Source organism: Colias eurytheme, chromosome 4 (assembly GCF_061535395.1).
Source record: "Colias eurytheme isolate Ceu_HAF_F1 chromosome 4, ilColEury1 Martin Lab GWU primary, whole genome shotgun sequence".
Classification (NCBI taxonomy): Eukaryota; Metazoa; Arthropoda; class Insecta; order Lepidoptera; family Pieridae; genus Colias; species Colias eurytheme.
In genome coordinates, this window is record NC_142983.1 from 9,166,392 (window position 1) to 9,238,480 (window position 72,089).

General features: G+C 32.9%; 5 protein-coding genes and 1 long non-coding RNA gene across 7 annotated transcripts in view; 2 read left to right on the plus strand and 4 right to left on the minus strand.

Moving 5' to 3' along the window:
• The first annotated feature begins 14,030 nt into the window (after positions 1–14,030).
• LOC149909137 (putative cytochrome P450 6d5) lies at positions 14,031–16,576 on the plus strand. The gene is made up of 2 exons (XM_090101373.1): positions 14,031–15,279; positions 15,978–16,576. Exons 1-2 carry the CDS (start codon positions 14,067–14,069, stop codon positions 16,142–16,144), a joined length of 1,380 nt encoding a protein of 459 aa, XP_089957499.1. The 5' UTR covers positions 14,031–14,066; the 3' UTR covers positions 16,145–16,576.
• A 6,474-nt stretch (positions 16,577–23,050) lies between these two features.
• Positions 23,051–23,782, minus strand: LOC149909138 (uncharacterized). Its single transcript, XM_090120239.1, has one exon. It carries the CDS (start codon positions 23,780–23,782, stop codon positions 23,051–23,053), a length of 732 nt encoding a protein of 243 aa, XP_089976365.1.
• Positions 23,783–26,667: 2,885 nt separating this feature from the next.
• LOC149909139 (uncharacterized) lies at positions 26,668–28,178 on the minus strand. Its single transcript, XR_016458640.1, has 2 exons — positions 27,407–28,178; positions 26,668–27,332 (listed from the first exon to the last, which is right to left on the minus strand). It is a non-coding gene; the product is annotated as an uncharacterized LOC149909139 (long non-coding RNA).
• Positions 28,179–29,070: 892 nt separating this feature from the next.
• On the minus strand, positions 29,071–29,964 carry LOC149909140 (uncharacterized). Its single transcript, XM_090120240.1, has one exon. The coding sequence runs from the start codon at positions 29,962–29,964 to the stop codon at positions 29,236–29,238; it is 729 nt and encodes a 242-aa protein (XP_089976366.1). The 3' UTR covers positions 29,071–29,235.
• Positions 29,965–36,345: 6,381 nt separating this feature from the next.
• On the plus strand, positions 36,346–37,184 carry LOC149909141 (15-hydroxyprostaglandin dehydrogenase [NAD(+)]-like). The gene has a single exon (XM_090120241.1). It carries the CDS (start codon positions 36,376–36,378, stop codon positions 37,129–37,131), a length of 756 nt encoding a protein of 251 aa, XP_089976367.1. The 5' UTR covers positions 36,346–36,375; the 3' UTR covers positions 37,132–37,184.
• A 20,480-nt stretch (positions 37,185–57,664) lies between these two features.
• The window catches only part of LOC149909142 (sodium-dependent nutrient amino acid transporter 1-like), an 18,836-nt gene continuing 4,411 nt past the window's right edge, over positions 57,665–72,089 (minus strand). Inside the window, exons 2-10 of one of the 2 annotated variants that reach the window (XM_090101374.1) lie at positions 65,937–66,180; positions 65,187–65,329; positions 64,630–64,670; positions 64,247–64,339; positions 62,066–62,323; positions 61,556–61,763; positions 59,736–59,952; positions 59,174–59,430; positions 57,665–58,825 (exon numbers count right to left, since the gene is read on the minus strand). In XM_090101374.1, the coding sequence (XP_089957500.1) occupies positions 58,370–58,825; positions 59,174–59,430; positions 59,736–59,952; positions 61,556–61,763; positions 62,066–62,323; positions 64,247–64,339; positions 64,630–64,670; positions 65,187–65,329; positions 65,937–66,180 (1,917 nt within the window). In that variant the 3' untranslated portion in view covers positions 57,665–58,369. The remainder of the gene's footprint in view (positions 58,826–59,173; positions 59,431–59,735; positions 59,953–61,555; positions 61,764–62,065; positions 62,324–64,246; positions 64,340–64,629; positions 64,671–65,186; positions 65,330–65,936; positions 66,181–72,089) is intronic. The other variant, XM_090101376.1, reaches the window with a different exon arrangement.

The window sequence follows — 72,089 nt, forward strand, 5'->3', positions numbered from 1 at the left end:
AGATAAGTAGCTAAGTTAAAAAAAATAATTCCATTTCATCAATATTTTTTTCTACCGTCAGAAATTGTTCACTGTAATGCTCTCATTTTGAAACATCACAGACATACATTATTGGGTAACATAAACCATTTCTTAATCTATACTAATATTATAAAGCTGAAGAGTTTGTTTGTTTGTTTGTTTGAACGCACTAATCTCGGGAACTACTGGTGCGATTTGAAAAATTCTTTCGGTGTTAGATAGCCCATTTATCGAGGAAGGTTATAGGCTATATTTCATCACGCTACGGGCAACAGGAGTGGAGCCACGGGGGTGAAACCGCGAGGAGCAGCTAGTCTTTTATATAACTAAAGGTACATTCCGTAGGTAATATCACACAATATCTCTACCTATAGATATTATAATTAATGAACAAAAATCCTATGTATAACATAAATATTCAGATATAACAACCTTTAAACAAAACTATTAAAACCAAAACAACATAATACGTGTGGTAGCCCTCGTTAAAGCAAATAGTACTAAAATCTAATGTCCTGACCAAAGACGGGATAAATTCGAAGATGCTGAATAAAGATTCGAAATTCTTTTGTGTTTTGCCGACAGAGCGCACAGTAGCGGCATACATTGAATACAATACAACACTTATTTAGAGCAAGCGCCCACGAGCAACTTTGTCTCCGCAACAATTTTGTCTCCGCAACTATTTTGTCTCTCCGCCCATGGGCTAGTATGAAAGTGCGCGCACGTAGCGACGCAACACCCGGGAGACTTTTTTGTCCGCGGGTTCGGAGACAAGCCCGCGACGCAACTGTCGCCCTATCTATTGGTTTCAATGCAAGTGCGCGCACGGCGACAAAAATGTTGCCAGGCGACGGCCGCCGGCCAGTTGCCGCGTAACCGGCGTAGCGATAATACCTATTTATGTCAACGTATTTATTCTCGTACACTGTAGTTTTAACCGACTTAAAAAAAAGGAGGAGGTTATCAATTCGGCCGGTATATTTTTTTATGTATGGACACCGATTACTCCGAGGTTTCTGAACCGGTTTACGTGATTCTTTTTTTTTTTGATGCGGAATGGTGTGGAATTGGTCCCATAAATTTTATTCGGATAAGCCCAGTAGTTTTTATTTTATGAGCATTTTCGTCTGGTCTCGATGACTTAATTGAAATGTAGCAAGTAACTTTGATTCATTTCCAGGTAACCGATTGAGCTGAAATTTTGTATACGTATGTAAATTGGATAGCGATGAAACATTATTATGACATAGCGCTGATTTGATGATGGAATCGGAAGGTGGCCATAGGAACTTAGTAATATATTGACTCAACTTTATCGAGTTTGGGCTCGTTTGATTTGTGTTGAAAAATACACTAAAAAGTATTAAATAAAAACTACTTTATTTTTTACAATTACGATTACATATTATCTATACTAATATTATAAAGAGGAAAGGTTTGTAGGTATGTATGGTTTTCAGTTTTCACGCATAAACTACTGAACCGATTACAATGAAATTTAGCACATATATAGAGAGAAACTTGGATTAACACATAGGATAGGTTTTATCCCGGAAATCTCACGGGAATGGGAACTATGCGGGACAAGAGCACAGACCACAACCGTCTCTTCGAAAACCATGTTGATAAATGAAGAAAATTTTAAAGAAAAAGTTGCGTTGCTGTCGCTTTCGTGTGCGCATCGTTCAAAACTTTGCGAGGAGACAGCGACAGAGACAAAATAGTTGCCGGGCAACTAAGTTGCTCGTGGGCGCTCGCTCTTATAGTCAAAACTGTCGTCTCCATAACGTCCTGCCTCGATTTTATGGGGAATGCACACTGCCTGGGAATTATAAACAAACATATATAATAATTTTTATTTATAAGATTTTTTATGTAAGAAGTTGTAATATTCTTGCCTCTCGATATAACTGAATTTCAGAGTTTTAGTTACAAAAAACACTTAGGTCATTCACTAGCTCCATTTTATTGTATAAATAAAAAGTGGAGCTAGATGTGCTCGTACAGGTATATCTAACGCGATTCAGGAGACTCAGGTATATATTTTTTTCTGCCAACAGTGACAATATATTTGGAGGTAAATCGTTTCTTAAACGGCCAAATTATGTAGGTACAAACAGAATTCTAATAAAAGTTCTGGATTCCGGTTCTATATTTTTAACTTTAGTTCTTTATTTTCCTAAAAAAAATAAACCAATAATTCACCACAGCACAACCTCAATATTTTACTATTCAATAATTATTTAACACCGAAAAGAGAAAGTCTCACGTATAGTGTGTATTCCCCTTTACAGAACTTCACTGAGATCCTTTTGCGGTTCACAAGATCAGAGAAATAGCAGCGCCCTGAGGTTTAGGAAGAAAAAAAGGGCGGGGTATAACGGTACCCGTCGCAAGGTCAATACGAGGACTGTTTTATTTTGCTTTGTGACTCATTTTGTTTGACCTGTGTGTCCTTGGCTTTATTCGCTTACGGTAGATGTATCAATTAAGTCAAATGATTTATTAAAATGGTATGTGGTTTTTTTAGTAGGTATTATGCTTACAGGCTTACAAAAATTGAACATTTTGTAGTCGTTTATAAAATTATTGTAAATGTTTAGTATTTCCTTTCGCGGCTTTAATTAATATCAATCATGTGAAACAAAAATAAACCTCTTACTGTTTAAGCAAATAATATTAAAGTAATTAAGTCATTTAGATATAGAATAATTAATGCAATACGATGCGACCAAATGTACCATTAATTTTTACAATTACCAACATCTTACATTATAATAAAACGCTTTCCAATCTCCAACATTAAACAACTAACATAAAAACTTTAATAACTCCTACCTAATGAGACATAAGAACCCAATATACCACAGCTCGTCAAACCAAAGATATGTCAATCTTATAAGTTGATTGACGCAAGTTGTAATCAAGTAAATTGTTTAGCCGTGCGTTTGACTGCTTGATCTCTAATCGTGAAAGGTATGATAAGGATTATCGCATAGGAATGAACTTTTGATTTAAATGTTTTTTAAACTTTGGGATTGTCGTTTGTAAAAGTTAAAAATCGTGTGATTTATTTCTCACTAGCTGCTCCGCGCGGTTTCACCCCCGTGGCTCAACTTCTGTTGCCCGTAGCGTGATGAAATATAGCCTATAACCTTCGTCGATAAATGGGCTATCTAACACCGAAAGAATCACAGTAGTTCCCGAGATTAGTGCGTTCAAACAAACAAACAAACTCTTCAGCTTTATAATATTAGTATGTATAGATTGTATTTGTTAATGGTTAAAAGGTTATTTAACTTCTTTGGGCTCATATAATAAAATTTTTTCTTACTCGTACATAATCTTGCTGTTATTTTTCTATTAAACGCTATTTTATTGTAGTTTAATGTATTTTTTATTTTATTGTACCCAATTTTACAATACGAACGGAACGATGTTTATGAGAGTGATTCAAAATATATGTAATTATGAAAATAATCAGTCACTGTTCAAGCATATAAATAAAATCGTATAAACTAAAATGGTTCGTAAAGATGATCCTTTATTACCACGACATCAAAAACCATAGAGTGCCGCCAAAGCTAATCATAGGCACATTATATAATTTTGACAAATACCTGTGGCTATCCTAAACTGAAAAAAGTTAACTTTATTGTCTCTAATAAACAAGGTGGTCAGATAATGCCGTGGTCATTAAGGTAATGTCGGGTAGAGGTGCGACTATGCGTCGCCAATGTTTTTTTGAAACTATGATGATTTAGTTTTAACTAGGATTTAATTTAAGCTACGAATGAATTTGTCAGTTTTAGGGCTGATTTTTCAATCCTTGGTTAAAACTTATACGTCGAATAATTTATAAAATTACCATTTTAAAAACGTATTCTAATTGCCCGTATTTGACAGTTTACGTGACATTTTAATATTATCGTGTAATACTTTATTGGACAGATAAGTAATTTTATCCAAGCATTGAAAAATCGGCCCTTAATAAAATATGTTTGTAAGACGATGGCGCAAAGAAGTAGATATTGAAAGAAAGGCTCAAAGGCGGTTTTTAACTTTTGCAGGCTACTGGAAATTTGAGTTATACCGACGTGTTGTAATGTTGATTTTGATTGTTGAAAACACGCAAAAACATATAATGACTTAACGAGCTTAAAAAGTTACAGTCTGAAAAAAGCTCTATGATAGCCGGTTCTTAGACGTGTTTTTAAACACAATTTAAACTGTAATATTACATAAGAATGTATTATTTCGGTTCTAAGAAGTTTCTGTAAAACTAGATCATATTAAAAAACCTCAGTTTACGTAGCTTAGCATATTAAACGACTTGTGTTTACCATTTGTGTATTTTTCACTACAACTATTTTTAAAATATGTCCGCATAATATTATATGTACTATAACTTATTGAAAGAAAGCATAATACATACATAATAATATTATGATGTTGCGGGAAAGATGTTATTTATTTTCTTAGATTCTTTCTTTCCATGGTATAAACGAGGACTTCCATTATTGTAAATAGATAGATGTAGAGTAAAATACTCGCAAAATAATATTAAGAGTAGAATTATTATGAATAACATTATGAGATGCATTTTATATAAAATAGAATTGCGTCAATTTATTTCAACGTAACATGGTCTGCTTTTTATCATATAATATACCATAATAATATTATTTACTGATAAAAAAACCCATCAACTTTCAAGTCACGTGCGGTTTAACAATCCAAACCCTTTGTGATGGGACTCCACGCTCGATTTAAAATCAATAATGCGCTCAAAGAGTCCACTTTCTTGATCGCAGTGAGAGATCGATCAGTGATCTATAGATCTTTTGTTGGGCGAAATCGATCTAGATGTTGATTAAGTCCGCGAATGGAATGATCATAGAGCATTTTTGTTGTCGTGAACTGAACGTATGTGATTAGTTTTTTTAATAATATGTGTATCGTTTCGTGCTGTGATTTGAATTGCATTTTTGGTTTTTTTAAGTAGCATTCAGGTCTTTTCTTTTATGATTTTAATACAAATGTATTTGATACTTGGGTCTTTGTATTACTTTTAAAATTCCTCTATGGTATACCATTAGATCGACAGAATGCATTGAAAATCGTTTAGAAAGAGTTCTAGTCATCACGTAAATATTTAATTCGTATTTGGTGATCATCAAAATAAATTAAAGTGATAATAAATTTGGCTTTTGGCAAAAATAGGTTCCAAAATACATATCTAAGTAAATTCAAGGCGTTTTTATTAGAAATTTCAGAATTTCAATAGACATAGTCTTAAATTTATATTTACTTTATTAAAATGCAGGCATTTCATGTCACTTTACCATATTATATTTTAAAAGATGCTAAATTATATTAAAATTAGATTAACCATTCGCCAATATGGAAACGGGACTCAAAACCTACATAAGTTCTATTTACCAGAGCGGCCACTATCAGATAAGGCACACGACAATATTTTATCTATTTAAAATGTATTGCCCGACGGACTGATAGGCAAGAGTAATTAATATTAGATAATTAACGATGCCGCTGGACATAACCAGTGACTGATTGTCCATCTGTGAGATGCTCTTGATTAGAGTGCATTGGTTGGCGTGTGGTTTTGTGTTACATTGCTTCAAAAAAGTCCAGCGCAAGATGTTTACAAGTAATGACATAAAGTTAAAAACGACTGATATAATCTATCAACTAGGTATGCTATCAACAATCAATACACAATAATCTCAAACGGGCTGAAAAAATATATACGTTTTCTACAAGTTTTCTACACTATACACACTACATACACATTGGCGAATTCTCTCTATTGGGTAGTACCATAATCAAAGAAGAAGAAGAAGAAGAACATTACTTTTCAATGTTATTGTTATCCTTTATTAATTACCAAAAATGAAAAACGGAATCTACGGAGTTTAATAATTATTAAACTATTCGTAATTAATAAAAAATACACTTTTGCTTCACTACCTATGATAATAAATCGAACGACACAAATTGGAACTAAAATCGCTTTGATTAGACTTGAGAGATACCTAATAAAAGTAAAATCTATGAACTCTTTGTTTTATAATTAACTAGGTTTCCGCCCGCGGCTTCGCCCGCGCAGTCAAAGAAAAATCCGCATGGTTCCCGTTCCCGTGGGATTTCCGGGATTACATCATATTTCCAGGATAAAAAGTAGCCTATGTCCTTTCTCGGGTATCAAAATATCAAAATACCAAATTTCATGAAAATTGGTTCTGTAGTTTAGGCGTGATTGAGTAACAGACAGACAGACAGAATTACTTTCGCATTTATAATATTAGCACAGACTAATAATAATATACTACGTATATTAATTAGTATGGATTATTCATGTCTATTATTACTTAATCTTGTAGGTACATTAAAGCCTTAAAACTTTATTCACTATTTATGAGCTACCTACTTACAACATTTTTGCAGAAATCAAAAATTCAAAACATAGTTCATAATATTACATAAATTAAAAAAATACCTACCTGTTGTTTTTAAAAGAATTAGTATTTTAATTAAACTGCCATCTCTGAGGCATATTTCAAAGTATGAACTATTTATAAAATGTCTATATTACCGAAGTTACATGATTGGACAACAGATGGCGCTTAAATCAAAAATACATTTTCGTATCAGCGCCATCTATTGGCATTAATAATAACAAGTGTAAGAAAGTAAGTTGAAGAACAACAGTAGTTTTGATAAACATCAAAAGAGGGCGCTGTGCTAAAATTAAAAGTAATTTATTAGGACCGTAGTATATTATTATTAGTCTGTGTTTATTAATTTTATACAAATATAGACTGGGGTAGAAGCCTTTGAAAATAATGAAAAGATAAAAAAAATCGCAGTCGGATGAAACCCATTAGAAAAGGAGGGGAATATGATAAAAATGTAACGACGCCCCCCGCGAATAATCCGGTAATCGTAAAAGTGAAAATGTTCAGGAAAAATAAAAAACCATTTTTCCTTAATAACTCCATTAAACAACAAGTATCAAAGACTTTTAATATCGCATATGGAAGCTAATTTTTTCAGCTATCTGGTTATTTCAACAAAATTTAAGTAGTCCCAAGGGCTTCGTTATAATTTAGCTGGATGCATTTTACTATACTAGTGTAGGTCAAGCTCTGGTCAGTAATGTCACTTACGATATTGTTCGTGTGAATTTATATTTTCGACGGCAACAGTAAAATCTTGTTGCGCTAATATTCGTGTTATTTGTTTTGTATACTGAACATTTGTAAAAATCTATTATTTGGTTATTCGATTGTTTAACCCTAGAAAGATAATCATATTGAGTAGTACGGGAAAGATAGTCATGCGTCAAATTTACGCATGTTTCTTAGTTAGCTCTAAGTCGAGGTATATTGTTTTTTTTTCTATAAATTGTAAGTTATTATATATTTACAGTTATATTAGAATTAGGGATGAAACGATACATGATTTTGCCGATACGATACCGATACCGATATTTGTAGTAATGTATCGGCGATACCGATACCGATACCGATATCGATGGCTTGGTAGAAAAATAAATAGTGAATTATGCATAAAAAGTTACCAACATTTAACAGAGACAACTGTTAATCGTATTCTTTTAAATAAAAATGCCAAATCAAAAAACAACAAAACCATTTATTTTAGTATTATTATTTTACGAAGTCAGTTAAACTTTAAGTAATACACATACAATCAGTACCTAATAAAAGTTGCACGAAAACAAAGTGCGCACGCGCGGGCGGCCTCCCGCATCGTTTATTGGGCGCGGGTTTTTGAATTATTTGATATCAAAAAAATTGGTTGTTTGTAAAGTAGGTTTACGATCGAGATGTTTACGTGATAACATAATGCAGTGGCAGCGCTCGAGATGAAACGGGAGATCGGTCCGTCTCTCTCTCGTTATACCTGCGATCGCGCTCGTGAGGTTTTGGTGTGACACAAGTTTATGAACATGTCACCCGACTAAAACGATTTTAAAAACGTTATCACGTTAAAAATTAAAAAAATTCAAATATATTAATTTCTTTCCTTTACATAAACAAATTTGTGATTGGAACACTCCTAGTAAGCAAATAAAATGCTTGTGCAGGAGGTTCCGTTCCTTAACACTATTACAGAAACAGAAATAAAACAATATGAATGAATACAATGCAAAAACATAAAAGAAAAGAAAGAATTTAATAAAAAAATATCGGTATCGGTTGATTTATTATCGGCGATACCGATATATCGGTATCGGTATCGTTACATCCCTAATTAGAATAATTAATATTACAAATAATTTATTTTTGATTATTTTTATACATATAAAAAACGAAAACATTACACGTCTGCTTTAAATCTACAATTCTTGTAACTCGTATTATTTCTAATAAAAACTTATTTTTGACCACAATTATCAGACTTTTTTATATGTTATATATATTTTGTACATATAGTTATATAAAAAAAATTGTGAGAAACAAGTTTAGCACATATCAACGTATGCTCACGACATATAACTATGTTACATTTTTTGCAGGAGGAATTTGCCTTTCGTCATATTTCAGAAGTTCAAAAAGTATAGTAAATACGTTTTTTTTTCTAAAAGCCTCCTCAGTACTTTCTTACGATGTACCAGATACTTCATTTGGTAACAAATTGGAGATATTATCACGCAAATATCTTATCAAAGCTGGTGATTCTAAACACCCACGCATAAACAAAGAAGACAGTTCCAAGCTTCTATATTTCATGTTTTATTGACTCAGATATTTTTGTGCTTTGTTGTTAACATTGTGGCTATAAATTAAATATGCAATATGCAGGCAATTTTATTGATTCCATAAAATAAAGCCATTGGCCATCTCATTGTCTTGCTACTATTGAACATCAGGGAACACATTCGGTCTAATGCATCTACTCCGCCTTTTGCTTGAATGTAATATATCATTTTTGCTTTGTACCTCATCGGGAAAAGCTTCTTCTGTGTCACTTTACTCGTCATCTTCAATTTCGTGGTCCTCCTACTTCACTATCGGTTTCTTTACAGGGACCCTCATCGCTTTGCATAAGAGCGGCTAGTATACAATATTCTTCCAATTTTCTATCCCCAAATGTTTTCTATATTTGCTTCAATATGTATAAAAATAATTTTTTAACATAAGTCACAATATACAGTAATCTTAAAAGTCACGGTAAAGATAATCATGCGTAATTTTGACTCACGTAGTCGTTATATTTCAAAATCGGTTACACTAACTTTATTGACACCTATACCATAGGTTAGCTCTCAGTGACTTATGAAATGTCCTATAAGCACAGTTATGGATTCGCGATATTTAAAAAGATACAGCTATATTTCGAAAACGCAGGAGTCATTTTGACGCAGACTATCTTTCTAGGGTTAACAGTAACGTTCATTTTATTGTTATAACTATTACTGCTTATTCGAATAGTTTACTTAAGTATTATTTGATGATTATTATAGTATATTTTATGAAATACAGGACATTTTAGTAAATGAAACAACTTTGGATTGTTTCACAAAACACGATAGTTATTATTATTATAAAAAATAGACACTGCACTGAAGACACGACTATTACACATGATTATACAATCATGAAAATTATACTATGGTCCTATTACAGTTAAAAATTTAATCAGAATCCTCATCAGAACCTCACAGAATACGAATCCACCGTGACCAGTCAGTACTTGTGTGGTGTGGTGTGTGATGTCTTTTTCCCGACTACCTTGTATGCAGCAGCAGCGCTTGGGAAAAAGAGCTTCGTGACTCCGGCCGTTCCTCCTACATCGTATCTCCTATCCCATTCGCTGATCGTAGCCTGTCTCAAAATACGCTTGACGAATGAAACAGGACACAGATCGTAATCTGGTTTCCTCCTCAACCCCAGAGCGGCCTCCTTGGCTAACTCGTCTGCCCGTCATTCCCCACCCTGCGTGCGCCTTAATCCAAAACAGGGAGTCCTCCCGCCTCTGCAATGCAGCTTTTCGGAGGGCCGCCCGTGTTTGTACAGTCAGGGGATGAGGGGAACTCAGGGTAACCGCCTGGAGCGCCGATCCGGAGTCAATAAGGACACCAACCTTTGTCACTCCACTCTTGCAGGCTATGTCTACTGCTCTTTTGAGCGCTAGGAGCTCAGCCTGATAGACGGTACAATACGGTGGCAACGCAAGCTTAATGGCCTTTGTCTCGGCATCACCTTTCCTAACGGAAAGGGCGGCTCCGACTCGACCCTCAATCTTGCTGCCGTCCGTATAGACCCTGTGGACGTGGCTGTTAACCACGTCAGCATAGGTGTCCTCATTTATCAAGCCGAGCCCCAGCTCTACCTGCTCTGCCGGATGTGGGTCCTCAATCGCAAGAGCTATTCGTTCCAGGTGGAACGAATAGCTCTTGGAGGGAGGTCTCTGTCCCTCAACACCGCCGGGTGCGACACACCCCTCTTGATCTCATAAAGCCTTGAAGCTTCGAGTATCCTGAGGTCAAGAGGGAGAATCCCAGCCAACAGCATCGCAGAGTTCAGGGAGACAGTCCGATATGCTCTGCAGATCTTCTGGGCAAAACCCCGTTGAACGGTGTTAAGCCTCTTTTGGACCCCCATCTTTTCCGTAGTGGGTGCCCACGCTGCTGATGCATACAAGATAGTCGGTTCTATATAACTGCGATATATATAGTCTTAACTACTTGGGGGTTAAGCCCCCAACTTACTCTGCTGCTCTTGCTAATAGCTTATAACGGGCGATTGCCTTTTTGCAAACGCTCCCGACGTTTCGGTCAATGTCAGGCCGCCATCAATAGTAAGGCCCAGTATCTTAATACTTTCGAAATATTGGATGTCCACACTCCCCATTACAAGTCGTGGCATGTCAAATTTTAATTTTCGTGTCGAGAGCAGGGCACATGTCTTGTGTGGTGCGAATTTTTGTTTATTTCTGACACCCCATTCGTCAATTTTCCTCAATGTGCAGTTTGTCTTCGTGTCTACTTCTAAAGCAGTATCTCCATCAAACACTAGAATAATGTCGTCGGCAAAAGCCTGACAAAACACATCCATCTCCTTTAACATCCACAGCAGAGGATCCAGCAAGAGGTCCCACAGGAGCGGCCCACCTATGGAACCCTGCACGCACCCCTTGTTGGTCTCTCTACTCACTTCACACCCGCAGGTATGCGGGGGACAAGAGGTGTGAAAGTTAGTTAACTTTCACACCTCTTCCACTCAGGTATCTGCTGATCACCCGCCTTACGTTCCCCGGACACCCAACTTCGGCCAACCGCACCTTTATGACTGGCCACCAGGCGCTGTCGAAGGCTCCCTTTATGTCCAGAAATACCACAACAGAAATCTTCTTCTCCTCCCTCTTCCTATTTCTGATGTGGCCCACCAGTCTATAGAGGGCGTCCTCGGTGCTCCTCTGTGGCATGAAGCCATACTGATGGGGGCTTATTGCGGGCATCAGGTAGAACCTGAGTCGGACGACCAGCATCTAATGAAGATGAAGATGAAGGTTTCGATGTGGTCTATTCTGATGCCTGCCTCGTTTATCTATCAAACTTTCATCTCTTTTAATTTTTCTAAGGCCGTGTAAATCATTTGCTCAGTAGTTAATAGAAAGTGTTTTTAAAAAATACCTTTCATACTTGCACTCCATAATGAACGTATCTGGAAATCGATTTCTTAATAAAACCCCGAATAAGCCTGTACTAGCACTTACTTAAATAATGTAGAAAACTATTTACCTGAATAATATCGTAACAATGTTTACTGTCGAAGCATATTGATATTATTTTTCGTAAAGATCTAAAACCATATTATTCGTTTAAAATACATTTTAATGTTATTTTATGGAATATACGCGTAATTTTTCATATCTTCGTAAATAAAGATAGAAAAATTCTGAAAAAAATTTACATGGTGTATTTTAACTTCTAGATGCCGAAAAACGCATAACATGAAAAACCCCGTAATACGTCATTACCGGATTATTCGCGGGGGACGTCGGTAAGGAAAAATAAATTACGGTCAATCCGAGTTCGGGAAGCGGGAGGGGGGAGCTTTAAAGAGAAAAAAATGGTTTCTCTCGATTTCCGACAAAACTACAAGTCCTATAGAAAAAAGTTCAATGGCAAAGTTGTAGGTAATTAAAAGTTCTACAACTTTTGTATTCACAATTTTTTCACATAACCTAAAAATTTAGGAGAAAAATTCAAAAAACCAAGTTTTTGGTCTTTTATTTCTATCTACTTCAAAATTTATTTTTTTTCTACGAAATTGGGTGGAAACTTACTTTATTATGTCCCAAATACACTGTAATTTATTTGATTGAAAATATTTATTTTTTCGCCTTATTTTGAATTAATACCAAAAAAACAACCTAATTTTCAATCGAAAAGTCACCCGTCAAAATATCAGCTATTTTCAAAAACTTGGGGTGCCTTTTATTCATTGAAATCTCTACTTTCATATGGTGTAAAAAAAATAAACACCACCATAGTAAATGTTCTCAGGAAATGCATACAAACAGTCTGAAAATAAGCTTTTACTAAATCAGGCACACTTCTTGAACTCTATATCTTCTCTTGTATCGGCTTTTCAGTAATATTTCAAAAGAAAAATAATTATCTGTTCTAAGTTCAATATTTTACAGCATATTCAAAAGCAAAATGATGTCGATAAAAACATTTCAGGTAGTTCGAGAAGTGTGCCTGATTTAGTAAAAGCTTATTTTCAGACTGTTTGTATGCATTTCCTGAGAACATTTACTATGGTGGTGTTTATTTTTTTTACATCATATGAAAGTAGAGATTTCAATGAATAAAAGGCACCCCAAGTTTTTGAAAAAAGCTGATATTTTGACGGGTGACTTTTCGATTGAAAATTAGGTTGTTTTTTTGGTATTAATTCAAAATAAGGCGAAAAAATAAATATTTTCAATCAAATAAATTACAGTGTATTTGGGACATAATAAAGTAAGTTTCCACCAAATTTCGTAGAAAAAAAATAAATTTTGAAGTAGATAGAAATAAAAGACCAAAAACTTGGTTTTTTGAATTTTTCTCCTAAATTTTTAGGTTATGTGAAAAAATTGTGAATACAAAAGTTGTAGAACTTTTAATTACCTACAACTTTGCCATTGAACTTTTTTCTATAGGACTTGTAGTTTTGTCGGAAATCGAGAGAAACCATTTTTTTCTCTTTAAAGCTCCCCCCTCCCGCTTCCCGAACTCGGATTGACCGTAATTTATTTTTCCTTACATTTTTATCATATTCCCCTCCTTTTCTAATGGGTTTCATCCGACTGCGATTTTTTTTTGTTTCAAAAATTATCTACTCTAGTCTAATAGGTCTATCTTAGAGTATTAATTATACTACTGTAATGTTATCAATTAAATTAAATACAAATTGCAAATAAAAAAAATAAAGCTTTGATAAAATAAAAAAATGCGTGCGTGTACTATGTAGTGTACACACGTAAGAAGTGAAACTTCTTGATCACCTTATTTAAAAAAAAATAATTTACTATATGCAACTTTACAGAAATACGTCGAATCACGCGTGGTAGGGATAAGAAAAAGATGGCGCGTAACGGAAAAATGTTAAACTAATTTTTTTTCCAACCCCGATAAAAAAGTTTCACTTCAATAATATAATATTCTATATAATTTTGGGCGAAAATTTTAAGAAATAAGTTGCGCGCTGCATTTAAACAGGTTTCAAGAACCACACACTTATAGATAAACAAAGTTAAACAGTAAGTTCACTGCCATTACTATTTAACCGAACACGCGTAAATATCACATCAATTATTATCGAGTTAAATGCATTTCACTCTTATTGTAACCACGCAAGAGTCAAATTGGTGTATACCATATTTGTTTTAGTTTAAAATACCTGTACAAGAGGTGTACAGCCTCTTTGAACCGTTACTATGACCTACTGACGTTGAATCTTCACTCAGTTCCCATCGAAGATCAGACAAGCTCGAACGCAATGTTTTTCGAAAGTTTCCTCTTAAACTTATTCATACTTCTCGTATTAATATTTGCGTTGATATTCGATTATGTGACTAAATTCTTCAGCTATTGGTACATACGCCATGTGCCCTACAAAATGTCACTTCCCTTTTTCGGGAGCGATTACCACCGGGTTCTCGGGCTAAGGAGCACGACTGACGAAGTGAATCATCTATACAGCCTTTATCCCAAAGACAAGTTTGTGGGTTGTATCAAAAGCAGAATCCCAGATTTGATTGTAAAGGATCCAGATGCAGTAAGGAAAATTCTATCAACGGATTTCTCGAATTTCCATTGCCGAGGCCTCGGGCTGGACAAATCCAGGGATGTTTGTTTACGAAACAATTTGTTTTATGCTGAAGGTGAAAAGTGGACTCTACTTCGTAGCAGATTAGAATCAATGTTGAATAAGAGCGTAGATATCCAAGACGGCTTACATGACTGTTTGTCCGGAATCAATGGAGATACGAACGTTCAACAGTTATTGTCTGAGTTATTGGATATTGTTTTTAAAGATTTACTCATCGGTAATAATGTTGAAGGATCTATTATAACATGTTTGAGGAAGGAGTTTGAACAGCGTACATTGCAGGATAAACTGAAAAGTTATTTGAAAGATATATTCCCTTCTGTATACGTACTATTTAATTTAAGTACACCGTTTGCAAAACTCTACAACAAATACCGGAATGTAATAAAAGATACAAAAATATATAACGACGTCAAAAAAGCTGAAATGATTTTCCCATATGAAGTTAAGAACTCCAAAACAAAACTGAATAAAGATTCAGCCGAAGACGAAGCTTTCTCAATATTGTCTTTATTTATAAGCGAGGGATATGCGCCTTGCTTGAAAGTCTTGGTTTCTCTCTTATATGAATTGGCTAAACATCCGCAAATTCAAGAAAACGCTAGAAGGAATACTGCTGACTTAAATTTGGCTATTAAAGAGACATTAAGACTTCATCCGCCATACTCAATAATTAATCGCAAATGTATGAAGATGTATACGTTTACTAAAAACGATTTTCTAGTTGATAAAGGACTGACAGTAACAGTACCAATAGAAGCTATTCATAAAGATGAAAATAATTTCAAAGACGGTCTCTCTTTTACACCGGAGAGATTTGAAAATATTGGAGAATCTTCATCCTTTTTACCTTTCGGTTTAGGACCGAGAAAATGTATCGGTAAGTTGCTCATCTTTTGATAATTATTTCTACTGCCTATACATTATATAATTTTATGCAAAGTAGCCTCAGTTCTTTTTCTCTTACATTTATGTTTACTTACTTAATATATTCTATGTTAAAATGTTAAGAAACAAATAAATTATACCTTCAACCTTCTTCAAAGCTTTTCCTCAGGATTTTCTAAAGGATTGTATAGGAAATGTAAAGGAAAGAAAGGATACATTAATATTATTATTTTATTTGTTTCACACGAAGTTTGGTTAGAATTTGGTACCTTAGGGCTCAGCTCACTTACGTAGGTAATCGGTGTGCCGATTAAAAGACCCTAACGTGCATGAAGTGTATAATAAATAATAATTACACCAATTTTATCATGCTTTTGGGTTTTCTCTACAAGAATTTGTGCTTTCTTTAAAAGTATTTAACATATATATATATATATATATATATATATATATATATATATATATAATAATTATTATACGATTATTTGCTCATGTTGTAGGTAACGAATTAATACTACTCTTAAAAATATATACATGCATTACAAATTTAGTAACCATCATTTAAAACGGCTGTGAAACAAACGTATCTATCAAAGAAGAATAGAAAATTAAAAACCAAAATACCAATAACCAAACTTCCTTTTCTGTTTGTATAACTCCAGTCGAATTTTTATAAAATTTAACTTCCAGGCGAGGAATTGGCGATGGATATTATTCAAAAAGTGGCCAACATTATTCTGAAGAACTTTAATATTGAACCCTGCGAAGCTACTCCTGAGAAACTGCATGTGGTGGATTATAACTTCGCTCGTGTTATAGACAACGTTGTATGGTTGCGGTTGAAGCCGATATTATAGGGATTTGGTAATAAAAAGCTTTGAAATTGTTGATGCTGTTGTCGAATTCTTGCTCAATAAGCCCGGTGCATAGTAAAAAGAGAAAAGTAAGTTATATTCGAACAAGCTGTGATCTGCTGTGAGCGGTCGGTGTTTGGTTATACAAAAATTTAAAATATCAATATGACAAGTGAGATTAGGTACCGCGAGATTAGGTACCGCGCGCTTCGAAACACCAGGAGTCAGCCTACTTCTCTCTTTATACTAGGCCCAGTGCATTGGTTACATTTTGGAGGGTTACTTCTATATTTATGTATGTTTTGTGATGTTCACTTGTAGTTGGATTAAGGGAAGTTATAGTTAACTAATTTATTATACTGATTTACCATCGCTCCTTTAGACATAAGCTGTTTTATAATATTTTTAAATAATACAGCACTTTTTTAAATTGTTTATCTGCATTCTTTATCTCAAAAAATTTGCTTTTAACTAGCACATCATATCTAATATTCTATTAGAGGCAGTCAATAATTATGGAATATGGACCAATAACAGGTATTTATCAATTAGCAGCTGATTATGATGTGAAAATGGTTCCGGTATTGTAATTACAAATTAATTTAACTGTATTGAATGTACTGTGTAGGTACATACTGAATTATAGTTTTCAATAAAGTCATATTGTTTATGAAATTATTTGGCTTTTGATATTTATTAGGACATTATTATTTAGGTATTTTAATATTTTTACACCATCTTCCTCCTTTTTTTTGCGAAGAAGGTAGGTTACCTAGGTCACAGAATACATAATAGTAGCTAAACGCTACCTAGGTACTACATAAGAACGTAAATAAAAGATAGATTCATCTTTAGTTTTAAAATTTTAACCAATCCTTAAATTGGCTAATTGTTTGAAACGTAACAAACACACGTTTGTTACGTAACAACCAAACGTACACGTTTTAAAGATATGCCTTTAATAATGTATCAAATTACTTTCATACATTATTTAAAGGCGTATCTTCTGCCATTTACAATCGAAATCGTACTCTTATCCAAAGAAAATTATCAGAGTTTATTGACACCTGCATATTCAACCTCATTTTATGAGTGCTGTATGGATGCGCAGCCGCATAGATTAACACACTTGAATTTTATATATTCACCTCTTATAATATTATATTATCGTGAGTTCCGTTAAATTGGAAAGGCAGTTTATTTATAAAGATGTGTATTTGTAATGCTACAAACCATTGTCAACGAAAATTACATATTTCTTTATGATATGTGAAAAGAAAGGGGTCGTTTATGATAGTGTGACTTCTATTATTAATAATTGGAATCTTGCTCGAGAACGAGAACGTTCGATGAACATAATATTATTCATTGTTCGTAGTTGAGTAGTACTCGATGTATATAGGTATAGAAGCTAATAAAACAAGTTAAGTAGGTAAGTGAATCGTTTGTAGGGAAGAAAGGGATGGTAAACATTCAAAATAAGCTTCGGCATTAAGATATTTTAGATGGGTATTATCTTTTACTGAAAAAATATATAAAGTTCTCACATTGTATGTGAGTAGAGGCTAATCTTGGAAAGTTCTGAACCCATCATGAAAATTCTACATCCCTAACAGAAAGGTACACAATTCAGGGGTGACATAGGCTATTTTATTATCGAATCAACCTAAGCAAAGCCGGGGCTGTTCTGTAATATTTATACCTGTCATCTCAATGAAGATTCAAATGAGAGGTACGTAGAATTGATCATAAGTACTCACTAAGTGGTTTCTAAGTGTCAATGAACTTAGCATCAATTGTTTTCTTCCGTGACATTTTGTTTTCCATTCTTTAAACTAGCAAGAGAAAATGGCGACGAAAGATAAAGCACGGTTTATGTAGAGCGATAAAATTGTACCAAATTATTTTCTCTTTTTCATAATTAGACAAAAAATATAACAAAACTGTTATATCAGAGAAAAATGAAATAGTTCCGTCACATTGTCTTTTTTTAAATTCAATAATTTACACCTTAAAAATGTACAAAATAATAATTATTTTTATCTACTCTATACAAAATTATCAACACAATATCACTAATAAAAAATTCTAGAATACAAATTGACATTTTCTTCGTCACAAGTGTCGTGTATAATCAAATATTTTACGATCGAATCTATTTTATGAGCGCAATGTTGTGGTAAGTAGCTTTCGAAAGAGCGTCAAACTTTGGTGAAAATAAGCATCTTATATTGTAAAAGTTATATGCTAATAAGTGACTGCAAGCTATGACTCATATTCATTTAACCCGTGACACGTTCTACGCACAATATTTGTGTCGTAACGCAAATTGTACTGTAGTGTACTGCGCACAAACTCTGTGCCTAACGCGGCCCGAGACATTGAAGGCCATCTGTAGTGAATTACAAGTGAATGTTTCCAGTATAAAAAATATTTCTCTATGCCTTAAACATTTATAATTCGAATCGACACGACTCCGAGACAGGCAATAGAGACCAAAACCACAAAATTAAAAAAAAAAGTGAATCATTGATTGAGTTGCGTCATCGGCCATAGTTTGTGACATTTGTCTTGTTCAACGAATATTTGGATTGTGAATTATGCCGAGAGGAATAATTAGATGAGTGATAATTGAGACGTATATTACTGGAAATTTTACGTAGAATACGTTTATGATATTGGTTTTAGGGATATTTGAAGAATACTCAGTGAAAAAGTGTCTCAACTTTTCAGTGCGGAAGACGCAAAATGGCGCTTTTTTTCTTGTTTGTGAATAATGGAGATTTGTTATTATTCATAGTGAAATACGTTGTGTTAAATGTGTGAAAATATAAGTGAATGTATTTGGCAATCGTGTAGTGATATGAAAACGTGAATATGATCATTTGATGACTCAGCATTATCATGTAAGTGTTAGTATGTAAGCAATTAAAATTAAAACAAAAGAAAATCATTTTTTTATAATTTTATAGAAAAAATATATCGTCATGATTACATTTTTATGCTATAACTAGTTTCTTCCTCTTTCCAAAAATATATAATACATGGCATATAATTATAGAACAATAGGGTAAATAAAATTTTCAAACTCGGTAGTCATAAAAAAGCTAGATTTCGTGAACTCCCTTGACACTATCGGGATCGGTGCCGGCTGTGCGCCAGACGCGTGATAGGTTAAACGTCCATAGGTACTTTAAAATTAACAATAAGAACAGTTTCCTTAACGTCGCAACATTGATACAACATTTTTAACAGTTTTAGATACAATATATTATAGACAACTAGCGGTCCGCCCCGGCTTCGCCCGTGGTACATATGAAAAATAGATGTTGGCCGATTCTCATACTTACCCGATATGCACAGAAAATTTCATGAGAATCGGTCCACCCGTTTCGGAGGAGTATGCAGACTAACATTGTGACACGAGAATTTTATATATAAGAAGATATTACCTACATGTATTTCTTTATTTTACTTGTTCGTCTTAATTTTTCAATTTAAAAGATACGTAATAGTAGATACAATAATACATTGTTTCTTTACAAATTGATTATTCACGCACACTTTACACGAATTATGTGTAGATTTGGTAATCAAAAATGTATGAAATAAAGTATAAACTGTTGTTTCAAGAATTAACATTAAAACTCGCCAAAGCTAGTAGGTTCGAATCCACAATAATCTTAATACTATTATAAAGGCGAAAGTTTGTAAGGATGTATGGATGTATGGATGTATGGATGTTTGTTACTCTTTCACGTAAAAACTACTGAACCGATTACAATGAAATTTAGCACACATATAGAGGGTAACTTGGATTAACACATAGGATAGTTTTTATCCCGGAAATCCCACGGGAACGGGAACTATGCGGGTTTTCCTTTGCAAACGCGGGCGAAGCCGCGGGCGGAAATCTAGTTTTATATAAAATAAACTGCCTTTACTATTTGATAAGTAATTCTACAACAAGGAAGAATACTGTACCTAGTACCTACTATATTAAACTAAGTACATAATATAAAACCACATCATCTCGCAAAGAACCACAAAAAGTATACAGCTAGAAGGGAAATAGCTTTTCGCCACAATCTTAGATCCACGATAATTTAAAAATAATTGTACTGCAGACAAAAACTTATGGACTTTCCGAGGAAGGCTTTTGTATAATATAATTTGTCAAGTTTTCCAAAAACCAGGCGAAGTCACGGGTGAAAAGGAAAGTAAATAATATTTCAATTACATAATTAGAGTCAAGATTATATTTATGTGCAGTTTGTATGAAGGAGATAATATAGTTTTATCTTCTGTTTGAGTTACGCGAGAATTACAATTAGAACTTTTAACGGATTTTAAACGTGATTGTTTGATTATAATATATCGACTAGATTTCTACCCGCGGCTTCGCCCGCGTTTCCTAAGAAAAACCAGCATATTTCCCGTTTCTGTGGGATTTCCGGGATAAGAAGTATCTTATTTTGGGTCTTTAGCTACCAACATACCAAATTTAGTACGTACGTAGTTTTTACGTGAAATACCTAATAACAAACATCTATCCTCACACACTTTGGCATTTATAATATTAGAGACACAGTTGAACAATTAATCACTTTTGCTTTCAATCATTATTCAGGTTCAAGAAACCTGAATTAGACTGCTATTATCGACTACATTCAACTTTGTGAAATACCGTTATTTATCACACACAATTGTGGTCAATAAATTAATATTGACAAAACAATTTTACGGTACATTGACCACGAGAGTTACGGTCAAGGCTGAGCATGCCGCAAGCAATGCTGCAAAACTGAGCATTCATAATTAGATCTTTGCAAACTATTTGTAACTATAAGAATGCATTTCATTACGAATTTAATATCTCTTTTCAATAACTGATACTTTAGAAATAAATATTACTTTAAAACAAACTATAAAGTTAAGTATGTCTATCTACACATCATATGGCGGTTCAACAAAAGTGAAGGTTAGAAATTAGTTTTTATATTTTGCGCTAGTCGAAACTAAATTCCGTCTCTTGTATTGTACGAAAAAAAACTTCATATTTGTATCTATAATTAAGTCTAGCTAGTGTGTCCGGAATGAGACGAAACGTGTGGAATTATTTCAAAAGCTAGATGCTTCGCGGGCCAATATGGGAATTTTTTGTAGCTCGTTATCCAACCCTTGCTCGGAGGAGGCAGGGTTGGTGTATGGCATGGTGGGAGATTTTCTTTCAACGTATAGCGCTGGCTCCTAGGCGTTCTCATTGTTATTTAGATATATATTATGTTTATTAATTTGTGTTTAGTTTGTAAGTTGATTGTTACAATGGGGCTGCCATGAACATTCGTTCAAAAGCCTTGAATAAATGATTGAAAAAAAAAAAAAAAAAATTAAGTCTAGCTGTGCTCCGCGGTTTCACCAGCATTGCTCAGTTCCTGTTGGTCTTAGCGTGATGATATAATATTATATAGCCTATGCTTTCCTCGATAAATGGGCTATTTTACCCGAATGAATTTTTCAAATCGGACCATTAGTTCCTGAGATTAGTGCGTTCAAACAAACAAAGATACAAACTCGTAGTACCTTTATAATATTAGTAAGTATATAATTAGTGCTTATGACCCTAAATTAGACAAGATAATTTATTAATGGATAAATGGGTATGCAAGAAATGTATGTATTTAGTTTAAATCGCTACAATTGAGACGCATCATTGACTAGATGAAGTTCGCTTAAGTTACAAGCGAAAGCGATTTGCTTATTAGCACTATGAATATTTTTTAGATTTCACTTTTAGGAAATGTAATAGAAGAAGAGTAATTTCAAGAAGTAACTACCTATTTGCTACTGTTAAAAATTTAATTTCTTTCTTATCTACAAGAAAACGAATATAATTGATTGAGATACTATTATGTGCACTTATTAGATTTTGTGCAGCTCTATTTTTGATATAAAATAATTTAAGCTTAATAAAATAGCATTCTGAAATATTCATGATATAATAATATGACCTTATACCTTTTCTATTGCCCAGAAACTCAGGTGTCCCTTAACTTGATCACTATGATAAAATATTTTCCAAAAAAAAAAAGGTTCCTAAAATTTTATTCCTGCTGCATCTTCTCACTTGTTGATTCTATTAATCACAATACACATTGGTAGGAATGTTCCCAGTGACGTCACGTTTGCTGGAGCGAATCCGTCTGACTCCATTTAGTTTGCCTCATTTGTGTGTCACTAATGCATTGGCATTGCATTGGCTTTGCTCAATCTAACCCTATAGAGATTTCTCTTTGAACCTGTATGTACCCTATAATAATGTAGAAATTTTTATGTGTGCAAGTATGTCATCTTGTCCAGTTTATTTGCATAATTTGGCCTATTCAAACGTAGATATTCAGTTGTGTTACTTTGATTGGTGGCCTTCATTTATTAGAAATTTTTGTATTTTTGTTTTACTTGATGAAGAACGGTCGATTGTTTTGCACAGTTACAATCCAAACAAAACTGTTTTGTTAGTAGGAAATCAATATTTTAGAGGTGTTTTTGGGAAGACAGTAAAAATTATTTTAATATATTTTTAATTTTATATAAAACCAACAACAATAGTAAAACGATATAACAAATTATAATAATTGCCTATCTAAGTAGAAAATTAACAGTAAATTGTGATATTCAATGGTCCGCCATTTAATGTGAAATTGACGATGTTCGCCCGTAGTTAGGTATAAAGAAAATTCTAATTATTATTTCTTAACTACCGATTCACATCGTCACTGGCACTCAAAAAATAAATTTACCCTAGTCATACAGCTCAATAGTTTTTTGGACTATGAAGCAGATTACCTAAGTGACAATCAATTATATTAACTAACAAAGATAGTCGAACAATTACAGCCTTTTAGTTTATCAGTGCTTGCCATGGTGGAAGCCCCAATGTTTGTGGCCATCATGACCGCCCTTCTTACCATGGTCGTCATGATGGTGATGATGCTCATGATGACCGTGATGACCCTTATGACCGTGGTGGTCTTCATCGTGATGATGCTTATCGTGATGGCCGTGCTTGTCATGATGATGACCGTGATGACCACTGTGATGATGATGACCCTTCTTGTGACCGCCATCATGATGTTCATGGTGTCCGTGATGATGACCATGTTTGTGGTGCTTGCCTTCATCATGATTGCCATCATAGAAGTGGTGGTCCTTATGGAATGTGTCCTTGTGGTATTTCTTGTGGTAGCCGTCGGTCTTCTCTCCCTTATCGTGATGTTCATGGTGGCCATGTTTCTCGCCCTTGTGGTGGTGGCCGTGCTCGTGGTGATGACCGTGATCATCGTGCTCGTCCCAGTGTTTATGGTGATCACCGCCGTGTTCGTGATGGTGTCCGCCATGATGATGTTTACCATGATCACTGTGATCGCCTTTGTGGTGATGGTGATGTCCTTTATGTCCCTTGTGTCCTTTGTGGTCGTGTTCGTGGTGATGGTGTCCATGATGTGCCTTTCCACCTCCTTCTTCATGGTGGTGACCTTTACCGCTGGCAGCGGCTACAAGGTCCTTTCCATCATCAGCTAATTCGATGGAGTATACTGCTGCCACAAGGCAGAGCAAGCCAAAGGCTACAAGTAACTTCATGTTGTTGATTGATGTTTGTATGCTTGGACTGTGTAGATCTAGTCTTTTATAGTCGATTGATTTTGATGAAGAAAGCATTTGTTAACGCTATTCACAATACTCAGTTTTACTTTGATGTGTTTTTTCATCAATGCCGCTATGTCCGGTGAATTAAAGTAATTAAATTGCAGATGATTTTCTATTTGCAAAATTTTATTTATTTTTTTATATGTAGGCAAGAAGTCGCCGTTATAGATATTGCATTTTGATAAGAAGTCCTCCAATACAACTAGACTTTTGTCGGCGGTTTCACTCACATGCACATATACAGGGTGTCCCACTATTGGTATACTAAGCGCGAAGGAACTTGTAGTTTTGCATACACTGATCACGTAAAAAATACTTTTAAAAAAAATTACGTCCAAAATTTTTTGCTAAATTTTTCCTGAAAATCCATGTTTTCCTCTCTAGCTTCGCGCAGCCGGCATATACCGCTTCTCTAATATGAGCATTTTATCTATGAAAACATAATCTTAAACGATAGCTCACGTGCTGGTGGCAAAGTTGGGCGGGTTGCTTGTTATGGGTGTACACATAGAGTTTTAAGAATTCATCTATTTAAAAAAAATGCGTCTGGAATTTTTTAATTATTTTTAAACGTACTCGGCGTATGCAAAACTATAACCTCCTTTGAGCTTAGTATACCAACAGTGGGACACCCTGTATAAGCGTACTTTAATCTCAATCCATTGTTTTCGCGTCATGAAAGAACTCAAGTTTCATTTAGATTATTTTAAACTAATAAACATGCCCCAAATATTTTAGGGTTTAACAGTTAAATCGACATTAAACAGGTAAAGGCGTAGGTTTTTCCGCTTTATAAAATTGGTGTATTTTTAGCAGAAACATGTAAAATAACATTTTAATGACCATTCCAATAGGCCCACTTAATATCTGCACTATTAGATTCTTATGTTATTTACTATTATCAGCGGCAATTTATTATTTCAAACAACTCCTGGTAGTCTATTATAGTTTATCTTCATGTATCTGCGTAGTGGAACAACCCCTCTTAATGAGAATGCTAATAAAAATCTCCAATAACGAAGCGCAGAGCAAACAAAATCCATCAAGAATAACTCAACCGAAATTTATAACCAGAGTTCCGTTTTCCATTCACCACAGTCTAACAATTTAGTTATTAATGTAGATAGTTCAAGTTATACTAGTACATCACCGAAGTTGGGTCAAACAGTAGCAGTTTGGAACGGGATAGTTGAAGTAACTTTGTAATGTTGGTACAGGATGTTAGTATAGCGGGCTATGTAACGTGTTGTTTTTCTTGTGGAGTTTTTAGTACGTTTTGAACGTTGTGCAAGTGATGGCTCTAGTTATATGGTACCGATTGTTTGCATGTTTAATTTACGTGAATTTTATATCTACATTTAGATATTAAATAGGTTTCAGAAGCGGTAGATTGAGTCTCTCGTGCTGGCTGTAGAATGTTTGAAACGTTGGGATAAATAATGTAATTAATATATTGCGTTTCCGTTTTGTTGAGAAGTTTTAAATTTCTAAAAGACACCAGCGGGAATTCACTAACGAACACCACACTTATGAAGAAATAATGTTAGCTACAATAGGATTACTTATTGGCGAATAACCAATTATAATGGTGTCTTGAAATGAAATAATTTCAAAAGCAGTTTTGTTCAAATAATATTGGTACAGCAAAAACATTTGATACATATTATTATAAAAAACACTTGATATTATAATATTTTATTTATTGTCTATTAATAAATTATGATTATAACGGTGGTAGTTATAGGTATTAGGTAACCAAAATAAAGTGAATCTAGTCAAGATTCGAATTGATTGATAAAGACATTGTACCGTGTAGTGAGCCGATGATGACGATACAGTCTAGGTATTTTAGGACTCAGGAACAAATAATACAAAACAGGTAATTAAAAATGGTATGTTTTTTGTTTGTAAAGCTAGTGTGATGTCTGATTATATCCAATTAATAAACAAGGAAAATTCACACATATCACTTGCATGTTTGTGTTCATTACACAATCTACCTATTTGGCACTTGCTTAATATTGTATGTTAAATCTTAATCTTAAGACGATACACAAAAAAAAAATCCACTGCTTGGCGGGCGGAGTCTAATAGCTCGCTATCGCGAACGCGGGTGTGCGCGAAGTCATTCTTGCAAACTCGCCGCGCTGCCGCTGGCCGACTCGGGACAAACATGTATGGAGTCGTCATACAGTTATAATATTGTTATACATTTATTCAATTGTTGATTTATTGGTTTTATTTTCTTGCTTATAAACAAATAATCTTCTTTCCAACAACTACTTAGACATTATTAATAATTATTATTATTTCGTAATGTTTACTTTATTACAAAATAATACAGGTTATAAATAATCTTTAAAATAACAAAAAATATTGTTACTCTGAAAAAATGAAATGGTAATCAATAACGCGGACTACTGAATTGATTTAGATAGAATTTGATGCTGACGTAGATATTACATCATGCCCAGAAATGAAAGGTACTATTTCTGAAAGAAGTTATAAACCCTAATTCTTCTCAGTCAAAGTCAAGAGTAGAAGATATCACTAATACAGTAAAAATGATGCGAAACTTTGGATGTTAATTTGTATATTTTTTTGTTAGTTGTTACTTAATCACGTCAAGACTACATTACCAATTTTGATAAAATATAGCTAATTGCCTGGATTTACACATAGGATACTTTTTATCCGAACTGAACACTTCTGTGGGATAAAACAGGATTCACGATATAACCTAATTCCAAGCGGGCAAAGCCGCGGTCGGAATGATATTTTTTTAAATAGAAAAATTGTTTAAAAAAAAATACAAAATATATTGACGCATGTATTTATTTTTTGCACTCTATTATAATTGTAATTATTCATTACAAATAATCAAAATAAAATAGCCAGAACAAAGTTAGGCCCTGGTAGGGTAGGTAGGCAGGTACAGCAATGTGAGACGAACACTGGCTTATTTATACCAATAATAATGTTTTATAAATATTAAATTAAGTTTACAACAAAAATACATAATATTAGCTAATGTGAAAACGAATCAACCAATCATCCCACAACAATGAAATGTGCACACAAATATTCATCCAAATCGGTTCATGTGATTAGGAGGAGTGACTGCAGCGCCATCTTCCGGGCCCAATTGTGTTTCCAGATCACCCAGGAACTCAATTTAATATACTTACACAAAATTTTTCGAAATGAAAACTCACATTACTATGTAAATATGAATATAAACCTGTTTTAGTACTAAGCAATTTCCCGCACAGGTGTAGTAAGTATAAATGAAATAAATATCAACATCAAATTCTTTATACAACATACTTATCTACCACCTACTAAGAAATGTAATTCTTGAAATTTTTTCGTATTTTTTTTAAATATAATACTACTCCAATGAGCTCCTGTTCCATATCACGTCCGCCATACTTCCACTAAGTTCACCATGATTTTTTATTTCTTTGCACTTTGTTGCTTTTTGCTAAAAATGGAATCATGCGATAAAACCAGTAGAACGTTGATAACATACATTTTTGACTGAATAAAGGTACTTACGAAGGAGTGGGTTCACATTGTGAACAATCAGTGGGTTTATTTTCCTTCTGGATTCCGGATTTCTGAAAAGATTATCTATGCTATAAATGAAAAAAATCTTACACATTCGTTATGTACTTAAAACAGGGGTACATATCAAACATCGTCTATAATACAATTATCATCAAATTTAAAATAAAACCAACTTCTTCATTAATTTGTTCCAATTGTAAGCATTCTTTTTTCTCCAACCTTTATGTTTCTCCTTCTTATTTTCTTTATTGTCCCCATTTGTCTCATTTTGTCTTATCGTGTTGTCACCCTTTTTTACGATTGCGCGAGCGACACAAGTTCCCCGTGTGACGGCCGTAGCGGGAATGACTCGTGCAGCGATCGGGGTAGGAAGGTACAGGGCGGCTCTCGCTATATTGGCTGGTCGCGCGCTAATTTCAAGTATTTCTTGTTTATTTCAAAACCATCGCATATTTCAAAATTCTAAATCGGTAGACGTATAGGTTGTATATTTTATAGTTAATATCCAAAAAGTCGTAACTTTACGTTTGTTATTTTGAAGATGCCAGAGATTATAAAAAAATAACAATGAGAACTTTGTATTTTTTTTCTATCGAGAAAATATCATGGAATCATGTTTCTAAAACGGTAGACGTATTGTGTTACTATTGAACTTTCTTGTCAAGAATTTTCATCACGACAACTTTAATAATATAAAAATTACGAAGGTTTGAAAAGGGCCATAAATGTTAGAAAAATTAATTCATCACCTTAATACTATTATAAAGGCGAAAGTTTGTATGGATGTTTGTTACTCTTTCACGTAAAAACTACTGAACCGATTACAATGAAATTTAGCACACATATTATTAGAGGGTAACTTGGATTAACACATAGGATAGGTTTTATCCCGGAAATCCCACGGGAACGGGAACTATGCGGGTTTTCCTTTGAAAACGCGGGCGAAGCCGCGGGGGGAAATCTCGTAATTAATAATGATAAGCCCTGCCGATATTGTATATAAATTTTTACTTGTGAGTATATATTGCTTTATTTTAATCGGAAGATCTAATAAATAATTAATCTAAATTCTAAATCAATAATTGATTCAATGAGGTAAAATTAATATGCGACCAATAATTTCATAAAACACATTACCTTATTAAAATAATGACATTAACTTCAAGAATATGTTTACATAATTGTATTGATATGAATTGAAAATAAACATTTCAACGTTAAACATTTGTTATTAGATGTTTTTCGATGAAAAGTCGGAGGTTCGAAAAATCGAAAATGATTTTACGAAATATAAGATAATAATAATAATTGTATTATATAATTATAACTAGGTATCTCTTTATATTTTTTTGTATTAAGTTCGCAATAATGTTTAATATTATATTTTATACATACATTATCTATATTGCAATCAATACGATGATAAGAATATTATCAATAATTCAAATATTTTAACAATACTATAGCATTAGCATAATATTTTGTATATGTAGTAGGTATATTAAAGCTCATTTTTAGTAGTCAATAATGTTTAGTAAGTTTTATTTCAAACGTGTGTTTGTGAAAATGTTTCACGACAATTTTCAAAGGTAAAAATAAATGAAACGGCAATATTTAAAATATTAACATTTATAAAAGTAACAAAACCCGTAACAAATAACAGTTAATAATACGTTTTACAATGGCGAAAAATAAAATAAAGCGTTTCAATATCTGAAATTGGCATGATATTGAAACCTTTATATTGTACTCTGAATTTTTCACATTACAAACTTATTAAACATAATATTTTCCTATTAATAATATCACAGTTTGACTCAGTGCTTTCCATGATGGAAGCCCCATTCCTTATGATCCTTGTGGCCTCCCTTCTTGCCATGATCGTGGTGATCGTGATGATGTTCCTCATGACCGTGGTGGCCCTTGTGACCGTGATGGTCTTCATCATGATGATGCTTATCGTGATGACCGTGCTTGCCATGATGATGTTCATGGTGACCGCTGTCGTGATGACCGCCCTTCTTGTGATGTCCTCCGTGCTTGTCGTGATGTCCGTGGTGATGACCGTGCTTGTGGTGCTTGCCTTCGTCGTGGTGGTCATCGTAGAAGTGATGGTCCTTGTGGAAGGTGTCCTTGTGGTACTTCTTATGGTAGCCGTCGGTCTCCTCTCCCTTGTCGTGGTGCTTCTTGTGACCGTGCTTGCCTCCCTTGTGGTGATGGCCATGTTCATGGTGATGACCGTGATGGTCGTGTTCATCCCAGTGCTTCTTGTGATCACCGCCATGTTCGTGATGATGTCCAGCATGGTGATGTTTCCCGTGATCACCGTGTTCGCCCTTGTGGTGGTGGTGATGTCCTTTGTGTCCCTTGTGTCCCTTCTCGCCATGTTCATGGTGGTGATGACCGTGGTGTTCCTTGCCACCTCCTTCTTCGTGGTGATGACCTTTCCCACTCGCAGCTGCTACGAGATCTTTGCCATCATCACCTATCTCCCTTGCATACACTGCCACAAGGCAGAGCAAGCCAAGTGCTATGATCAGCTTCATGTTGTCTGTGTACTTAGATTCTGTAAGGCGAACCATTTATAGTCAATCAGTTTTAGATTAAGAAAGTGTTTGGAAATCTTCGCGCAACATTCAGGGACAAAACCGTTCAGCGGAGCGTTACGGCGCAAAACGTTTTTTTTAACTTCGTATAGAATATGGAATTATTTAGTATTATGTTAAATGTTATACTGGATTAGGTAACATTTACAAATAAAGTTTCACCGTAACTAGGACATCAATATAAGGAGTATTTGTTTAAAAAATGACTTTATTTAAAACAAAGTCATGTGAAGCTTAAAAATCTCAGTTTTGGGTGGTAAAAAAATCAATCAACATACACTAATTCACTCTGTTTTCCACATAGCAGCTATATAAACCTATTATAAATCGTTATTCTTATTTCTATAATATTATGATCCCATTAATTCAATAGCAATTTTCAATGTCAGTAAGAAAATATGATAACAATAATACAATAATAGTCTAGTTATCAATTTTTACTAGTACTTAGAGATGTGGTATTTGATTTAAAAATAATGTAGAAAACAAGGTTCAAGAAAAGCTAGGACAATTATCGTAAAAGTGGCAGAAACAGCTATCAGGTGTTAAAACGATTTTAAACAACATTAGCAAGTTTTCAGTTCTAACTTTCTGCGATTGCCTTTAATGTGTTTATCGATAGCACGTAGGTACTACAGTTATATTGTCACAACTCACAAAACAAGCTTCGTATTATTTGAAAATAATTATAGTTATGTTTGTGTGTTACTCAAGACAGTTTTTAATAAAGTAAAAAAAAAAGTATAAACAGAAAATTTCGATAGAATTAACTTTTCATCTAGATTCTAGGATAGCTTACCATAATTTTTCTTTTCTTACAGGAACTAAAGTTCCTGAGATAAACAATGAAGAATATCTTACAACATACACGGAGATTTATTATTTATTTGAATATTAGCTGTTGTTCTTCATATTGTGAAAAAGCATACTGATTTTATTTTGTTTTTTAAAATTTTAATACAATGAAAATTATTTATGCTTTTCCCAGACTTAAATACTCTAAACTTAACAAAACTTATTAAACCAAACAAAATTTAAAATTATTTGTAATCAACTTATTTGACGAATTAATATTCAAAAACACACACATAGTACTAACTTGATTATACTTTTAATCGTTATTTCTTGATCATACGTATAGTTATTTGTAAGATATCTATTGTAATAAGTAATCTAAGTTTACATGAAAAAATACTAGGACCTCCCAACACTACTCTCCATACGAAAAACTAGTCACTTTCAAGTATGTTCCAGAAAATACAACAATGCCCTTTGAAATCTCGTATGATAATATTTTTGCCGGCTTGAATTCGGGCGTTTCGCAAAAAGACCAATATGCATGTTGTTGAAATTTAATCAAAACAACAATAGGGATTGCCCCGGACTTGTCCCGGCCGGGATACCGGGCTATTCTAGAGCAGTGTAGTACCTTTAAATATTATTATGGTTTCCCATGTGTGCAGTAAATATAGATAGGATAGATGTTTTCCATCAACGTGTAAGGAAAGGCATTAATATGAATAGAAGGCACCTACAGAGAATTAGATATTTTAAGTAGGTACCTAGGTATTTATTTACTTTAAGTTTTCAATCAATAATTACTGCATTATTAAAAGTATATAACATTGATATAAACATAATATGGGAAGGAATAAAATATCCTTTCCAGTTTTTAAATCGCCTCATCTTAATCATTGTTTCTATGTACCTATTCTTCTTTTATCTTATACTAGAGGTCCGCCCCGACTTCGCCTGTGGTACATATTTCGCAATAAAAGGTAGCCTATGTCCTTTCTCGGGTATCAAAATATCTCCATACCAAATTTCATGCAAATTGGTTCAGTAGTTTAGGCGTGATTGAGTAACAAACAGACAGAGTTACTTTCGCATTTAGAATATTAGTATGGATAAAGTAAATAATTTTATTATTTTATCATAACAGAAAGATAATATTATATATAAGGTGTTTAATATGATTATATATTATAGTATCATTTATCTGTATATTAGAAATATAAAACTTTACGATGCTAAGGCTCTACTTTCTAAGAGTTCATTCGAGAAAAGAAAAAAGTTCTAAAGTGGCGTGATAAATACTTTGCGAAATTATGTCTCCTTGAATCGCCTTTGGGACGTAAAAATTCTGTAAAAGTTTAACACATTTATGAGTGAGAAATGTATCTAAAATATGATATTTAAATATAATATAAGTAGGATTCGGTGTTTAGATCTTCTCGTGATAGTTACATTGTAAAGCATTTTATAAACCTTATGTTGTTGAATTATAATTGTAGTATAATTTAATTTAGTTATAATTTAATTATAATTTAGTATTGGAATAAATTTTCATCTGCCAAAGCATTTATTTATTCTTTGTCACCCTGGGATATAAAGATAGGTATAATATATATATATATATACAATAAATAGCTGCATATAAAGAGCAGTGTATCATATTGTATTTATATATTATATTTTTATATTAATAGCTTGATTTATAACTAGACATCTAGTCACCTAGTTTGAAAATAGTTCTCATTGGAAACCTTATCATACAAATAGACATTTAAAGCATAAAAATTATAATTTTACCATTTACCTACAGACTGAAATAAATATATTCAAATTTAATAATTGTCTCTATACCTACTTTCAATTCAATTATTAGATAAATAAAATACCTTGAAAATGTAAATAATCTATTTAGAGATGCCATCATAATAAGGAATTAAAATTATGTATGTATATATTAAAAATATCAAATTTGAAATAAACAAAACAAATTTTATAAAAAATCAGAATAAGGACGCAACACACTGTATGAACCTCCAGAGAGCCCGTAAACTTTTTGACTGACCAAATTTTATGATTTTACTTTTACAAAACACATTTCCTATAATGAACTAAGAGATTATGTTCGTATTTCTTACACCCGAGTTCCACAGTTAAACATGATACCTAATCAGAAAAAAACGTAAAACATTATTTATTTTGAACAAGGATCAAAAATTCACACTAAGACAAAATCGACGATCCGTGTACATGGAAGTAAAAAAAAATTGTCCTTTCATTGGAACGTCAAGACAACCTTAAAATTTAAATCATCATAAAATTTTTATACGCGATGTGATTTGCCAATCTAAATCAGAGCTATAAAATTCTTTACTACCTTTAAATTGTTTTCGTCGAGTCGTTTTATGGCAGATCACCTTAATTATTGACCTTCTGCTTGCGAATGATAAGATTTTTTTATTGAGATCACATCGAAAGGAATTAATAAGTGTGTGCTTATTTCGTAACAGGAATATAGGATTCGTCGAATTTTCTAGAATAATGAATAATGTAGAGTTTCGAAATGTCTCTAATACGAAGTTTAACTTTTTTAATTTATCAGCCTGAATGAGGCTCTATTTCTGATTTCGTATTGATATAGATTTTGTTACGAACTCTATTATCGTTTTTTGACGTAGTACCTATGTAACCTTAATAAAAATACCAATCAAGTTTTTAAGTACTTACATCTATATTGACACATTTGTTATTTTTAAAACTTACATAATCCATTAAAATAAGACCTATGTATGATTGAAAATTATATAACACCACCTTGATTAAGTACCGATTTAAAGTAATTGTTTGCCTTATAAAAGTGAATTGGTGATTGTGATATGATTTGACCACATATCGACAACAGCTGTACCTTGAACTTAGAAGGCTGACAGAGCATTCGATTTAATAACTTTATCATTAATATAGTATAATTTTAATCACATGCTATTCAAAAGACTTAGCTCCCTATCTCCAAATAAGATGTAACAAGATCAATAAAAGAGAATCGGAGTTACATCTAAATTCAATTCGGCTATATCCATTATACATGGCCCAGTCGAAGGGCCTGTCACTACATAGTTAATAGATGTATGTCAAAGTTCAACCCTGATTTGTCGCAACTTATCTAACACATAAATCATTTGTAAGGACCAAGCGGCGGATGTGTGAGACAGTTCCTTGGACAGTTTCGATGCGATGTAGGCTTTTTAGTATAGACATTGGATGTTACGGGGTGTTAAAAGAAGTGATAGTGCCTTGATTAGTGCATGACTAATATTAGCATATTAGATAGTTTGGTACATACTTGCCTACCATAAAACTCTGGGTATTATATTATTTACATTTCTAGATTAACAAACAAGGAATAAAATGTAGAAAACTATTATATTTCATTAATCTATGATATTTAAACTTTTACAATAATTTGCAAAATTACAGTTTTTGCATTTCTCTATATTTTTTTTTGAACGGTTTCTTTTGAACAACAATACTATAATATAACAATTGTATTTTACAATATCATGTTAAAAAAAAGTTCCCGTACAGGTTCAAATGACTTTACAGCTCTATAAATCAAGGATACGATGAAATTAAGATGATTATTGATATACATTTAAAGGAACAATATTTTTTAGGCGGCATTAATTTTAATAGTACTTTTGAGATGCTAGATAATGTTATGGAACCGAAGCCGTACTTTTTCAAATCACCCCCTGGACTACGGAAAGAGAGGGGATTGCAAGTGTCGATTTTTTTCCCCTTGTCGCATGATTTTTGTACGGCAAGGAAAAAGGAAAGGAGTCGGTTACATACAACAATTATTGTTCATAATTCATAATTCATAATTCTTTATTTACGTTAAACATGGTATTTGTTACATACAAACATAGGTTTTAAGCTAATCCTGGCGATCCTTATCAGGATAAAAGGATAAATTTATGATATTAATGTATTGTCACCGGACCTTGATAAGTGTAGGTACAAAATTTGAACAAAATCCGTCGTTTTAAAGTGGGTCAAAATTGAGTCAAATGGAGTCGGTTACATACAAACATACAGGTGAAGCTAATAATAATAAAAAAATAATTTTGATGGTGATTTACTTTAGATTTTAATTTTAGTGGATTCAGTATAGTTTTTATATTGATAAGATAAGAGCATTACATAGAAAATAAACAAGCGCATACAATATAGCTTAAAATTATTATAGATATGATAAATCTTGCTATTTAAGTAGGTAGTATTGTAATTGTACCAGTATTATAATATTTAATTTTTTTATTGTATGTGAAATATGCTTTCTCATACTTTAATCAAACTTATATTAGTAAAAACAACACTATCTTAACTCAATTATGCAAGTCACGTAGATGTATGTTTTTTCTTATAATAGTTAATAAATAGTAAATAAAATTTAATTATTTACCGATACCATATCTATTTGTTTAATATTGTTTATTTTAATACACATTTAGGTGAAAGGTGATGTAGCTTATCAGTTTATCTTTCTCAGAAACAGATTCACGAAAAATTAATACATTCGGCCACGTATTATTTAGATAATAATTTATTTGTTTATTTAACTCTTCAATATGACTATACAATTTTTTTTTATTTAACAAAAAAAAACACAGCATAATTTATTAGGTGGATCATGAGTAGCAACTTTATAATCGAAGTTTATGTATTTTCGGGTCCAGTACAATATTCTACACGTAATTAATAAATTTATTTGCTGTTGAAAGAAAACCGTATAATAAAGAGTAAGAAACTTACTTATAATTTAAGGTAAGCAACAACTGCAGCTATTCTTCAGAGTACCTAATTTAAAAGATAATAATTATTAATTATTGTCCTGCTCAATGTCCTGCTCATATTTTTTGGCATGTTTCTGTCAAATTAATTATTTCTATCCGTCTTAAAAAAAGCAATTAAACTGAAATAATATATCAAGATTTCATTTATTTCGCACCTATCTAATCATATTAAGCTTTTTACGTTTGTGTAATCCATACTAATATTATAAATGCGAAAGTAACTCTGTCTGTGTGTCTGTTACTCAATCACGCCTAAACTACTGGACCAATTTGCATGAAATTTGGTATGGAGATATTTTGATACCCGAGAAAGGACATAGACTACTTTTTATTGCGAAATATGTACCACGAGCGAAGCCGGGGCGGACCGCTAGTGAATGATAATGGTAATATTTTACTCGAACCATTTGAATGAATAATACCTATTATATAATTATTTATCAATAGATAGATAAATAATGATGGATTCTAATGTTTATGTATTGACTAAAAATAATGTTTATAATATATTGACTAATAGGGTGATAAGAGAAAACATTTTTATAATAAATTCACTATGCTTATTATGTGCGAGCTTAATTCAAAAGCATGCTCATGTTTTCTCTAGCTGAACCCTAAAATGATAATGACAAATCATCACTCTATATATATATATATAGATGGGGGCAAGCTTTGATTAGTTAGTGTTCTATCAAACGTTATCATGGACAGAGACGTGAAAGGAAAAGTCGTGCTTATTACCGGCTCTGCCGATGGCCTGGGCTTAACCATGATCGAACACTTCTTAGAAAATGGCGCTAAACTAGCCATCATGCTAGACGTCAATGAGAAACAAGGACTCCAATCCCTTGAACAAGTAAAGGCCAAATTCGGAAAAGACAGAGCTGTATTCTTCAAATGTGATGTTACAGAAGATCTAGATAAAGTCTACAAACAAGTTTTGGGTGTCACCAAGAATGTTGATGTTGTCATAAACAACGCTGGAGTCCTAGCCGAAAAAGATATTAAGAAAACAATTAATGTAAACGTCACAGCTCTTATGGAGTGGACGATGAAGTTTTTCGATCACATGAGAAAGGATAAGGGAGGCAAAGGTGGAACTATCATTAATGTATCTTCTATCTTCGGATATAGGATAACAGCGCTCATACCATACTACCATGCTTCTAAATTTGCCGTGCTTGGTTTCTCACGATCCCTGGGTCAAGAATATAATTTTAAGAGGACGGGAGTACGAGTTGTTACTCTATGCCCGGGTATGACGACGACGAGCATGACTAAATCTCCCAAAGTGAGGGAAGATGAAACTTTAGATGACTTTCTGAAAGAGATTAAGGCTATCGAATGGCAAGAGAGCAAAGACATTGGAAGGGGTACCGTGGAGATATTCCAGAAAGCTGATTCCGGTTCTGTTTGGCTTGTTGAAGGTGGACGGCCGGCTGAAAAACTTGATTTTTAGTTTTAGTTATTTTGTAAGTCTACTTATAAAATAAAGCATTTCACAGGAATATATCTATGTGTTGTATTTAATTGTTAAATAATTTGGAAAATCCAAAAGTGCACGCCTCATAATTTTTTTTAATAATTATTTATTAATTATTATTTTTGTTTATTTAATAACAGTACGTAGTTTATACGTCGCTGCTTTTCTTTTACTTATAATGAGACATTCATTAATTTGGTACAGGTTCTCGTATTTTGGATCAATTTGTTCATTGCCTTGCCAAGAAATATATTTCCTAAATTGACACTAGAAATCAATTGCTAATAAAAATAACACCATTAACACATAAAATTTATACAGCAATAATTATTATGAAAATTAATATGAATGCGCCAATAGAGAAATGCGGGTATGCACTGAGTACCTACAACCATAATAGTAAGACTCAATAAGACCAATGACAGAAATATAAAATTCTGCACGCAAAGCTCCTTCCCTCTAACATTATTTTGACACTACGAATAAATTTAAAAACCAACAACAATAAACCATCTTCATATGAAAAGTAAACAGTGTTAACCACATTCTCTATCGATAACTGAAGCGGACCATACGTGACTATAATTTATCCACGCTAAATTGAACACAGTACTCGGAGGTAACGTAAAATAAAATATAAATAAAAGAAAAGTTAATACAAAAAGTTTGGCTGTATTTTCTTGATAGTCGAACCCCTTTCTTCCACGCCATAAAACTTTTATGGAAGGTGACGTCCCTAAAGCATAGTTTTCGAGGCGTTTGGGAATGATAAACTTTTAAACTTTGCGAATGACTGAGCTGGATAGGCGCGAGTTTTTCTACGTATTTCATCCTTTTGCTATGCGATTATACAATGAATGTAGGGTTGTCACAAAGTAACTACGTAATAACATACAGTTTTCTAGTTTATGAAATTTTCGTAAGCATTTTTAATACCTACTCTGGTTAGATTTGAAATACAATCTTTTATTCCATAAAATTCTTATCTTTAATAATTTATTTTCTTCTTTACAGGTATGTATCACAATGAATGGCCGGTTCAGTATAGGTATCTTCTAATATCATTAGTTATTAAAATTTAAAGTAATCAGCATTATAATGAGAACTTGTAATTTTAAACACCTTAAAATATATTATACATTTATACAAAATTGAATAATGACAACCCTGTTAGAAATGGGATTTTATACACGTGTTTATCCCAGGATGAACCTTTTCCTTTGTTTTAAAGTATATCTGGAGCTAGATAACATTTTTTTCTAGCTAAGTTAAGTATTTACGCTTGCGTTTAGGTTCGGAAGCTAATTCATGAATTATTGGCTTCTTTTTATTTTATTTTTGCTTTTAATTAATGCATAGGTACTTTATTGTTTTGTTTCAATTGTTATTATTGTTTCTGATTTTAGTGCCTTGATTTTAAATGCATTGTGTTTATTGGAAAATTCTGGAGTCAAAAACATGATATTTCTTTCATAAGAAAGAATTGATAAGAATTGATACAAATAATTGTATCAATTAAGAATTATGTTTTTCTAACCGTAACATATTCTATACATAACATATTTGTAAACATAAAAATCATTTCGTTAAGAAGCTGTTCCCAAGCCAAACAACACAAGACAGGTGCGAATTGCGATCGGTCTGACAAACGCGTAGCACTCTATTACCGCATTACGTCAAAACCAGAGACACTCACGCGCGAAAAATGGCCCATTCTGTGTCCAACGCGATTATTTTGATGACTGAAAAAACCCTTCTTGGCGTCTGCGTCTGACGTGTTAAAATGCGTGACGTCACAGCGGACCCTTTCTGTTTAATAGATTGTCGAACGATTTATGCTATTGTCTACCAAAAGACAGAGAATAATATGGTGTATAGGTTTTTAGGGTATCCCTAAATATTATGTATGAAGTAATGATTGAAATTTTAACTGTTGAATAATATTGTGACTTTTTTTGCTTCAAATTCAAATATAAAAGTTGTGTTTGCTGGTTAAAAGGGGAAGTTTATTTCTATTTAGCTATTTTCTAGTTGTAAAATAGACAACAGAAACATTATAAATTAATTATTCTGCTACTTTCATCTCTAACAGCATGATTCCCTCTGCTGAGCCATGTTTACCGTGACAAGGTTCTATTTTTATAAAACCCAGTAAACTGATGGAACTTTATCAAAGCACGACGGTGTTTTTATTTTCATTACCCGAGGTAACCTCATTAAGTGGGCTCGCTTCACAAAGCGTTGTTGTTTTATTAAAAATTATATTTGCATGGAAATTCTTTGTTTTCTATTATGTAATGAATAAATATGGCTAATATTAAAAATTGCTTGAATTTTTACTGGATGCAAGTTATTTAATTTCAAGTTGACGCCTTCAGTTTCTTACAAAGCACAGGTAATATTGTTTTTTTCTTCTTAATACTTCTCGATATTTTTAAGAGTGGCAACGTCCTAAATTCTAATCGAACAATGAATTAATTTGTCTTTAATTAAGTAAATTGGTAACTTTAAAATAAAGTAAATATTTCATCAATAAGATCTTCAGATACTAACTTAATACTAGCTAATTCTAACATTAAAGCACAGTAAATCCGAATCTGCCTAATTACAATAAAAGTTTCAACATTTAAATCACGTATCGAATATTCCATTTATCAAGAAGTCTACAACAAAAATATAGACTAGTACAAGAAATACAAATTTAACATTTTCGTAATGTTTTCCGATGGAAAAGATTCAAGGGGAAGTTTATAATGGAATATATTATGCAAATACCATACATGTAGGGAGTTGAGAACTTCGCAAGTTCACTTTGAACAAATAAATATTAACTGCTGAAATTCAATGAGAGGAAATATTTGTGTTATAAACAAATATTTCTGAAACTGAGTTGAGTTGAAGAATAACAAAAAAAAAAAATATATTACATATTCACGAATCGTAATCAAACTTTTTGTGTTTATTGTTACTAAAAGCTATTGTTAAATCATTGTTTGACAAATAAATCTTAATATCTGAATTGGATAATAGCCATGATTGAATTATAATCCAGAAGATATAATGAATAAATAAACGAGTAGTAGGTATTACAACGCTAAATTACACAATAAAGATTTTTTTTTCGCAAACATCAGTTGTACCTACACGATTTACACTAGAAGAAGCTACAAAAACGTTTCATCCACATTGCCATGTACATAATATCTAAGTACCCGAAACAATTGCAGACGGTTTTATAGAATGAAGGTCGAAATCTCGCCAAGGGTAAGCCGTCCAAGAACTTACTAATGCAGTAATATACAACAAAATCTAGACATGAAATTCAGAACACACTTAAAAGTTTTGAGGCGCAAAGCTTTCTGTACACTGTGTCGCGTTCAACTTCTTAAGTGCACACCGGAGGCTTATATATAATGTATCACCTGTCTACACAATAGAGGGTTCACTAACTTCAGGATGAGTTGCAACGTGCACTAATTTTGTAAAAACTCTCACGTATAGGGTCTCTTATTTATTGTTTATTTCAGTGTAATCCCAGTCCTTTATCCATTTGATGTAACTTTGCTTAGTGTCATCTAAATATGTTTTAACGTTTAAGGATATATCTAGTTCGTCATTTTAGGATTCTTTTCTATCTATTTCAATTCTGTTATAATCTTTTTGTATTTCAAAATGTGCACCTTCTGTTTCTAATATAGCTATTTTCCCTTGTACTTACGTACCCAATGTTTATCTTTACTTCAAACTATCATTAACATTCCCAAATCCACGTGTAACTCAAAGGCAACCGGAACGGACCAATACCACGGACCCTCCAAACTTTCGTACCTAAACAAATTTCGACAACACGTTTGTTCTGAACCAAATCGAGCGTGCAATATTAAGTTTTTCATAACTTCCAGTTCTATATTAATTGAAGAGCCCTAGAAGCGATCGTGAAATCCATGTTCATTATACCCGAAGTTGTTACAAGTTGAACTATTCGAGCGGCTTAAATCGAATTAGAGTTAGCGAATTAAGTAAATTCCGTTTATTATAGTTAGTATTCTGTGGATTGTCTTGCTCTCTGGATGGATGTTTCTGATTTTAGTTTCTAATTTAGTTGGATTTTGGTACTTTTATTCGATTTGTTTAAAGAAGATTAAGCAAATGAGACTAGTTGTTTGAAATTGTGAACATAAAAAATTTAACGAATAAGATTATTTGACTATGTAGGCTAGTTGTGTAGATAACACTAATTATTATTTTCTTGCATTACTTTAATTGAGTTAAAAATCTGTTTTTGGAAAAAAAATATAGTATTGCAAGATTCAAAGTATTATTATGTATTAAGAACAGTCTTTTTGGAATATGGTATCAAAAAAATTTAGTTTATTTATCAACTGGAAGTAACTCTTAGAAAAAGATATGTTTATTCGCTCATTACAAAAACATTGAGATATATAAATAGGCACCTACTTCACAGAAACGTAGACTCCAGTGATATACAATTCTTAAAAGCTCTTCGCTTCATTAGACTTAAGTAGACATCAAAAACATTATCATAGATGCCACTTCCCTTAAATTTACCCCCGAAAATAAGCGTGCACACATTTAAAGCAGTTAAATTAATTCAATGAACCGCGTTATTGTTCCGTTTATTACAAATTAGGTGTCATGTTACGTACAGACGGGGTTGTTATTGCAATATTAATTGGCGAATAATTGCCTGGCCCGTTCGTAAGGCGTCCTGTTATTGACTGCTTGTTAATTAGAAACCACTGAAGGAGCAGCCAGCTCTATGAATGCAGGAATTTCACGGTTATAATTTTATGACGTTTTTCAGATGCAGAACTATGTGGTATGGATTTTTTTGTATCCTTTACTTGACTATTGCTTACTGCCTATACCTAGGAAAAATAAGTAAACATCTATGTGTATTGAAAAAAAAATTGAATATGTTAATAACAGCAGATGATAGTTTTATATGTATTATAAAATTCAGACAGCCATAGAAGAGCCTAGGAGACACAACTGTACCAGAATTCTTTATTTTCTTTACAGTATAATATCTGTTAGCTGGTTTTAAGACCTTTGTTAATCTTGGAATATACAAAGGCTCCTAACTCATCAAAGCTTTATAAAACCAACTAATAAAAGTAAAAAGTTAACTCAACCACGATCTTTTGTCCGTCAGGTCAGCATTAAAAACAATTTCCCTTAACTTTTAATGAGGGTACTGTAATTCATTACAATAAAGTATTGGCGAACATAAAGGGGTCCAGTTAACAAATGTGAGTCGAAGGTTAGGATTGGGTAAACGTTGGGAATTAATCACACTTTAAGGGAAGGGTGTTTAGTCAGCGTTTTGCGCCAAGAGGGAGGCGTCTTAAGCAAGGGAATAGTTTTGGGAAGCAGAATTAAGAGAAAGTACTTATTCTTGTGTTTTTATTTTGTGTCCAGCATAAGTAACGAAATACATACACACAATTCCACATAGCAAGGTGACAATTTGTAAAAAAATAGTATATCTGATTAAGGGCCGATTTTTCAATGCTTGGATAAAACTAATCCGTCCAATAAAGTATTACACGATAATATTAAAATGTCACGTAAACTGTCAAATACGGGCAATTAGAATACGTTTTTAAAATGGTAGTTTTATACATTATTCGACGAATAAGTTTTATCCAAGCATTGAAAAATCGGCCCTAAATGAATCAATGCTATTCAAATCTTCTTTAAGTTTAATAAGTTGCAGATATCATGATATAGTTAAATAGATCACCATCACCAATGATTAGTTAAGTACCTACTCAAAAACATAAATTAAATGATATAACGCAGACATCGATATAATTGTAGAGCAGTTTCCGAAGCCACACTGCTAGTAATTCTTTGAACAATTTCTTTCCTAGAATTGATCCTTATTCAATTATCCTAATGAAATCTGGTCCAGTAAATTCGCGTTAGTGTTTTGTACAAAAGAGTGAATTACTTTGTTACAAATAAAATAAATTGTATTTTTATTGAAATTTAAAAAATGACAATAACGAATACCCAACGCTTAAGGGTATAAAAAAGTATACGATCCATTTTCAGACCTATAAAATCAAAAATAAAATTAGCCCGTTTCAGATGAGATTAATACTTATTCATCTCTACAAGAAGCATTAACATAAACATTCGGATAATCTGATAACAAATATTAAACAGTAAACAAAACGCGATAACTCATAGTGAATTTCCAAACTTGTGTATTAAAGTTTTGCTATACATCTTGACGCATAAAATATCTGTCCATGATATGATTTACTTCGCCATTTATCAAGGGTCTGTCATTCGCATACTCTACTAGGATACTGTGAATTGCCTTTCAGTTGCGATATTTTCATACAGGTTTCAGTATAAATGTTAATGCTTTATAATAGTACTAGCGGTCCGCCCCGGCTTCGCCCGTGGTACATATTTCGCAATAAAAGGTAGCCCATGTTCTTTCTCAGGGTCTAAAGATTATCTGTGCCAAATTTCATCAAAATCGGTCCAGTAGTTTATGCGTGAAAACCATACATACATACATACATACATACATACATACAAACCTTTCCTCTTTATAATATTAGTATAGATTAGTGGGATATACTGTTGTTAAATTGTTTTCATTTCCATAAATATAATTATAACATCTTATCATATACTATGAAAATCTTTAAATATAGGTACAAATAATTGTAAGTTGTTGTTTAAAAAATAAGACCTTCCAGAAAAAGGAAGGTTAAGGTTAAGGTAAATCTAATATTCATTTCCTACTTAAATCTTATCTACAAGATATTATATTTTACTTGTAAAATACTATTATAATACTTTTAATTTCAATAAAAATTGGTCTATTTATCACTTGTTAAACATCTATCGCTATCACCAATCCATAATCCACATACCATAACAAATAAGTATTTAGGAAGTGATATTTATTATATCAAGGTAATCCCCCACTCGCTGGTCTTTAGCATTAATTATCCTCTCAAAGGATTAACGTCCAGCAACTATGGAGAAGAGATTTATCGCTATCGATATCGATCACTCGACATTTTTATAACGAGATTTCTATGTAATAGCCCGGATTTTGTGTTTAATGTGATTTTTCGGATAATGTACGGGTATTGTGTTTTCGATATTTTAAGTGTTAAATAAATCGGAAAGTAAATTACGAATAATTCAGGATTATTACATTCGATTATGTTTTTCGGAAAATGTTTTCGTCGAAATATTTGTTTTATAAAATAGTCCGTTTTCTTATGGGAAAAGGTATACATTTTTGAGTAAAGCAATGCCATTTGGTACGAATGTTGTACTCGTCCACCTAAGCCCAAATCGCCTGGTAGCCAGTGTCTACTCCCCGGCAGAAGGGAGGGAGGGGGGGTTATAGAACAGAGCGCCCAGCGCTCGGAAAAAAAATTCTGGCGGATTCATTTGGCCCTTTGAGTCGAGTTTGGTGTCGTTATCAGGTAACTAGATGATGCCCGATTCATTCCCCATACCAGTTTTTTAGGGTTCCGTAGCAAAATATGTCACAATCTTTAAAATAATAAACTTTTGGCAGTGGCAAAATCCAAACAAACCAGTATATTTTTATATTTTTGTATAAAACTTGGTTTATAAAAAAATACTTTCTGAAAGGCCATTTCATGTAGATTATAAAAACATTAACATGTAACATATATTTTACCATTTTCAATGTGAAATAAATTATAGAAAGTACAGGAACGTTCGTCAGCGCAGCGTAGGGGACGGCTAATAGACCCGAAAAATAAGCAATATGATAAAACAAGAAACAGTCAAGTGCGAGTCTGACTCGCCCAACGAGTGTTTCGTACTTATTTGTCCTATACCATGTTATCTTGTCTGTTAGGACCTGGTTAACTGATACACACACACTTTCGTCTTTATAATATTAGTGTGATTTTTAATCATCTTTAAATTATAAATGAAGTCAGGTAACATTGTTAAAAATAAAGATAGATAATAATAGAACGTTTTTGTGTTAATAATAATGACAACCACCTCCACAATTACATAATTCGGTACATTTGAACTGGCGTATAAAACACTTCAATCTGGAATTGCAAGATTTCACACACCGACATCTTATCAATTCAAGGCTTCTCTTTTCTTTTTATTTCAGATGGGCAAGGAATATTTAGATTTTTAGGTCCCTAAATATAATCCCTAAATAAAATACAGCCTGTAAAACTGCCCTTAAGGTGTGTTGTTTGAGGGCAGCTTCTGTGGGCGGCAAATTTTCGATTTGACTGTCCGTTTTTGTTAAAAATTTGTTTGCGACCCTCATTTATTGTCACAGCGGGGTACAATGTGAAAAACAAACATGTACTTATAATAATTATAAAAAACATCTTTGGAACACACGATATAGTAGTAGTAGCCAAAATAATGTTAAGAACAGTCGACAGATATGGCTAGTACAGAATATCATGTATTCCAAGCTAGAAGGTCTAAAAGAACTATAGGTACACCTGCATTTGAGGTATGGAAGGCACATCCGAATGTCACAAGAGGATTTGAAGCACTTTACAGTGGCAAATATGCAGACAGTGAAATTGAAAAGTTTGTGATTACAATGCATGATAGGTAAGGACGGTCACGATATTTTAAGGATACTCTTATCCAGAACTTATATTTTTTTATAATTATTATAAGTACATGTTTGTTTTTCACATTGTACCCCGCTGTGACAATAAATGAGGGTCGCAAACAAATTTTTAACAAAAACGGACAGTCAAATCGAAAATTTGCCGCCCACAGAAGCTGCCCTCAAACAACACACCTTAAGGGCAGTTTTACAGGCTGTATTTTATTTAGGGATTATATTTAGGGACCTAAAAAATCTAAATATTCCTTGCCCATCTGAAATAAAAAGAAAAGAGAAGCTTTGAATTGATAAGATGTCGGTGTGTGAAATCTTGCAATTCCAGATTGAATTGTTTTATACGCCAGCTCAAATGTACCGAATTATGTAATTGTGGAGGTGGTTGTCATTATTATTAATACAAAAACGTTCTATTATTATCTATCTTTATTTTTAACAATGTTACCTGACTTCGTTTATAATTTAAAGATGATTAAAAATCACACTAATATTATAAAGACGAAAGTGTGTGTGTATCAGTTAACCATGTCCTACCAGACAAGATAACATGGTATAGGACAAATAAGTACGAAACACTCGTTGGGCGAGTCAGACTCGCACTTGACTGGTTTTTGTTTTATGTTATTGCTTATTTTTCGGGTCTATTAGCCGTCCCCTACGCTGCGCTGACGAACGTTCCTGTACTTTCTATAATTTATTTCACATTGAAAATGGTAAAATTACATGTTAATGTTTTTATAATCTGCATAAAATGGCCTTTTAGAAAGTATTTTTTTATAAACCAAGTTTGATACAAAAATATAAAAATATACTGGTTTGTTTGGATTTTGCCACTGCCAAAAGTTTATTATTTTAAAGATTGTGACATATTTTGCTACGGAACCCTAAAAAACTGGTATGCGGAATGAATCGGGCATCATCTAGTTACCTGATAACGACACCAAACTCGACTCAAAGGGCCAAATGAATCCGCCAGAATTTTTTTTCCGAGCGCCGGGCGCTCTGTTCTATAACCCCCCCTCCCTCCATTCTGCCGGGGAGTAGACACTGGCTACCAGGCGATTTGGGCTTAGGTGGACGAGTACAACATTCGAACCAAATTTCATTGCTTTACTCAAAAATGTATACCTTTCCATACAAGCATGCCCATAAGAAAACGGACTAAAATAAGAGCACAGAGTAAGAGTAATACAAAGACCTGATCGATTGAATATGGCCTTATTAATTATTATTGCGTGAACTCAACACACATCGTGGGAAAGCTTATACATATTATAGTATTAAAAATAGTTTTCACCGACAATATTTTTAATTTTAAGATGTAATATTGATTTTATTTTAATTATAATTGAATTTTAGCTATTTGAAAACGCGCTAACTTTAATACGAACTTTTTTTTCCACTTCACATACCAGGAAAGCCCCACGTCAAAAACAGTAAACCAAGACTTGATCCAGAGCGTGCGCCGGAAATCGCGAATTTGAACATCATATCCGGTGTACACCGACGACTTCCGCCAGCGCGGTTCACTTCCGGTACCTAACGGAATCTACGCGAAGCCTGTATGTTCCGCTGATGCTCATGTCCGGTTGAATCGTGTTGTTTTAGGATATTAATATTGGTAGATTGCTATTTGACGTTGTTAAACACTATATAATATGTTGTTAACAGAAAGATGTTGTTAATAATAATTTGAGTAAAAGCTTTTATGGTTTCAAGTGTAAGTAGTACGTGTTGGTGTTTGAATAATGTATAGTCTAGTTTATATATCTATTACATAAAATGGAATTAATTTGGTTACAATTATAGGATACCTAAGGCTCATTAACTCACGACTGCGATAAATTCATGGTTGTCATTACCAATAAAATAAAAAAAAAAAATAAAAAGCCTTTATTTCCTTAATAAAATATGTTTTACATTTCAAGTGTTCTTAATATTAGTTGATTTATACAATGACAAAATTAAAGTAAATTATTCTAAGTTAAACAGCTAATAAATATGTTTTACAATTCAAGTGTTCTTAATATTAGTTGATTTATACAATGACAAATTAAAGTAAATTATTCTAAGTTAAACAGCTAATAAATATGTTTTACAATTCAAGTGTTCTTAATATTAGTTGATTTATACAATGACAAAATTAAAGTAAATTATTCTAAGTTAAACAGCTAATAAATATGTTTTACAATTCAAGTGTTCTTAATATTAGTTGATTTATACAATGTCATTACCAATACACAAATTATAAAAACTATTTTAGTTTTTAATCTTCTTCTTCTCTTATATATAAAAATGAATCGCAAAATGTGTTGGTAAGCGCATAACTCGAGAACGGCTGAACCGATTTCGATAATTCTTTTTTTATTATATTCCTGGAAGTACGAGGATGGTTCTTATATAGAGAAAACGTAAACATGTACCACGGGCGAAGCTGGGGCGGACCGCTAGTCTTATATATAAAAATGAATCGCAAAATGTGTTGGTAAGCGCATAACTCGAGAACGGCTGAACCGATTTCGATAATTCTTTTTTTATTATATTCCTTGAAGTACGAGGATGGTTCTTATGTAGAGAAAACGTAAATATGTACCACGGGCGAAGCCGGGGCGGACCGCTAGTATTATATAAAAATGAATCGCAAAATGTGTTGGTAAGCGCATAACTCTAGAACGGCTGAACCGAATTCGATAATTCTTTTTTTATTATATTCCTTGAAGTACGAGGATGGTTTTTATGTAGAGAAAACGTAAATATGTACCACGGGCGAAGCCGGGGCGGACCGCTAGTAATCAATAAATTAATAATCTGAGTAACAATAAGTCAAAAAATATCCTAGATAGTTTCTATAATAAGGACTTAATTCTATGGTGGATTAAGTACACGGTCCCCACCTGCTAGAGCTTCATTAAATCAATCCATTGCACCTGTATTGGAACTAATCTACATTAACTAATTACATAGGTATGTTTGATATTGTCCAAATGGAATTACAATTAAATATTATCAATTCTACTTATTTTGAATCATATCAAGGTTCTGTTCCCGGAACTATCGGCATTTCAAAAACGACAAAAGCATTACAGTAACATTGTAATAAGCGTTACTGAAAATCTATTTCATATGTAAGTACTATAAAAATCGCATCACATAAAAACAACCTCTATTACAACCCCATTAGAGTGTACAACTGTAAAGCTGGTGCAAATAATTTTTAGTTCTAGCTTTTCAAGTGGAATCATGAACTAAGTACGGAACGGTCGTACAACAGGTTTAACGAACCACGAATGAGCGCACCCCGAAATGGTAGATTGCAACAATCGCACGGAACGTAGTAAATTCACTTTTATGGTACAAGTTAGAATTGCTCGTAAGTTGTATTGGGTATTGCTTAATGCGATTCTTTGTTGCCGCCGTTGCTGAATAAACAACGCAATTCTGCCCAAATTTTGGGTAAAAACCTCACCTGTGGTTGAGAATAATGGTCGGAATTTATGATTGCGGATTGCGGAGTTGCAGATTTAATTCGGCTTTCTTTTAATTAAAAACTGTTTCGATACATTGAAATAAAATCTGGACTTATAGATTTTTTGTTATTTACTTTTTTTCTCGTTTGTTGTATGTCTTAAATTCTACATCTACATGTAGGTTGTAAACACTCATTACATGCCAATGCTCCTAGTCCCTAGATTCTTATAATGTTTTATTATTACTATACATTGTACAAATTGCATGAGAGCATTGCTTTAGCTGACTATATAATATATTTTTTTTATAGGAGATTAGGCATTTTGTAAAACATGTTCAACGTCTTATCAGAATTATGTCTTTCTATTTCTTCCTCATACATAATATTGTTCTACCATGATGCTCAGTCTATGCTACAATATTCCCCAGAACCCTATAGTTGACCTTAAATAACTTAAAATATGTTCCAAACATTAGTTGTCCTAATAGTATATTTAATGCCAAACTTGGACTTTCTGAACACACCAAGTATAATATAGTTCAAGTTACTTTGAGCAAATTTGTTGGTGGTATAAGACCGAAGGGAACTGAGGCTGAATTATTGATATTACATTTAAGATATTTAGAACGTCTTGTTTTCATTAAATTTATTGAAAGTCAGTATCCAAACGCTATATTAGCTGCGCATCCCAGTTTCACCTTTTGTACACTGACAAAGAATATCGTATACTCAGAAACCTTCTTGGGTTTATGCTCAAAACTTTGCAGAATATCATAATAATAAATATGATTAAGGGCTAAGTATAAAATTCTTATCTAAAGACTCATTCGTTTTTAAATAAGTAGTTCTCTATAAAATAAATTTAAAATGACATGATTTACGGTTTCACTACTAAGTATCCATAATTATACTGAATTGTTCTTTATTACAATTTCAATGAATTAAGAAATAATATGAACTAAATATCACTTTAATATTATTCAGTATAATCGTCGTACATTTTTAGTGCTTCCATCAATTACTAGCCGACATAATTAAGTTTCTTAGAGACTACTGAGAAATAATCAAAGGTTTTTTTTTTATAAGTACTCTGTGACTGTTTAAAGGATAAGAGGATGAAATAAAAAAAAAAAAAAAAAAAAAAATAATATTCACTTATAATACCACAAGAGCTTCAAAATTTTCGGGTATTTTCCGATAGGTTCGTTGCAAACAAATGAAGGAGTCAAGTTTTTTGTCAAGGTTAAAAAATCACGAGCGCGAAGCGCGAGTGATTTTTCCTGAAAAACTTGACGACTTTATTTGTTTGCAGGGAACCTGGAGGGAAATGCCAGATAATTTTGAAGCTCGTGTGGTATTCGGGGGATTATTTTTCCGTCCCAAATGTCGGCCAATAATTTCACAATTGAATTCAACCTGTCAGTTTGACGTCAACGACCAGAGAAAATTTTCAAAAAATTATCAGTATAATACCATGTAGGTTGTACCACGTGACGTCGAATGGTGCAATTCTATTGGTCGATATTTGGGTCGGAAAAATAATCATAATTAATATAAGGAGGTCTAATATACACATTTATAATATTAAATTTAGTCGTACAATTAGAATAAACAGAGGCGCTAACTACTTTGATTGCTATAAATGTAGTTTTTCAAGAGTATGTCCAAGAAATTTCAAGATATTTCTTTACATTTTATGGAAATCTACACCCTAAAGCTTGATATCATTATTAAACACATAACAAAACGCAATAAGGATTTAAATATTATGTATTATATTAATATGCAAAATTATTCCAGATACACATATTAGTATCCCAAATCCTAATCGACGGACAGTCAATTGTTTCAGCTGATCTATTACGTATGTTAATTCTAGCAGCACTATTAGTAATTAGGAATTGCTTACTGTTAATAAACCAATATGGAGATAAATTCTCATGAACTGTGACTATTCATTGCTTTATTTTAAAGCTAAAGCTTTTATAGTGTATTGATTATAGCAAAACTATATATACAAAAGAAAGAACCTTAGTGCCTTAATAAATGTACTTAACTATCAATTTGATTAATTAACTATCAAATTCAAACCAAACCCTAAAAGGTAATTTGTTGGAGCATCCTAGTTGAATAAAGTGGATAAATATTATTTGATATTTTAAATGAAATTTATTTCCATGCATTGGTAATTATTACGTTGAAGAAAACTTAACGTAAAATACATTCTGTATACAAAATAATTACACATTTTTCTTACAAATAAATTCTATTCGTAAAAATACAAAATTCTTCAATGAATTCTCTTATAAAGGGCTATAATAATAATAATAATAAAAGGGCGTAGGGATGTGACGACCCCATCGCCCACGGTTGGAATATCTGTTGTCTACGTGACAACAGATATTCCACCCGTGCAATCAGTCACCCCGCAGGGCACCTTGTGGCGAGGTGTCGGGGAGTAGCGACCCCGCGGGAACCGAGCGCTCCCGGGGGAGATCCCTGTCCTCACCTCTGGGCTGCCCCGGAGGCAGTTCGGAGTGAACTATGACGAGGTTCAGGATCCCCCACCTCTGGCTTGCCTTTGCTGGCCGTCCAGAGTGGAGCCATCATCATCATCATCATCAGCCGCTCAGCTGATGTTGCCCCCTTGTTGCCATTTTCGGTAACCTTTTTGGGAGCCCATCGACCGAGCTGGCGAGTCACCGTCTGCCATCACTTTCAATTTTTAATATTGAAAAGGCAGACGTCCATAGTCCCCATAGAACCAATATACCAGTCCATCTAACACCCCCTTCCATAACCCAGTTTTGTTCATTTCCATTTTTCTGCAATAGTCCTACATTGGCCGCGGACTGCCCAGGGCTGTATCTCTATAGTGCAGTCATGGGCAGGCTGCGGCTGGTGTCCCACAACACATTAAATTCTCTAAAGGGCCTCTGCGTGTTGGACCTGTGTCCCCACGTAAGCCTCCCAAAGGACCGGGTATCTTCCTTCTGGTGGTACCCGTGTATTATAGAGAGATACATAATAATAATAATAATAAAGCCTTCTTTATTCCATAACTCAAATTTTTACATTTCAAGTGGTGTTAGTATTATTAGTAAGTATTTATTATTATGCTAGTTAGTAAGTGTTAGTTTTATTGTATATTTAGTTGAGGTATGGATCTCGTTTGAGTAAAGGCCTCCTCCATTTTCTTCCAAAGATTTCTGTCTTTTCCCTTATAAATCCAATTTTTCCCCGCGACCCCTATAAAATCATCAGACCACCTTTTGAATGGACGTCCAACATTCCTTTTGCCCCATGCTGGTCCCTTCCATCTGGTAGTAAGCAGTGTCCACCTTTTGTCAGTGTAGCGCGAAATGTGACCTGCCCATTGCCACTTAAACTTCAAGGCGTGGGTAAGTGCATCTAAAATTTTTGTTTTTTGGCGTATTGTTGTGTTACTTATTTTGTTCCTAATGTTTATATTTAAGATACTTCTCTCCATTGCCCTTTGTGTTGTATTTATTCTTTGCTTAACTTTATTGGTGTAGGTCCATGTTTGACAACCATACAGTAGACTAGGCAAGATACATGTATCCATTACCGTTCTCTTCATCTTCATACTGTAGTTTCCTTCCCCGAAATTCCCCTTCTTTCTTTCTTCTAGCATTTTCTCTCTTAATTCTTTTCTTTTAATTTGTACTTCCTTGGGATAGTCTTCAGAGATATAGATGTTTCTAAATTTCTTCTTATTTTTTAATATTTCTCCTTTTTTCCAACTATTAACAAATGATATAAGAACTGGTCTGGCCTTATCGTTGCTGTTTAATTTTTTACCAATTCGACGTATTTCATTGATGTCTTTAATATCCAAAGAAATCTTTAAATAAGTGCTAATTGTTTTTGTTGTCGCTTGCAAGAGTTCCATGGTAGATTCTTCAGATTCTTCTAACCCATATAAAATTAAATTGTTATATTATCTACGATTTTTTTCTAAAATTGTAATTTTTTTCTTCAGTTCTTGGTTTTCTAACTTTAAATCTTCGACTTCACGTGATAGTGGGCCCAGCTTTTCATCCATTCTCGAAATTATGCCTTCAGTCTGTTTAGTCATTTCTATCTTCATACGTTCAAAGAATATCTCCATGTTTTCCATAATATTAGACTTTTATTTGGGTTGGCAACACTAATTTGAAGTTGGCAACACTAATTTGAGGTTGGCAACACTGGTTTAGGGTTTGCAACACTGGTTTGGAGATGGCAATGATGACTCTGATTGTCTATGTTCGCAATTTGATTTGACATATGATACTTGACAGAATTTCTAACCTTTGTTGTTGATGAAGTTGGCGAAATATTTTATTATTATTCAATCCACAAGTCCACATTTAATCACTTTCCGCTCGCTGATCGATGATATCAATCTTGAGATAACTTTTAGACCGATTTAGGTGGAAATGATCGTGAGTTTTATTTTTAAATTAAGAGCAACAATGACAGGTGTTTACTGGTTGACGTTCGCACCGGAAAAAAAAATAAAAAAATAAAGGGCTATATTGAAGTATAATTATTTTCATAATTTAACGGCAGCGATTTTGTATAATGCGTGATTCGTCTTAGTCCCTCCTAAGTAGCTTTCATGTAAATTATTTGATGAGGGTTTAACATCGCCCCCGGGTATAATTCGGCTTTTAAATCTCCCAAAAAGAAAATCATTTTATCGAAAATCTTACGAATTAAATAAAGGGACGATTAACGCATTTTCAAAGGAAATTATGAAAATTCCTCTTTAGTAGACTATCCTTTTTAACTGGGCTCTAGATTCCATAACATGATAATTCTATTTTTCTTTTCATATTCATGGAAAATTTCGTTAGAATAAATTCCTTCAAATATAATCAGATACGCCCCGATATAGGACCAATAGTACATGTAACACGAATTAAACTGTTAAAATACCAAGGAAATATCTTGAAAACCTTTCTAAATGAAGACCATAAACTAAATCAGATCTATTCTTTAAAAGATAACGAGGGGAAAATATTCTATACTTTAAAAAACCGTCGAAATACTGAAGTCAATAGCATCTACTAACATTTCAAGAACACGACGTCATTCATCGTTTCCTTGTATCCAGATCACAATGCTTACGGAAATGAGAACTGAGACCGTTCGATCATAAACTTGGAATACGTTTGAATAAATGGCATTCGAAATTCCAAATGTCATTTATTTGGAATTCCAAATGCCATTTATTCAATGAATGACTTCGTTGCATTCACGAAACTAGCGAAGTTGCATTTATCATAATGGCATGTACACATGGTTAAACCACGTACGTCAGAAAGTTCGCATATTCATTGTGGGGGGGAGTTTAAGAGCGCAATCAGATATCTAAGGTCACATGGCAAGGACAAATGCGGCCGTAACTCATGACGCCCCGAGAGATTTCTTGTACACTGGGGGATTTTGTGCGGACGCGGGAGCGGGCGCGAGAGCGGGTTGAAGGAACTGAATGCTTTATTTAGTTGTGACTGAAACTATGAGATAATACATAATTATGTGGTGTAATTTAAGAGAAATGAATTATAACGGGATTCCTCGTATTTGACGAATTCCTGTTTAGTATCTTCAATTACTATTTTTAATAAACGAACCATTTGAAAATAACTACGCAAGGCACGTTTTACCAGGAAAAATAATTTATGAGATAGGCATCTCATGAATTATTTTCTTTTTGAAGTGAAACTTCTTTATCGGGGTTAGTGTAACATTTTTGCGTTACGCCGTACGCGTGACATTTTTGCGTTACGCCATACTCGTGACATTTTTAAGGTCATAAAGAAGTTTCACTTCTTACGTGTGTACTCTAGTACACGCATACATTTTTTTTTTCATATACTTCGTATTAACATACATTATAATTTACCCAACTCTCTGCATTACAACAAAATGCCATACAACCCGTCTCATATTACTTTTATATCTCTCTACAATACAGTACATTAACCGCTATCTGATGCTCCATGCGACTTCCTTATTCACCGGTTATTACGGTACTCATATAGAACCTTTAGGCCGGTAACAGAATTTCTTTTTATACGCGCTAAGAGTAATGGCTTCTGTACGTAAAATTTTTATGTAATAAAATCGAGAAAACGTATCCCTTGTAAATTTTCTTAACTTTATTCGAGTGTATAAACATTAAACATGGTTGTTGATTTTTAATTTGACTTTTGAATTCCGTTTCTTTGCTTTAATGTGATTTTATGGTGATATAAATTTTGTTTGTTGATTGTCATTATCATTCTATGTAAATATTATGAATTCGATCAAAATATCGCCTACTCCTACCTTTTAACCCTATATAAGTATACACTCATATCTTGATATCTGACGAATTATAAAATTAGTTACTCTGGCATTAATAGCCTAGTTTTAAAAATATACCTTCACAAAAATACGAACAATTTTTACATTTCCTTACGTAGAATAGAGACATACATTTCCAATGATCTCTTACAGAACCAGTAACAATAGATACTTACATTTAATTAGACCGTTCCTTCGGCCTCTAACCTAATAAATATCCGATCATATAAATTTACCGCATCAATATAACCTTATAGCCCATGGGAGTAATCTAGGCGATCGTTCGTAGAGATACTCATGGCTCCCTTATGAGACAAATTGTATAATTTGTTGACTGTCTTCTTGAGAAAAATGCTCTCAGCTCGGAGAAAATTAAATAAGACGGTCGATACAAATGCTAGTGTTATTAATCTGGTTATTACTTTAATACTTAATAAAATAGTGCTATCGCCATTTGTTGGATTTGAAAGGTTATCTTTTCATAGTTGTATTTAATATGTGATTGCATAGTTCGTAAATGTAGAGCTTTGTGTTATAAAACATAATATGATGGGGCTATAAAAATTATGAATATTTGATTTTATAGTTCAGTTTAACATAAAACTGTTTATTTTAGAGTGTTAGAAATATAATAGGCGTGTAACATCGCTCTTATGATAATAGAGCCATATATACCTATATTTAAAAATAAATATACCTGCAGATAAATTCGCGAAAAGTCTGTTGTTAATGCCTTCGAATTAGTCTGTTGTAAATGCCTTCGAATGAAGTTTTCTATATCGAAATGTTATTATTAATGACTAGGCTCATACAGCCTACTCGTATTAAGACTCAATTATAACACAGAAACCTAATCAAACAGTTCGATGAGGGATCAGTATTTCTATTAATTGGATATTTTGTTTCACGTTAATACAGCAGGGTTGAGCTGCCTGTGGCTATCATCTTGGATAGAGGATTACGTTACCTCTATTATGGGAGCTAAGCCAGGCCTTTAATACAGTCCATCAAAACATGTGGATAAATCATTTTGAGTTGTATTATTTACTAAGGGCCGATTTTTCAATGCTTGGATAAAACTTATCCGTCCAATAAAGTATTAAACGATAATATTAAAATGTCACGTAAACTGTCAAATACGGGCAATTAGAATACGTTTTTAAAATGGTAGTTTTATACATTATTCGACGAATAAGTTTTATCCAAGCATTGAAAAATCGGCCCTAAATGTATAAAAGTTGTATATTTGATGCTGTATTTTTTTGTGAAATTTTGGAAAGAAGGAAAGAAAAAAGATAGATGAAAATACGTTTACTATAATGATACATAAGTACATAAAATTGACTCAGGTAAGTAAGTAATTTATTTGTTTTGTTCTTAATAAATCGGTGTCTGCTGCCCTAAAAACTGTTTTAATTTATTTAAACAAGTTGTATTGAGCTGGTTTAACATTTAGTTTTTTAAAATAGATTTTTTAAATATTATTGGTATAGGCAAACGAGCAGACGGAATACCCGATGTTAATATGTTAATATGTTATGTGCGTCGCCCAGCCCATTATAGACGTCCATGACATAAGTTTGGGTTTCAGATTATGTTAACATTCATAAAAGTTATCTAAAAATACAATATCTTGTATAAAAAATCAAACGAAACAAAGTTGTTATCGTGAGGGTTGTTTGCAATAAATCACTATAACTAAGTATACAATTTAAGCAACGCAATTCACAAGTAATTCTTTTAAGGTGTTTCCAAAGATTTACGCAGAAACTTTACTCATTTTTCATTTTTTCTCCGCTGCTATGTTCCCCGTGATTATCATTTTTTACATTTTTAAGTCGTTATTTTATAAATAAGTTTTACTTTTACGATAAAAGGGTGGTTATAGCTTCTGAAGTAATAAAGACTCTCGTATTTTATGTTTTAGGTTTATAGTTTATAGTATTATTTAATAAATAGCCTTTTATTTCCTTAAATAAATTTTGTTCGTAAAAATAGCCCCAAGATAGATTACATAAGGTAAAAAATAAAACATGTTTTGATGTTTATATTGTATATTTAATTCATCTTAAACTAATAAGACATTATTATTTAAATCCTTTTCCTCACGAAAAATAAAAAAATCATTGATTCTCCTTTCTTAGATTTCTCTTATTTAAATTATTTTCCAGATATCTCTCTTTACCTACCAATTTATTAAGAAATAGCAATAAATGACCAAATTTATCACCAAATCTATAATTTTCTACAGTTTGTTTAGTATTTTCACAATATCCCCGCAGAGTAATGCGACCCCGTCATTATATTCATTTATCATTTTGAACACTTATTTTTCCCAGGTTTTCTACGTAGTGTAGACCGTACAGGAAGGCCAAATGTGTTCCATTTAATATATCAACGCGAGTAACGCGAACTGTTGAACAAAATATGATTTCCTCTCTCCTTAATATTTACTATCTAAGCTTGCTGTTTCAATGGAACTCGTTTCTAAAATGTCGGGCTTAAATCAGTTTTTCACAATTATTTGAAGATCACTCATGTTAAGGATTCTATAGCACATTACATTATTCATAAAACTTCTAAATCTTATACAATATGGGCTATTTAAAATAAATATCGCTTACGTATTATCACATTTTTATCGTATTGTATTATTGGCTAATACAAATGCGTCAACCGTCGTAACTCCTAAATTATTCCTAATGCGACTAGACAAAGCAATCGTTGTACATGAACAAAGTCTATAGACTAGTCGATATCTCGTTATTTCTTAAATCTGGTACGTTAAGCTGGAAGTGCCTATTGCAATTGCAATTTATTGCACCACCCAATTCTCCTTTCGCTATACAGATGTTTGGTGATCTAAATGTGTCTTCTTTCTCTCTCTTTTTCTTATCTATTGTGGGAACTGAATATATGGGACTTGACTCTTTATACGCGTCTTTTTTTATATATTCGATTGCATAGTCGCTCTTTGGAGGTTTTTGGTATATGTCTTCTTTGAACCAATTTTCGTTGTATTTGATATCGTTTTTTGTAGGATAGTCGTTGTTTAGGTTTGCGTAGTTAGTGTCAGCTGTAGCTTCTTGTTCTGCAGCGAGGTTTTCGTTGGCAAATCGCTGAGACATCCACATGTATCTTGCTAATGGCTCTTCTGGTCCCCAGAGACGAGATGGGTGGAACGCGGCTGCTAACTTCTGTTGAAACAAAAGGAAAATATTATATTTATTTCTTCTATCCTAGCATTGCTGATTATATTAGTTTAAATGTGTATGCTGTCTCGTTTTGTACAATATTATAATGTGTGCACGATACATTCCATTGTATAATTTAAAAAAGTTGGCAACAAAATTGGAATAATTTTATGTGTAAGAATGGGTCGTTATCTTTGTGTCCTTATTCAACTATCAACATTTTAGACTACTAGCCGTTTTTAAAACTGTATTCACACATTCATTCAAGAATCATATCCACTTATTATTGAAATAATGCCTATTGTTACTCTTATTACTTAAATCACAATATTTTTCAGGAAAACAACTTACCGCAAGCAAATTATACTGTTCTTCTTTCGCCACAGCAATCGCGGCGAATATGATAAGAATCACTAGTATAGCAATGAACACGCCCACAAGGTGCCACAAGCTCTGACCCTGGGTCCATGCCACCCTGATGATAGCGCGCAGCCACCAGCCAGTTACACCAACTAGCAGGACGGGTGTAAACCACCACATCACCATCCAGAATCTTGATAATTTGCTGCCAGTTATGAATTTGATGTCGGACTTGAGGTAGAAGTAACCTGGAATAAATACAAGGTAATTTATGTGTCAAATAGTAATTTATGAACTAATTTAAATGTCTTGACCATTTAAGCACTTTTCGTTGATAAATTAAGTGAATTAAATGCGTTATAACAGTTTGCAAAAATAATAAATATTACATTGAAATGTGTTCCCTCATCCTATTTCGTGTACTTAATTAAATAAACTAAATATGATAACTATAACTCTTTATCTAATGGTATGCACAGTTTTACACATAGTCATATAAATGATCAATTTGAAATCGTTTCCATTCTACTACAAACTTGTTTACACCACTCACCATAAACAAAAACAAATCCAACCACTTCGAACGCAGTGGTGGCCACGACCAACACAGGTACGACCATGTCATCAAGCATTTGAGCTATAGATATGCCTCGAGACAGCACAGCCACGGTCAGTGCGGTGCCGAGAGCAGATGTAGCTGCAGCGAAGAGCCTCCACTGATCGCCAGTGAGCCGGTGTAGTTTGTCGTACACGGGGTAGAGAAGGACCAACTGGAATATGTGTTTATAGAATTAGATATGTTTCTTTAATATGTGGATATATATCCTTCGATATAAATTACAAATTGAAAGGCTAATAGGCAGTGTGTTCATGAGTAGGTTCTATTTAAGTCATATATGTACATAATTATATCAGAAGAAAAAAAAATGTATGAAATTATATACGTCAATAATTAATAGGCTTCAGTGACCTTAACAGTGTGGAGAAACTGACCCACGGATATAAAAAGCAACTTATTTGTCATGTTATTTATTAGGATATTTGAAATAGGTACTTCACATTAAATTTGGTCTTAGCAAATCATAATACGTTTATTTTTAGATTAATTTTTTAACTATATTTATAACAAAGAATATCGAAGTCATGTATTAAAAAAACCTCGACCTGTTTTCATATAAGCAAACTAAAGATACATCAATGGCTTATTAATTATTTATAAACATGCTCTTGAAGATAACTTATAAACAATTTAATTTTAATATTACTTTACAAAAAAGAATATTTCTAAAACAAAGAATACATATTTCAATAATGTAAAATTGGAAACAAATTGGATTTGCTTGGGGCTCAAAATATATGCAAATTATAATAAGATAACCAAGTTTCGTGTAAATTGGGACAGGCTTTTTCACATATTTTTTAGCTTTTACCTTGCTGAATATCAGGTATTATATTAAATATTAAGTAACTAATGAATACGGGGGTCTTATTTCAATTGATATGAAAATATAGGGAAAATTTAGTCCATTAAAACTAATACTAAATACTTTAATATTGTATGTATAAGTTAGTAGGTACTTAACGAACGTAGTTTTCTCAAAAATTATGTAAGTTCAAAATCATAATGACAACATTACATTACAAAAATTATTTTTCTCTTTATAAAGGCCGTATCCTGAATGACTTTGTGGATTCTAATTTTTTAATGAATTAATTTTAACAAGTTTTAATATTTTGAACATAGCATGGACGATATGAACACAAATGTCAATACTTAATAATCCAAACATTTACGCACATAATTGTGATTGAATTTTGAACTATGAAATAAAACCAGTTAATAAATTGGTATAACTTTAAGCTATATCCTAACAGTTGGGCTACCGCGGCTTAGCGGGGCACAGTAAAATTCGGTAATCTGCGTATTCTATTGGATTGGTGAACAAATTGCATCGCGTATTAATATCAAATATATTTTATGGAGTTATATTTTCGGAAATTTTATGATTTATTTTATTAAGGGTTGAATAATCAGCTCTTAGGTCCTTTACTGCAACATTTAAGTGACTATGGAAAAGATATTTGCGAAATAGAACTAATACTAATATCAATGCTATATTAACAAAATAATAATATATTTATTATATTCTTCATATTTATTATAATGATTTGCATATTACGTGAAAATTACCAGCAAAATGTTAACAACATTAATTATACCGTACCGTACGTATTCCTGATACAAGAACCACGCCGAACGCCCTCCTTCGTCCTGTGTTCGCTCATCGATGACTGATATATAAGGACCAATATACCTATGAAGCTCTTGTATTTACAACCATACATTATTGAAAGTAAACTTAAACCACATACCGATGTTATAATTCCCGATACAAGAACCACGCCGAACGCAATCAGAGGCCACTCCTTCGTCCTATGTTCGCTCACTGAAGATTGATATATAAGCACTAATATAGCTATGAAGCTCTTGTCTTTATTCCCGTCTCCCGTTATTGACTCCCACATGAATACGCACAGACATCCAGATACTAAGTTCGTTAGTATTATTAGTACGGATATCCTGGAAGGAAATTGGAAGGAAGTTATAGTAGAGCTGTATTAGAAAATTAATTTTCTAGTATTATGATTTTAATTCTAAATTACGTATACTATGAAATTTTTTTTTATGTTAAACTTTTTCTGTTGCAATAGTATCACAGTGTCTTTGAGTTACAATAAAAATAGTGTCTGTGTTTTAAAAAAACAAAATTATAGATAGATAAACTCTAACCAACGAACGCAATTAGTAAATCAAAGGTAATAACGTGACTGTCTGACATTAAGAAGTTCCCCTATTTAGCATTTATGAATACACAAACCTACCATCTCACATCAGAGTGCTTATAAATAGTTCCTCCAGTGCTGATCACATAGCCGCTCATCACAGACGTTGACAGCAATGCCTGCACCAGCCCGCTCTGCCAAATATACGGTCGGGTTAACATCGACCAGTCTATTTGTAGCACTCTGCTCAATATGCTCCCATTGGATATAAATACGCATAGAACTATGGCTAGAGCGACGAGAATGGGGGCTAGGATCATCAGCGCCGCTTTTAGAGATTTGTGGAGGTTGAGTAGCCTGAAAAATAACATTTTTTGTAGTGTAAAACTAATAATAATGTATAAAATGATCTAATCTATATATTAACTTTTAGGTATAAAGAGGAAACATTTTTGTTTGCACGAAAAAACTCATGAACTACCTATTGGTATGATTTCAAAACAACTTTTACCATAAGAAGGCTCTATCGAGTAAGAAATGCTTTAAATTATATTTTTGTTACATCAGGATGACCCGAGGAAAGAATGGAATACCGGCTAGTATTATATTGGGTAGAATTCCTTCTATAAGGTCGGTAATTGGTACATAATAATATGTTGTACAACAGCACCAGCTGTTTGTTTATTTATTGGTGTTTTGTTTAATAAACAATACACTGTTTATTTTACATTTATAGATACGCTATTAATTCAATTATGAACAGTAATTTTGATAAAATATACCATAGTAAAATCCATACTAATATTATAAATGCGAAAGTAACTCTGTCTGTCTGTCTGTTACTCAATCACGCCTAAACTACTGAACCAATTTGCATGAAATTTGGTATGGAGATATTTTGATACCCGAGAAAGGACATAGGCTACCTTTTATTGCGAAATATGTACCACGGGCGAAGCCGTGGCGGACCTCTAGTATTATATAACACATAATGTCAAAAGTAAATTTTATAACCATGTAAGACTGCACCTGTGGTGGGGACAGGTACGTAATTAGCGCATTAAAACCATCGCAAGTACAAGTTAATTTGATGTTTCTAAACCGCGTACCGACTGAAAAAGATTTTCACGAACTCGAAAAATGAACCTCCTACATTACCACAAATATCAGTAAATAAATACTCAGATATACCGATCATATCCTGTATCAAAAATCCCAATTTGCACTGTAAACCAGCAGCATTAAAAGTAAATAACAATACTTAATTAAATTACTATAAACAACCGCATTTACCGAACAAAAATAACCGATCAACATACGGTGGATCGTTTATGAAAATTCCCATTTAATCGCTCGATAATGTTAATAAACTCTTCATAACAGTTGATTTTAGTTTAAATATTTAACCTGCCGCATGATAATTTGATGGCTGGCAAAATGAGTACGCGTATATTTCAGTTTATAGAGCGCTACCATGGATGACACTGGCCGTGTAATTGGGTAAATATTTATGATAATGAGCCAAGGGTAAAAGTATTGGTTTCATATTTTGTTAACGCATATTTGGATGGAAGGGGCAATGGAATTTTAAAGTATAACAGTTTAACGAGACATTTTTTGTTTGGAATATCATCAGTCTGTCTGTAACTACCAACACACTACTATGAATATTTTTGTGCAGGCATGATTGCACATGACGTCAACTTATGACATCTATGTCTTGAACTGAATATGAATATGAATATAATATTCCTAGTTTTGACAGAATTACGTGCTTCATGAAGACGCTGTTTTTCCTGACTGCAACCTATTAGTAAACTTTAATATCGAACTTTTTCTTCGAACTTTTTCTTCAGTCAATTTATCTTTTTAGGTATAAAAGCATCTACTTTAAAGCTGTAACAGAACTGCTATCAAAGCACTGTGTGTAACTGGCCTTAACTACTTGAAACTACTCGTTTATAGCAGTCGAGTAGGCGATATGAAAACACTAACTCGCACGCGTACATTTTCTAACAAAGAGTCAGCAACAAGCCGTTAAGTTGTGAATAGGTATTCATAAAATGGCATACATTAGGGGCAAAAATGAATATCAATAGGTCCGCAGTATCATTTAAAAATTGCAACAGTCATAACTCATAACCATAACAATAATATAAAGTATAGATTTCAAATAACAAGTTACCTCAATCTAAAGCAGAATTGACATATTTAACTTGTTTCTGTTTTACAGGTAAGTTAAATTTTTAGTATCCTAATAAGAGTTACAATAATACTCACATAAGAGGCACAAAGAACCATAAAATGAATATCAAAATGGCCATTACACCCAGATACTGAGGTTGTTCAGTGAACGGCGCCAGAAATGTTGAACTGAAATTGAAATACGATATTATTTTTGTATTCATTATGAATGTATAGAAAACAGACTTAGTTCTTCTTAAGAATAAAAAATGTTCATAAAAGAGTTAATGTGTAAAAGCAGCTTATTTTAATGTATTATTCAAAAGATATAGGGTCGATTTAAATTTATTTTTAATTTATAAAAACTCTACTGAAACCGGAAAAGTAAGAAGTAAAGAAATAAAAGCATGTCCAAAAAACTTCACCAAAAAACTTCTTAATTTTTTCATTAATAGTACTTTAAAGAATGGGAAACTTACTTAAAACACTCAGACGCATTCATTTTGTTCTCGTACCCATCCTGAAATCAAAGAAAAATAAACATTATAAGTAAGTAATATTCGGATAAGCATTCCACCAAAACCTGATAATGTACCACACTGTTATTTTATGTAACGACTGCAACTATTGATTCAGATAAAATGATAAATGATTATTAAGAGCATTATTTATTGTTATTTGTGTTAATTTGCTGCCAAATTCTGGCAATCCGCATTAATAAATACGCATACGAAAGGCATTCGTAATATTTTTAGTTAAAAGCCTGAACGGGATTAATATTGCATTATTCAGTTGCCAGGTATGCGTTATTTTGCAGGATTTTTTGAGTTTTTTAGCATAAAATAACAGATTTTACATGCATTCGCTCCTTGTTTTGCTGGTTGGAAAATTCTGATTATGATCTCTGTTCAAAACATTAGGAATAAAGAACAAGAAAACGCAATTACAAACACGGTTCATTTGTGACATTTCGTACAGGAATATAGATTCTACATTCGTACATTGTGTACAAAACAAATTAAACTGCAATACATACCGGAGTCAAATGTATCTTAGTGCAGTCCTTCAGAGGGAACGAGCCTTTGCCAATCCAAATCATGTACGCAGCAGACAGCGCAACATACACCATGTTGTAGGTGCAGCAGAGGTATGACGTCAGCACTTTGATGTGACCGACACCTGTAATTAAAAAAAGAGCGTGTGAGCCGAGCACACGTGTCTGAAGTGACACTTCTTTGGCAAGATTCACCGATACCAAAATCATCGTCATACCCCATGAGGTGACGGTATTGCCATGACGCTACCTTCAAATTTTACTCTTAACGCGCCTAAAGAAGTTTCATATCAAAAAGTACAGTTTATATTTATGTACCATACATAGTTATCTTAGTGATAATATTATAATATGCATGTGTTTGAGTCTAGTAAGGGTTTAGAACCATCACCCTTGGCGTCGAATACGTAGGTAGCAGTTTTCCGAGAATTTGAAGTATTATCGTATAGTATTAGTAGAGAATTTGATTATTCTAATAAAGATAATTAATTGATGGCAGAAAAACAGTAATTTAAATCCAACTTAATTTTAATATTAATAACAAATACATTTGTTAATAATCCGTTGTTTAAAAAGCAAATTGATTTAAAAAGCTTATTAACACTGTGTCAATATCAGTCGTATTTGAGCTACTTATAACCTTCAATTAACTTAATTATTCAATTAACTTCAATTAGCGATTTTAGTTTGGTATTTATTGAATTAATCCCCATAATTCTCCCAGAAAATTACCTCTAAATATAGGAACAGCTCTCCACACGCCGACCGCGTCTTGCTGACTTAGCTGTCCCATTGCCAATTGCAGCATGATGCTTGGCAGACCGACGACCAGCAGCCACACGGAATAGACCGCCAGGTATGGCACGTCTCCATACTTGAAGGCTTCTCGTGGCAGTCGCACGGTGTTGAACAATGTGAGGGATATGGCAATTGTGCATAGCTGGATCTTGAAGAAGTCCAATATCCGTCTGACTGTCTGGAACAAGGTGGAAGTGAGATGCTGGAGGAAATTTCTACTATTATACATATTACACACTAGCTGTGCTCCGCGGTTTTACCCGCAGTGCTTCGCTCCTGTTGGTCTTAGTGAGATGATATATAACCTTCTTAAGATGATATATATGCCTTGCATGCCTTCCTCAATAAATTGGCTATCTAACACTGAAAGAATTTTTCAAATCGGACCAGTAGTTCCCGAGATTAGAGCGTTCAAACAAACAAACAAACTCTTCAGCTTTATAATATTGTATTATATAACTAGTATATAATATAGATTGATGAAGCACTTCATACCAAATCGATGATCAATAATTTCCTTGAAATCCGATTTGGTAGCGAATCCTGAACTTGTTTAACCGACTTTACTGTTAAAAAATTAAACAAAGTGCTTATATTATGTGTAAGTTTCCGTCGTCGTCATAATTTTAGTAGAATTAGATTTCTTATACTGAACCCCAAAATTATACACGGTATCGAAGTGATAGTGAAATTCAAAAAAACATTTTCACGCTTTCTTTATCGAATTTCACCAAAAAATATATGAATAGAATATAAAAGACTAGTTTTCCGCCCGCGGCTTCGCCCGCTTTGACCAAAACCTAATAAATTATATACTTACTAACATCTTCCTCTTGAATAATATTTAAAAAAAAAACCGCATCAAAATCCGTTGCGTAGTTTTAAAGATTCAAGCATACATAGGGACATAGGGACGGAGAAAGCGACATTGTTTTATACTATGTAGTGATCTGTGATACAAAATTTTATTCTTGTAAAGATAGAATAGAACATTTAAGAGATAACTATTAAAGTAACCACTGACCTATAACCACGGGCCTTGCAGTTAACAATTAACCTCGCACATAAATAAAAAGTAAAACTGCGTGTAATGTTTCGTATTTAGCAAATTTCTTGTATCACGTACAAAACGTGATCGTACCGGAGATCACACGCAACTCTTAGATGGAATACTGATCTAATAACTTTAATTATTATACGGTGAAATTTGAATATTTTCACGTGTTTGAAGCATGGAAGACATGATATATGCGTATATAATTGACAATATATCGATTAAATCTGAAAGTGTTTTGATGTAGTCAATGCTAGACTATTTTATTTTGCGACCAACTCCCGTACATATTCAAGTACCTATTTCCATACATCATGTGGTAGGTATCTATATTCCTGTGAAGTTTCATCGAAATCTGTATCGCGGTTTATACGTGAAATAGTAACAAACATCCATGCAAATCCATCCATCTATCCAACTATACATAAAAACTTTCGCGTTTATAATATTATAAGTATGATATTTCATAATATTATTACGATGATTTAATATTGTCGCAGTAAAATGTTCGAAATGTATATATAAACAATACATATTATAGATATGATTATTAAATCGTGTTTAAAATCCGTTAAAAATAATATCATTTCTAAACTTATTTTGTCATCAACTTTTGCACCACAATTATTAATAACAGCTGTTAATGTTTCTAATAAATATTATTTATTAAGCTGGAGGTTTATCGTTTTTATTCATTCATTAATTTTTATTTATAGCCATTTATTGTTATAATTAATAATTATAAAAAGAAATTTCATGATAACTTATCACCAAGTTGTTACAATTGTTTTTATCCGGCATAATAAATAAAATAGACATTTCATAATATAATTAATTGGAAATGATTTTCCTGGGTATATTTTACTAGCTGTGCCCCGCGGTTTTACCCACATTGATCCGCTCCTATTGGTTTTAGTGTAATGATGAGTCTCTAATCTATCTCGATAAATGGACTATGTAACAGTGAAATAATTTTCCGATTCGTGGTTCCTGAGATTAGTGCGTTTAAACCAACAAACAAGCTCTTGAAAAATATTTATATAGATAAAAAAAACGATTAATTACAAAGTTCAACAATCTCGTTACCAAGCCATAAAAAAGTTGAAATAAAATGATTTTATTTCAATTATTCTAGAAAGAATAATTATGAGGATGACGTGAGATCGTTATTTTTTTGCTTTTAACGCCTTCTAATTTGTCCGCGTCGAAGTAATGATGTATAATTATACTTTGTTTTGTAGATAATTTGACGTTTATATTCGTATTTTCAATTGAGGAAAATCTTTTGAATACCTAGGTACTTATTTTGTATTATATTATGGACAACGACGTTTACTTATGCTATGCGAACTTTAAAATGTTTAGGAAAATTTTATTTAAGAAACTACCAGAATCGCATTGATTTTTAAATAGTTAAGACTAGATTTCCGCCCGCGGCTTCACCCGCGTTTGCAAAGGAAAACCCGCGTAGTTCCCGTTCCCGTGGGATTTCCGGGATAAAAACTATCCTATGTGCTAATCCAAGTTACCCTCTATATGTGTGCTAAATTTCATTGTAATCGGTTCAGTAGTTTTTACGTGAAAGAGTAACAAACATCCATACATCCTTACAAACTTTCGCCTTTATAATTATACTAGCGGTCCGCCCCGGCTTCGCCCGTGGTAAAAATTTACGTTTTCTCTCCATAAGAACCATCCTCGTACTTCAAGGAATATTATAAAAAAAGAATTATCGAAATCGGTTCAGCCGTTCTCGAGTTATGCGCTTACCAACACATTTTGCGATTCATTTTTATATATAAAGATTAGATATTAGATTTATAAAAAAGTCAGTCAGTCAGAGATCTCTTATCATTTACATAAACCCATGAAAACAGTCAAAATCTACACATTATTTAACCAATAAACAAATTGAAATAAAATTATTCCTCCATAAATTTATTAATTCATTATGTAAAAAAAATACAGACATACAAGTTGCACTATTGATAAAGATTGTAATAATTGCATCAATATGTATGTTCATACCGCAGTTCATACACATGTATGTTTTGAAAACGTACACTTAGGTGGTAGATACGCATTCCTACAATTCAAATATCAACATGACTGACACTGTTTAACGTTTTGCAATCATTTATAGTCAACTAGCTTCCCGCCCACGGCTTCGCCCGCGTTTACAAAGAAAAAATTGTTCCCGTAGGATTTCCGGGATAAAACCTATCCTATGTCCTTTCTCGGGTATCAAAATATCTCTATACCAAATTTCATGCAAATTGGTTCAGTAGTTAAGGCGTGATTGAGTAACAGACATACAGACAGAGTTACTTTCGCATTTATAATATTAGTATGGATTGACTGTTAAACATCCATTAATGTAATCTAGGCTATAATAAGTGCCTATTTGTTTATATTTTATTGTATCTGTGACATAGAGGCAATTGATTGCAAAACATGAAGTATTTCGTAAAAAAAGTTGATGAAGTAGGTATTGAGATAGATAATAACTGTATTTTTGTGCCTTGTGTGTAAGTGTATATTTACAAATTTATTAAAAAATTGGTTGTCTGTAAAGTCGGTTTACTGGCGATAGTTGAACGTGACAACGTCCGATTGTGCTTCTTTGTTGCTCGTTCCGCGCTCTCCCTTGCACTTCAAGCCACATGGAACGCCTCAGAGCGAGGTAACGCCGCATGAGTCATGTTTTTTCGTGCGTGCTGCCGGCTCTATCGAATTATAAGACGTTGTCACGTCATAAGTAATTATTGTATTTAAATGGCTCTAACAATAAATGGATAAATAGTAACTCTAAATATTCCATGTTTTTGTATCACTACATAGTATAGGTAAATCAAAGTCGCTGTCCGTCCCTATGTATGCTTAAACCTTTAAAACCTCGCAACGGATTTCGATGTGGTTTTTTCTAATAGATAGAGTGGTTCTCGAGGAAGGTTTTAGTATACAATTTCTTAAGTTTAAGATAAAGTGGGAAAAGCCGTGAGCAGAAACATAGTGTGTTTAATAATAATAATCCTACTAATATTATAAATGCGAAAGTTTGTAAGGATGTGTATGTGTGTATTTGTTTCTCTTTCACGCAAATATTACTGAACCGATTACAATGAAATTAAGCACACATATGGAGGGTAACTTGGATTAACAAATAGGATAGGTTTTTTTCCGGAAATCCCACGGGAACGGGAACCTTGCGGGTTTTTCGTTGAAAACGCGGGCGAAGCCGCGGGCGGAAAGCAAGTATTATATAAAGTATAAGCATATAAAGCAAATAAATGAGTACTACATGCAAATACATAAGATATTTATAATTTGCATTGTAAATCTTTAATCCGAGGATTGCGTCATTCGAGATGTTATGATGATTTACTGGTATGGTAAGAAGGTAATTAAAAATAATGCATAGCTCTAGTGATTTTATTGTATAATTATTTACGGCGAGCAACGCAGTTTATTTCTATTACAGCAAAAAATAATAATAGTCCTGGATTTCAATAATTATAATAGATTTTCTTATTTTTGCAGACTATATAGAAATGGCCCCTTGATCATTCAAATAATTAGTCTTGTGTGTGCTAACTCAAATATTATGGAGAAACGTAAAATATTATTAACAGACATTTACTCTCAATTAGAATCTTCTTAATTTATTTTAATGTAGAAAGCAGTCTCATTTCTCCAAAGAGATATGAGGTAGATGTAGTTATATTATTTTTACATTGTTTGGCTTAAATGTTTAAACTGAAAATTTAAAATGCTTTTAAAATTTTTTTTCTAGAATTGGCTTAGTTTAACGTTATAATCTGATAACAAACTGAAGAAATATAAATAACAAATCATTTTATTTCACTCGATCGTTCTTAACCAGATAAAAAAGGCCTATAAATTGCATTGAAATATTTTTTTCTTGTTTATATCTTGTGTATTTGAGCGGCTCATAATTGCTGTCAATGACTCAATTATAGGGGTCAATTAAATAATTGGTCATGCAGTGCGCGAGGTTGACTTTTCATACTTAATTTTTATTAAAATGATATTTTAAAAATGCCTCGTGTAAGATTTTTTAAATATCAAAATGAATGAAATGATTATAATCGTTCAGAACTTTGATTGAATACCCATATTTATTGATTTAATTGAATTATGCCCGAAAAATATTATCATTAACACGTCTTGTACTTGAAATATACATTTGGTACATTGTAGGCAATTTAACTTTTCCAAGATTTCCAACAGAAAAACTTCCCTCTACATTACAGCATATTCCTGCAAAAATATCACCTCTGTTTTATAAAACTGAACTTATTCTGGAAAATTCCAAAGCATCACTAACCAAAACATCTTATATTTCAACTAAGAATGTGAGAACCATTGTTTGGCTAACATTGACCCGGTATTGTCATGCTTGGCTGTTATATCCGGTGTAAGGACCTGTGATTATCCTCTGTTTAGAGTTAAACTAAGTATAAATTCTTATTATAATTATTTGACGAATTGAGAGGCTAGTGACCTTTTGTCACATTCCCTAAGACGAAGTTCTTAAAACATAGACCTGTGATTATCCCCTGTTTAAGTACTCAATGTTGAATACTTCTTATTATAATCATTTGATGAATACAGAGAGGCTAGTGACCTTTTTGACCATCCCAAAAAATAGGTTCCAAATACAATTGTTTTTTTTAAGGGTTCAATTTTTACAACAACTTATAAAGCAAGTGATATTTTGTGAACAATATACTTAGTTATTTTACCCGAATCGATGATATTTTGTTCTTTAGTTAAAGATAATGTAAACATATTTAAAGAATAGCTACGATCGGATTAGTTTTTTAAATATAGCATACGTATATTATAATATAGGGAAAAAATATTTTAATTGTTTAAGTGAAAAAAAATATGTTGTCTATACTTCTATACTACATATAAATATTATAAAGAGGAAAGGTTTATATGTATGTATGGTTTTCACGCATAAACTACTGGACCGATTTCAAAAATTCGTTCAAAAAAAATAGAGA

Excerpts from the sequence above, each read along its gene's own strand:
- LOC149909137 (XM_090101373.1), top strand. The coding sequence starts at position 14,067 with ATGTTTTTCGAAAGTTTCCTCTTAAACTTATTCATACTTCTCGTATTA. Across the intron at positions 15,280-15,977 it reads AGGACCGAGAAAATGTATCG|GCGAGGAATTGGCGATGGAT; the intron begins GTAAGTTGCTCA and ends TTTAACTTCCAG.
- LOC149909138 (XM_090120239.1), bottom strand. The coding sequence starts at position 23,782 with ATGAAGTTACTTGTAGCCTTTGGCTTGCTCTGCCTTGTGGCAGCAGTA.
- LOC149909140 (XM_090120240.1), bottom strand. The coding sequence starts at position 29,964 with ATGAAGCTGATCATAGCACTTGGCTTGCTCTGCCTTGTGGCAGTGTAT.
- LOC149909141 (XM_090120241.1), top strand. The coding sequence starts at position 36,376 with ATGGACAGAGACGTGAAAGGAAAAGTCGTGCTTATTACCGGCTCTGCC.